Source organism: Syngnathoides biaculeatus, chromosome 11 (assembly GCF_019802595.1).
Source record: "Syngnathoides biaculeatus isolate LvHL_M chromosome 11, ASM1980259v1, whole genome shotgun sequence".
Taxonomy (NCBI): Eukaryota; Metazoa; Chordata; class Actinopteri; order Syngnathiformes; family Syngnathidae; genus Syngnathoides; species Syngnathoides biaculeatus.
Window position 1 is genome coordinate 17,460,928 of NC_084650.1, and position 60,948 is coordinate 17,521,875.

A 60,948-nucleotide genomic window follows, 5' to 3' on the forward strand; every position below is an offset into this window, starting at 1 on the left:
CTATTTGAAATAATCTACTCTTTTGAAATAAAGGGATGGAAATTATTTTTTCCAGTCGGATTTGTTGATTAATCGTAAAAATAATTGACCCATTAATCGATTACGAACGCTCTTTAGTTAAAGCCCTGTTTATACTAGATCCCTGTTTCTTGCTTTCTGAACTTTATTTTTATCCTATTTTGAAAAGCTTGTTAAATGAACAGAGAAAAATACAATGAAACGATAAATTGAAAGTATTTATCGAAAGACAAAGGCCCAAGTGAAAATAAACAGTCAGGAACTTAAACACAGTTTACAGATGGCAGTCAGAAAATGTGTGGTTTCATTTGGCACTCAATCATGCACATGAAAAAAAAAAAAAACAACAACGAATGAGGATATGAGAATGAGCAGACCCGCCATATGTCGTTCAAAACACATCAGGATAAATAGAGCGTGCATATGTTGTAAATAGTTGCAGACAGAAGCTCCCACAACGGCCGGATGCTACAATTTCTCACAGTTATGTATAAAACGTTTAGTCAGGTTGTGTTTTAAGTAATGGAGCAAAATAAAAAGGCTAGCTTGTGGCAGCTTTCTATCCCGGTGTGACGGTCTGAGCGAATAGTCTATTTGTGATTAATGCGCATGCGAGTATATTTCGCAAAACCTCCGGCCATTCTGAAACACCCCCAACCATGCTTCAACGTGTGCCATTCGAGTACTTGTCGCAGTGTTCATGTTCCCTGTGGACATCTATATCTTTTTTCAAGTTTATTTTTCAAGGTTAGGATATAAAATATGTTAGCTCCCTCTATGTAGAAGAAGGGGAATTATGAGACCGGGAGATTTCCCAGTAAGGGTCAGCTACGTACCCGGAGTTCGTTCCCCTGTTAGTAACGCATGCGCATTAATCACAAGGAGTACTTTTCAGCACGGGGAGAACGCTCAGACCGTCAAACCGGTATCTATTTCAGCATCAAGATGGCACATCCAAGCACCCAAGAAAAATCAACTAATAGCCAGTTGCTCAATGATCATGTTAACTATGTCACACAATTTTTGCATCAACTTGCCTGTTGAAATGAAAATTATGATCGACCTTTCCTCTACCCTCAAGGCATTTTTTTTTCATAACAATTCACCCTATTAAAAGGGAATTCATCCTCAAGGTGTTGCGCAGAATTTCCCAACAGCTTCGCCTTCAATCAAATGACAGAATTGTTTGTTTACGAGTGATGCAAAACGAGAAGGTTTCGCTTTTTCACAACGTATGACGTCACGGGGAAAGGGCCGATTTGCACGCAACGTCGGACTGAGGACGGGGGAACCACATTAACAGGAGTTCGGAGAGCCTGACTCACCATGTCGAGGTCCCGGTGGGCGCTCATGGCTCGGCGAGACGACGGGGCAGTGTAGCCGGAGCGGAGAGGGGGCAGGACGGTTGCGCTTCAGCTGCAGCAGACGGGGCCAGAGCCCTGGCACAGACAACGCGACGACGTGAGCGGTCACAAGCGTCGCAACCGCGCGGCGTCGTCGTAATAGCAAGCATTTGCCCCCCTTATATATATATGTATATATATGTGTGTGTGACATAAATACGTCAGGGTGCTGCGAACAGCCCCCCATCCCCACCATCTTAGCGGCTAGCTACATTAGCTTACGACGAACCAGCCGCCGCTGGCTATAAGGAAGCGAACAAGCTCAAAATGCGACGGCGTCATTTTCGTCGAGCTCACCTGCATTGGACGACGACGGCCAAAGTGCGCATTCAGCGGCGAGGGAAAATCATCGAGTGTCGCTCTGCTCGCGGAGAGGAAATATCGAATGCCGATGGGGCAAGCTGAGAGTGATCTTGTCGGCTAATGGACGGGAAGACGCCGGATGTCAGCTGATTGTAAACACACAAAACGGTCGCGAGGCACGCTGGGAAATGAAGTTCCGACAGGGCAGCGGTCGCTCCGGCGTCAAAATGAACACACGCCGTTCGTTCGTTCGTTCGTTCATTCCTTCATTCATTCATTCATTCATTCTCTTTTCCAGGTATAAATTAATAAAATAAATAAATAAATAAATGAATGAATAAAAGCAAATGGAAATGAATATGTTTGACAAACTACAAAAAAATACGTCAAAAACTATTTGACTTTATGAAATATCTATAGAATACATGTTTCGTATATCTGACAGGTCAGAAGTCACCACACGGTGTAGAAGTACAACAGTAAGAAGTTTAAATTATTTTTTTAAACCATCAATTATATACAATGCAATTTTAATCAATTTAGCACAATGAAAAATGAACAAATTTAGCTGAAAAAAGATACATAAATGTCCCCCCCCCCATGGGATGAAAGCATTTTTTTTCACTAACCAGGGTTAAAGTTCACTTTTCCCAGTTATGTCATTTTTTTCATGTCATACTGCCATCATCAAAAGATGAAAAAAGGTAAATACAGATATCTGTTTTCAAATCTAGTTAACGTTAGTCATCAGAAAATAAAAAGTACTCAAGTAAATAACATACCTACAAGATCAAGTTGAATACAGTCATGACTTCCCAGTGCAGTATTTAGTATTTCGAACTGTACTGTTGCCGTCACACTTATTGAATGTGATGTGAGTTGATTCATTTTGTATGACACGTTCAGAAGTTAAATTGTGATGTATTTTGAAATTATTTTGAGGCCAAAAGTCGGTTTGTAACCCTTGTGTACTTTAAAACGTGCACCTTCTTTTTTTTTTTAAAGCTTCTTCCCGCCTCATTGTTATTATTATCACTAATGGGTTATCATATCTGTTATTTTGGATTACACACGTTACATACACATCTCTGCTTCCTCTTTATCTGGTTTGTATTGATAGTAAAACAAAAAAGAAATGACCAAAAAGATTGTTTGAAGCCAGGTAAACAATAACCAACACGCAGACTTTGCTCCCCCGGTACTAAAATATTTCTGGTCTTGGTATCGTGAGGATCAGCGGCATGCATAAGTTTAAATAATATATTCAGTGGTGTGAAAATCACATGTAGATTTTTCAGCTGTATCTGTGCTTTATATAAATACAGTTTTTTTCTGACAACTTTTGACTTGTATAGTCTTTATATTTTAAACCAGATAACTGTACTTTTTACTTTGTCCAAATAGGCTTTTAAATTTTTTTATAATGTAAAAAAAAAAAAAAAAAAAAAGTGAATAGTTAGAGGTAAAAACTACTATGATTGACATTTTGATTGATTAGTTCAGGGGGTGTCAAACTCATTTTTTTTGTTGCGGGCCACGTTGTAGTTACGATTTCCCTAAGAGGGCCGTTATGATTGTGAAACCGTGAAAATCTTTCTCCTCATCATGTTTACACGTGAAATTTATGAGCTAGTTTTGGAATCAGAAATCAAGGGGAATAGGTTTTTGAACTATTGCTGATGTTTTTGGCAACCAATAATGCTTGCAATATCTCAACGTTAACATTTATGACGTGACAATTTGAAATTTTGGGACAAATTTGAACACAAATCATCCAAGTTGATACTCATAATTTGCCTTCGCGGGCCACACAAAGTCGTGCGGCGGGCCGGATCTGCCCCCCGGCCTTGAGTTTGACAGCAGTGGATCAGTTGATTAACAGATTAAGATCTTGGAGATTTATAAGGTGGAAAAACTAGTATTCATTTTTACTGTTGACCTTAATATCAAAGACAGTATGTTTTTAGGGGGCACAGTGGAGCAGCTGGTAAAGCGTTGGCCTCACAGTTCTGAGGTCCCGGGTTCAATCCCGACCCTGCCCTGTGCGGAGTTTGCATGTTCTCGCCATACCTACGTGGGTTTTCTCCAGGCACTCCGATTTCCTCCCACATCCCCAAAATATGCGACATTAATTGGTCACTCTAATTTGCCCCAAGATGTGATTGCGAGTGTGACTGTTATCTGTCTCCATGTGCTCTGCAAATGGCTGGCAACCAGTTCAGCATGTATTTTGCCACTTGCCTGATGATAGCGACCCTTGTGAGGATAAGTGGTTCAGAAAATGGATTGTTCGATGTACTATTTGTAACAGAGACTTGAAGAAAAACAAACCAAAAAAAAAAAAACGTACCTTTATTTGTACTTCTACTTAAGTACAGGATGTGTGAACTTTTGCCACCTCTGGATATATCCACCCTCCAATCCATTTGCTTAGGTCTTATCCTCACAAGGGTCGGGGGAGCGCTGGAGCCTATCCCAGGGTACACACTGAACTGGTTGCCAACCAGTCGCAGGGCACACGGAGACAGACAACAGTCGCAGTCACAATCACACCTTGAGAAAACCCACGCAGGCACATGGGAGAACATGCAAACTCCATACATAGAGGGTCGGGATTTGAACCCTGGTCATCAGAACTGTGAGGCCAACGCTCTACAGCTGCGCCACTGTGCTATCTAACATAAATTACTCAATTGCTATTTAGAAATGTCAAAGATAATGTTGTTGTTGTTCTTACTGAATAGTTACTCAGTTATATGGATGATATTGTTATATAATACTCGAGTCATGAAGTCAGAGTACTTGCAAGAGTACTTGTACTCTTACTTACGCAGCTCAGGTTAATATTTAAACTGGGCCGCGGTGGACTGGACGTCCCTGGAACTTAGGACGGTTACGTAAGACGCTAATAAAAGGTTCAAGTTTAGTTTATGACTCCATTTCCCAGAATGCGTTCCGGCGCATGCGCAGAGCGTCCCGCTTGACAGTGGTAAACAGACGTCAGAAGGGAGTCTTCGCGTCGAGTCAAAACAAAACAAACGCCAACAAACTAGAAAAGAGCCCCGAGGAGCGCATCTCCGGACCACCGGGGACGACGACGACCCCCCAGCCGAGTCGTCGCCGCCACCAAACGGCCACTTCGGGAGAGGTCTTACGGGCTTTCGGCGGACTTTTTCGGCGCCTCGCAAACTCCGGAGTAGCAGGAGCTTAAGCGGCTAACGTGACCGGTGGGCGACCCGGCGCTTGTTTTCCCCCAAAAGTTTGGAGCCTCACTCGGGGTGGGGTGGGGGGGGGGACTCGCTCGTCTCCTCCGCCGAAGAGGGTTATTATTATTATTATTACTTTTTTTTTTCGGTGACTAGTCGAAACCGAGGCGAGGACGTCGCGCGCGGGGAGGGAGAAGCCCGGCGCGGCGAGCTCCGGGGCCTCGGCGGAGTCGGAGGCGTTTTGTAACTGCCTCTCGTGGCATCGTGTGCGGCGCCACGAGTGGACAATCATGGCAGACGGCGACATGTGGCGGAGTGTGCACACCTAAAAAAAAAAACACACCGCCGCGCATTCTTTTACTCGCTCACTCTTAGTAAGTAAAACTCACTTCTTTTTCTTTTCCTTTTTTTAAGTAAGTAATCACCACCATTTTGTACTCCCCGCAACAGTGGTTAAAGCGGTATTGTGGTTGTGCGTCGTCAGGGTTGGCCCAGCGTGTAGCCATCGTAGTATTGGTGCTCTTTTTTTTTTGCAGTTTTTTTTTATCCTACACATTTTTTATCATCTAATTTATTATTCTCTGTGTATTTTTTCTCTCGGAAATTCAACTATCAACATCATCACGTTGTTTACAAACTCATCCATTTACTATCAAACTCCACACTGCTAAAAGTACTTACGACTACTTTTTACTTCTTTTTCTTTTACTAGTCATAAATCAAAAAAGGCTTGAAATTATTCTTCCTCAAGGGGAACCCGCAATCGTTTTCAAACAAAGGAGCTCCCGTTTCCTCCGATACAAATCAGAAGCTTTATGACAGTTTGTATTAAGGAGATTATTTGGGTTCCCTAATCTCCATACTGAGGATTAGCTGGCGCTATTGGCGTGCCCAGATTATTAGTCTTTTTTTTTTTTTTTTTTTTATAGCCCCCCAGTGTTTACACTCCCCGATATTGTTTTTGTTTTTTTCCTCCTTCCCGGGATAAAAAACATTGGAGGTGGATTTTAAGTAGTTCCGGTGTTTCCGGAGTAGAGCGGAAGTAACGAGCAGGCGGAGATGGAGGAGAAGATCGCCATGGAGGATTTGCTGGTGCCTCCCATCGACCCGGATTTCGAGCCACAGAGCCGGCCCCGCTCGTGCACGTGGCCTCTGCCCCGGCCGGACATCTCGGCCGCCAAGCAGGAAACCCCCGACGGCGCCGAGTCCGCCGCCAGAACCCCGCCGGCCGACGACGAGAACCCGGAATCGCAGCAGCAGCAGCGGCGGCAGGTGTCGGCGTCCGAGCCGGAGAAGACGGCGGGGGCCGGGGCGACGCCCGACGCCGCGGCCGTCGGTGGCGTGACGCCCCGCAAGGGTTCGTCCAGGCGCAACGCGTGGGGGAACCAGAGCTACGCCGACCTGATCAGCCAGGCCATCGAGAATTCCCCCGACAAGAGGCTGACGCTGGCGCAGATCTACGAGTGGATGGTGAAGACCGTCCCTTACTTCCGAGACAAGGGGGACAGCAACAGCTCGGCCGGGTGGAAGGTCAGTCTCGCTTTGGGCATTGTTGCCGGAACATCAATTGCAGCAGTTGGGGGCAGCTACTCAAAGTACTTGCATATTGGCGAAAAACAAATTATGCGAATAAACAAATTGCATATTCGTAGTGAAGCGTTTGCTAATTCGATTCCTTCCACACAATTATTGCCTGAAAACCGCAACTGGTTTTGTGTTAAGGCCAACAGTGAGAACAGTTTTGCTTTGGCGCCCTCTGCTGAAGGGAGTTGAAGCGCTTCAGTGACACCAAATTGTCAAATATTGGCAATTGTAGAAGTTTCTTTCAGGTTGTCCCGTTAGGGGTCGCCACAGGGTGACATCTCAGATGAACGCTCATATTTGTTTGGCACAGTTTTTATGCCTTTTCTGACCCAACCCTTCTTGGGACCCCAGTGAGACACGAACTCACGACCTCTGGTTTACCAAACCAATGCTCTAACCACCGAGCTATGGGGCCTCCCAAATATTGCCAATTGTTGTATGGAATAATATATTCTCAATTTTTTTGTGTTTTCGCCATGTGACGGCCTTGTCCTCTGAATATTTTCCCGATTAATGTGGTTCACAGTACCAAATAATATGGCTGTGAGCTGGAGTTATTTCCATCTACCATTTTCTTTGCCGCTTATCCTCACGAGGGTCGCAGGGAGTGCTGGAGCCTATCCCAGCTGTCAACGGGCAGGAGGCGGGGTAGACTCTGAACTGGTTGCCAGCCAATCACAGGCAACATCGAGACAAACAGCCGCACTCACAATCACACCTACGGGCAATTTAGGATGTCCAATTAATGGTCCATTTTTTTGGGATGTGGGACTCCGCACAGGCGAGGCTGGGATCGAACCTGGGTCCTCAGAAATGTGAGGCCGATGCTTTACCGGCTGATCCACTATGCCGCCCTGGAGTTATTTGTGGAAGAGAAAAAAAAAATGAAGTCGAGCTCAAGCTGTAATTGTCTAAAAATGCCACAAGATGGCGGCAAAGTTCTACATGGAGCTCCTTCACTCATGTCAACAAAGTTCCTTGGTACCAAGCTGCGTCAACATGGGGCCTAAAAGAATTGGTGAATCTGCAATATTTGGGGAACACAGTAATTTCATAAATGCTTTTTCCTCTTAGAATTCCATCCGCCACAATCTGTCCCTGCACAACAAGTTCTTGAGAGTTCACAATGAGTCGACGGGCAAGAGCTCCTGGTGGATGCTCAACCCCGAGGGGGGCAAAACGGGCAAAGCGCCTCGACGCCGCGCCGCCTCCATGGACAACAGCAGCAAGCTGCTGAAGAGCCGCATGCGCGCCAAGCAGACCAAGAAGCAGGCGGGGGCCGGCGCCGGCGGCGGAGGGGCGCTGCAGGGCGACGGCGCGACGGGGGCCGGGGGCGCCGATAGCCCCAACTCGTCCCAGCAGTTCCCCAAGTGGGGGGTGAACAGCAGCAGCCCCTCGTCCCGCGGAAGCCTGGACGACTCGGACATGTGGACCAGCTTCCGACCCCGCACCAGCTCCAACGCCAGCACCCTGAGCGGGCGGCTGTCGCCCATCGCGCCCGGGCAGGAGGACGACGACAATCTCCCCGAGGACGGGCTGCTGGGCCGCTACGCCGCCAGCGCCCTGACGCCCACCCTTGCCGAGACCCTCATGGAGGAGCTGGACCTGATCGACGGGCTGACTCTGATGAGCGGCCAGCAAGGCGGAGCCAGTCCCAGCACGGCCCCTCCGGCGCCGCCCACCCCGCTGCCGTCCGCCGCCACCCTGCTCCCCCGCGGCTCCTCATCCTTCTCCCCCTTTCATCAGCTGCAGGGGCCGCAGACCCCTCCCCAGGCATCCGTGGGGCCTGCCGGCAAGGACGCCGCCGCCCCCGCCTTCGGCAACTCCCTCTTCAATTCCTCTCACAGTTCCGCCCCCCGCTACGGTACCCACGTGCCCTCCAGCCTGGAGGTGCTGCTCACCTCCGACTCTCCCCCTCCCACGGACGTCCTCATGACGCAGGTGGACACTCTGGTGCCTGCCCCTGCGGGCCTCATGGGCTTGGGCTCCCCGGTGGGGGGCGTGAGGCCCAAACCCACTCAGCTGCTGCTGGGTAAGAGCCTGGAACCCAACGCGGGGGGCCCTCGGACCCTGCAGGGTCCCATGCAGCACCACCTGCACCATCAGCAGCAGCACCAGCAGCACTCCTCTCTGGGTCTGGGCATGATCCTCTCCGGCATGTCCCAAGACCCGCTGCAGATGCCCGGCCTCAAGGCGCAGCACGCCGCCCCTCACCACCCCGTCCCCGCTCCCATGCAGGGCGTCGGACTCTTCGGTGCGCCGCACGGCTTTCAGGCGGCGCCGGACCGGCTCCCCACCGATCTGGACGTGGACATGTTCACCGAGAATCTGGACTGCGACGTGGACTACATCATCAACAGCGACCTCATGGACGGAGACAGCATCGACTTCAACTTCGACCCCATCCTGCCCGCGGGGCAAGGCTACGCCGGGCCCGCCCCCACGCAGGGGTCCGCCCACAGCTGGGTGCCCAGCTAAAGAGTTCGCCAGGTAGTTTTTCCTCATTTATTCTTGCTGCCCTTACTGAGCTAATCGCGGCGTTTTTTTGCCGTCCCCGTCACAAAAATCGCTTAACTCGCTTCACATCGTGTTTTTCGACAGGAGAGGAGACCCCGTTTCCCCCACAACGTCACGTGCCAAGACCACGACCGACTATGCACATTTTTTTTTTGACCCTTCTTCCTCGTCGTCTTTAGCCCCGTTAAAAAAGAAAAAAAAAAAATCACAACACGACAGAAGGGCCACTTTCTTCGTCAAGACTTTCTCAACTACGCCCGATTGTCGGCAAGATGTTGCGCGCAGACATCTTTGGCGTGGATGCCGGTACCCCCGACGCTTCGGTACCCTGTTGTCGGCCTCTGGACGGAGACTTTGTGTGCGTTTTGAAGAAATGGCCAGTTTCTCGTGCAGGATGAGCCTGCAGATCGGTACGAAACGATGACGCCGGCGATCGTTTCCTGACTTTTTTTTTTTTTTAATTCAACACTAATTGCTATGCGGGCAATTGAGTTTTTAATTGTATTTTTCCACCTCCATGCGGTGTGTAGTTAAGCAGGGTACACACATATTGATAATCGGAACACCTTTCTGCAGCTTTTCCACCCCCCACCCCCACCCTTCCAATCAAATTTTAACGCACGTCCGAAAAGATTGTCCTGTGGTGTGGGCTGGGTTCAGAGGGATTTACCCACTCCGAGTTAATCGTAATCGTAAATGTTAAACCTGTTCAAGATTTAGGATACCAAATCTTTGTGTGCGCGGTCAACGTCAAATTGGGCTGAGCCACGGTGGGCGATTGCGACGTGAAACGGAACGATAGCTAATTAAGCGAGGTCCTCTCATACCGTTAATTGGACCACGTTACTTCATGTTTACCTTTTACGATCAAAGTCAGCTAAGGTACGATGATCACATATCTCGAAAGGATTATTCTGAGTGATTGTCGTGTGGTGTGTTCAGAGGCGTTTACCCAACCCGATTTAATCGGAAAAACAATTAAGGCTGACACTCATGTTAAACCTGTTCAACATTTACGATACCAAATCTCTGTGTGCGCGGTCAACTTCAAATTGGCCTGAGCGACAGTGTGCGATAGTTACGCGAAACACAACGATAGCTAATTAAGCAAAGTCCTTTCATACCGTTAATTGGACATTACTTCGTTTACTTTTTACAAACATAGCTAAGGTACAATTATCACATATCCCTGAAGGATTACTCTGAGTGATTGTTGTGTGGTGTGTTGAGAGTGATCCCCCCCCCCACTCTTATTTAATTTGAATAACAGCCAAGGTTGAATATCTTAAATGTTAAATCTGTTTAACATTTAACGATTGCAAATCCTCACGGGTGTGCTCAGCACCAAGTTGAGCCGAGCCCCCAGGTTGTGATTGTGAGTTGAATGATAACCGGTAACGCATGGTAATAATTGTAAGAAATTGAAATTTCATTACAAACTTGGCAAAGGCCCGATTGGTGGATGTTTCGCAAAAAATGATCTTTTCCTGTGTGTTGTGTTCAGAGTGATCTTTATTCACCGATCTGCTAGGAAAATGGTCTGACAATCGTTACTGTTAGGCCTGTTTAATATTTACAATTGCAAGTCCTGCTGGATGTTGCGCGAAGCTACGGATTTCGTAATTTTGAAATTAATTGGAACATAGCCAATTAAGCGGGGTATGCACATATTGATAATCCAACAAAATTTAAGATTTTTTTTTTTCCCCACCTTGTACGATCAGCGTTAGATTTTGCACAATTAATCTATTTGAAAGACGATAGAGAGTGATTCTCCGGGGGGGGGGGGGGTCTCTCCCATCCAATCAGAAAGTGGTTGGAGGCGACAATCGTAAATATTGAATATTGAATATTGAATTTCCGATCACAAGTCCTTGGCCCGAGCCACGGTGATCTGAAGCGAAATGAAAACGGCAAACTGACAATCAGTCCAAATGTGAGCGTTTTTCCCTCCCCTTAAAGTCAGCAAAGGTGAAATTATCATATGTCTCTGAAAGATTATCCCGCGTGTGCGCATCCCGTCGTGAGTGGTGTGTCAAGAATGACTTTTTTTTCCCTTTCCCAACGTAATCGGAAAGCGGTCGGGCCCGATAATTCCGATTGCAAATCCTCACGTGCGGTCCACACTGAGATCGGGCGAGCCGCGAACTCCGCGATTGCGACGCGAAACAATCGAATCTATTTCTTCTTCTTAAACGGGCGTGGGTGGCTTGTGGCGCTACGCCGCCTCCCTCAGCTCAGTGTCGGTACTGCGACGTGGTTTTTCGCGCGAGAGCGACGTATGTGTGTACCCCGCTTCAGACGTCACCAGGTGCATTTGTTTAAAAATACTCGGTGCAGTTGAACTAATAAAATGAAGTTATGTTTATATTTAAATTTTTTTTTTTTTTTTTTTTTTTTTTTAGGGCATTTGAGGTTCAGTTGCCAACAAGTGATCGGTTGGCTTCTTATTTTCTCAGCTATGACCAGGACCATACAAGCAACTTATTATTATTAATTTTTTATTTGGTTTAAAACATTTCATCCACGCGCTATGCAGATTTTATCGAGAATTTTCAACACATCTTGAAGAAAAATTGAATGCAACAAAACACGATGGCTTTTTTTTTGCTATTTTGTCAATCGTGTACCCTCATTAACTTGAAAAAATTATATATATTTGGTTCTAGCTTTAAAATACAATCTAGACGGAGAATAATAGAGATGCTACTTATATGACTAATAATGAGGTGGTTTTTTTTTCTACATTGGAGAAGCATTTTTCAGATTTGTAATAGCAATTTTTCTATACAATTTTGTAAATGTTGACATGCATGTAGATTTATTTTTCATTTTCCTTTTTACATAACCAAAGGAACACTAATACGTACTTGCATGGCATTTAGAGGTGCAACTCGGCCTGACACCGTATCTCAGTGTACATAAGCTTTAATTTTTTTTTTTGAGGGGGGGGGGTATTTTTCTAGCTTTTCCACATGACTCATCTCAACACAAAAAGTTAAAAAACAAAACTCAAGACTCATACAACCGTTACCTCTCAGGTCGCTCGGAAGAAGAGAAACAAGCTCAATGGTGTGACAAAAAGCAACAAGAAAAACTATTTATTTTTGATTTTCTCCGCCGCGACTGGAAAGTGTTGCTCCCGAGACGTCGCCGTCTTCAAAACGTCTCCCGCTATGCATCCGTGGCTAATTTTTGTTTTATTTTTTTTCATCCCCCTCCCCATTTTCTCCTGTCGTTATGAAACGCTAGCATGGTCTTTTTACTAGTGTACACAAATGGTTCTTTTTTTAAATTTTATTTTATTTTTTGTATTTGCTCATCCTGTACAGTATGTTCATCGGTCATTTCACACTTTACAAAGAAGTGAATTTTTGCTTCAAAGAAAAAAAAAAAAAAAGATAAAAAGCACTGTACCGTAATTCCCAGCCTTCAGAGCGCACCTGGTTACAAGCCTCACTGAGTACATTTGTAAAGGAAATACCATTTGGTACATACATAAAGCCGCCCAAATTGAAACCCACATTCAAACGTGAAATATTTACACAGATGGTACACAGAATGAGTTTAACGGTAGCGCGGTGCTAACGCTAGTGCTAACGCCGCGCTAACGCTAGCACCGCGCTAGCATTAGTGCTAACGCCACGGTAGCGCTAACGCTAGCATCACGCTAACACAGCGCTAGCTCTAACACCAGCGCTAACGCTAGCATCACGCTAACGCTAACAGAGCCAGTTAAAGTAAAACTTACCAGTAAATATCAGTGAGCCACTCCGGTAACACAGCAGCAACACGCTAGCGCAGAGCGAAAAGGGTCTGTAAAATTACTTCCTCTGCACATATATTTCACCGGTCTCACTCTTACCTGTGTCGCTCGAGTGCCCACTTACGGCCGTTAGAGGGGGGAAAAAAAGCACAAATTAACCGCATCACCGCATAAACCGCAGGGTTGAAAGCGTGTGGGGAAAAAAAAAAAAGTCGCGGCTTGTAAGGCCGGAAATTACGGTATTTGCTTTGGAGTGGTGCTGGAAGCTATTTTTGGATGCGCATCGTCAGGGTCTTCTCGTTTTGTTTTGGTAAAGGTCACCAAGAAGTAATCGCTAATCTTTTTTTTTTTCCCTCCTTTCTTTTTAGTATTGCTCCATATTTAGTCCCTAACACGCTCACTTGGTGAACTCGATAGAATATGAAGTCGCAATTATTTGATCAATTCAGTGTGAAATGTCAACAAGGAGGAAGCTGGTTGTGCGTTTGGGATGAATTGCAGTGGAAAGCCGTTTGACATTTATTCCGTATTCTACTAGTGCGCTCATGTACTAAATAGCATGCTCCGTACCCTCACTAGTAAAAAAAGACACTTCAGTTTACTAGTTGAACCAACGTTACTAAATTGTCCCCTCGCCCTAATAGTACCACTTCTTGCCCACTAGTACGCAAACTTTTTTTAATAAACTACTGTTTTGCACAGGCAACTAGTCGGCACTTGTCGCACCAACTTTAAGCTATTTTGATTAAGTTTCATGTACTAGTATGTACATTGTCTTCACTAGTAAAACAATTATGTGAACCGGTAGAACATCTTTCTCCACACTAGTAGGACGACTGCATGTAACTATCGAAGCAAAACTGCACTAGTTGACAATCATGCTACTAGTGTAACCAGAAAACATCTCGAGTTTCACATGTAGTACTATTGAATTCTAATAGTTGTCTAGCGCTTCATCAGTACAACTAAAAGCATGTATATGTTGACTTGTGCACGGTTTTTCATGTGGTGGTCCTACTAGTGCGCGGAAATGTCATTCACTAGTATCAGGTAGTAGTAGTGGTGGTGGGGGGGTAAGACATTTTTCGACTGAATTGTCTTACTAGTAGACCCAGACCTGAGCTATATTTACATCACTAGAGACGTGTAGTTTGTTCTACTAGCGAGCACAAAAGTGTGTACTAGTTCACGGATCTTCAGCTGGAAATCACGGACGAGGAATAAATGCTCACAAGGCTTTCCATAAATATTTTGATGTGTTTTTAGTTTTGGCTCGGCCTTCTTGAAATGGGTTAGGACGTGCGAGTGTGTGTGTGTGTGTGTGTGTGTGGTGCCCCCCCCATTTGATCATTATCGCCTTGAACTAGGATCCTTCTTCATATTTATGAAAGGTTGCCCCCTCATATTTTGTATTTAGAATTGTAGCTTAACAGGATGAGTGCAGAAAGCAATTTTAAGTTGTTGATGATTTTCTTTGTTATGATTATGATTGATCTTGATAAGTAGTCGCTCCCCCCCCACTTTTTCCTCACAGAACGCTCAATTCTCTGCGCTGTTGACAAGTCGAGCTCGACGCGACGAACCGCTCGAAAAACAGCAACTTAGCGAGTCAATAAACTGCTTTAACCCACTTTTTGGATTCTTGATTCTTCAAATCAATCAAGGATAAATTATTATTATTATATTTCAGCCAAACTTTCTTTTTTTGTGTGCATCAGAATCAATTTGGAAAAAAAGGCATTTTTTTGGGTCAATGTTTATTTAAATTAAGAGTAAAAAAAATCTTAAATTAGTTCAGACTAAATAATTTTTGTGATTTTTTTTTCAATACCGTAGACTAATTTTTTTATTGAAGAAATTTTGCTTTTCTTTCCGGTGGGGGTCAAAGTTGAAATCTAATTTGTTAAAAAGTGAGGGTTTTTTTTAAATTCAATGTTGAAATTAATGCAGTTTTTGTCCATTCAAATAAATTTAGAGTAATTTTTTAAATCAATGTTGGAACAAAATCAATTTTGTAATGTTAAGCGTATAAAATATTTTTTTTGTCCTATCAATATTTTGAGCTAAATGAATGACATATCCGTCATCTATAATTTCACATTCTACATTGAAAGACTTCCTTTGAAGTTATTTAATTTTGAAAATGCACATGGGGGGAGGGGGGTTACATCAAATCATGATTAAAAAAAAATACTCCCCAACAATGTCACAGCATTTTTTTTTTTGCATCAACATTCCATTACATTAAAAAAAAATCAAATTTCTAACAGTTTTTCAATGTTAGAAATAATTTTTTGGGAGGGATCAATATTACGTTTGACTTGGTTACACAACTAATGTGATGGAATTTCAGTTGGTTGTATCAGTGGATAGCACGTCTGCCTCGCTACTACGAGGTTCAGGGTCCGAATCTGGTCCGTGTCCTTCCATTGTGGCGGAATGCTTGCGTGTTGTTTTTTTTTCTTTTTTTACTCCCACGTTCCTCAAACCATTTTAGCACGTTAGCTTCATTGGATTTGAAGAAATTGGCCACAATCCGATCTCGGCCGCTAGTATCGTTTCGCCGCTGAGTGGCACTGTTGCTCAAGGGGAGAAATATAAAACACGCTAATCAAAAACGGGAAGTGCGACAGTCACTGAGCGAGTCTTCGTGGATGTACCCTGGAGTGTTTTTTTTTTTTTTTTTTGCGGGAGGGTTGTTAGATGTTAATTTCTGTTTTTGTGCATGTGAGTTGTTTGTGGTGTAATTTTTTTTTAGGTGTTTGTATATTTTTTATTATTTTTCGTGCACGTGAGTTTTCTTGGTGTGAGTTTGTGTGGTTTTGTTTTTAAGTGCATTCAAGTTTTTTTGGGGGGAGGGGGTGCTTTTTTGACGGTGTAAATTTTTAGGGCGGGGTGTTCAGTCGGGTGTGTGTTTTTGGATGCACACATTTCTGGGTGTTTTTGTGAACTTGAGTTTGTGTCCCTGCTAAAAAAAAAAATTGTAACATTTCTAAAGAACGATAGAACTTTCTGACCCAAGTCCTATAGAATTTCTATAGATTTTTTTTTTAATTCTTTGCTGTACGAGCTTTTGGGAGCGTGTCTTTTTTGTTAAGCGTGTGTATACAGTTGTTGGCATTTTTTTTCATGTATAAACTTTTTTCTGTACATTTTTCAGTGTCTGTTTTCCTTGTGTGGAAATAAGTGTTTGGCAGGGGACTTTTTTCTTCTTTTGTACGTGGTAGATGTTAAAAAAATATACACACATTTTCTTTGGCGCTTATCCTCACGAGGGTCGCGGGGAGTGCTGTCAACAGGCAGGAGCCGGGGTACACCGTGAACTGGTTGCCAGCCAATCGCAGGGCACATGGAGACAAACAGTTGCACTCACAATCACACCTAGGGGCAATTTAGAGAGTTCAATTAATGTCGCATGTTTTGGGGATGTGGGAGGAAACCGGAGAGCCTGGAGAAAACCCACACAAGCACGGGGAGAACATGCAAACTCCACACAGGTGGGGCTGGGATCGAACCCCGGGACCTCAGAACTCTGAGGCCAACGCTTTCCCAGCTGATCCACCGTGCCGCTATATAAAACACTGTATATACAGGACATTTAATTTTCATTCTTATAGCATCTTTATACAAAACATTTTTCTCCCTTTTCAACAGGTTCCGTCATCGGCTTTTCATTATTTCTGCGTCGTAGTTGACATCTTCCAGTAGCTTTCACTTTGGACTCGTTGCAACATCAGTTTTTATTTTTATTTTTTTTTAAAATATTTTTCAATTCCAACTTTTTCTTCTTCTTTTTAAGTTCCCGGGGCTTTTGCAGGGGTACTCTCCAAACGGGAAACTTTACCAAAGAAGAACCAGGAAGAAAAAAAAAAAAAAAAAAGCCACAAATGACACCGAGTCAGTCAGGGGATTTTTTTTTGGCGTGTTTTTTTTTTCTTTCAGCTGCAGCCCGAACTCTCCGCGCAGGCAACAGAAGTCATCAGAAACGCTCCACTTATTTTTTTTGTTCTGAAGGCACCTGTGCTATCATTTTTGGGAGAGAAAAGCACTTCTGGTTCTATTCCTGTGACAGGGGGGAGTTCTCAAACTGTTTGGATGCAGGAGGGGGGACATTTTCCAAGTACGAACAATTTAAACCAATTAAACAATGACTTTGTGAGCTTCTAAATGAAATCAGGATCAAGAACAACTGTGTAGTCATATTTTTTTTTTTTTTGGAGGGGGGGGGCATCTTAAATTTTCCCCCAAGAAAAGTCAATATTACAATAAGTATTAGCATTCGTGAAGAATTACAAGTGAAATAAGATGGAACATCAAAATAGCATTTTTGGGGTGTGTGGTGGGGGGACATTAGTAAAGGTTATGAGACTAGTGGCATTCACCCCCCCCCCCCAGGCATCATCTTTATAAAAACATTTTTGTCAGGATAAAAAAATCAAATTTATGAGAATAAAACATTATATTTCCCAATCTCCAGTTCGAATGTTAGGATAGCTCGATTGCTAGCAATTTGAAATATCAGAAAATGAGAATAGTCATTTTTCAAAATTGTTACAAATAGTTTTTTTTACTATAATAATTTTTTAATAAATAAATTCAAACAAAGAATACTAAGATTTTAGGGAGGGAAATATAATTTCTCATCTTTATGAGGGGGGGGGGGGAATCCCGACGTGCAGGTACGTATACAACCCCCCCAGCCGCCCCCCTCCAGTTTGAGAACCACCGTCCTAGATCAAACATGCTAATGCTAACTCCTTCATAAAACAACAACAGCTCTCGTGTACAAAACCGCTCAATATCCAAAATCATCGTAGAAAACAACACGCTTGCAACCTTTGTTGCGCCTCACAAACGCCACCACGGACAGACGGCACGACAACATCGACGGACGTCGGTCCGCCTGGGATTTTCCATCAACGAGCAAGGCGAACAAAGACAATCATCTTGTCGATGGCTCAGCTTCTTCATTTTTTTGTGTGTACCACAAAGCGCTCACAGACAAGCTTACTATTCCTTTTTTTTTTTTGCGTTTTCAGTCAGTCACAACTAACGTCTCAGCGGGTCTTCGATTAACAGGCCCCCCCGACAGGGGCGAGAAGAGAAAAAAAAATGTCCAGCGTCGCGTCTCCGTTTTTCCCCCACGGGCTTCCTCTTATAAATATATATAAAGTTTGGTTTATTTATTATTATTTTTTTTTCCTCTCCAAAAGTGCTTATTTAAAAAGAAACTACTGTACAAAGAGCTCAGGAGATCCAAAAGGGTCCGTCAAACAACACTGAATGAGGATTGTCCTTGGAGAACATTCAACTTGTCCACTTTTTTTGGGTGGTGGGGGTAGGTGGGGGGGGGGCTACACATATAAAGCGAGCATTCATGACATACAGTATACTACGCACAAAAAGTTCAGGATGAGCCTAAAATGCCCAAAAACCTTCCCAAGTGAACTTCATTTGACCTTCTGTAAACGTTTGAAATGATGCAACCGCTCAAAAGTTTCAGTACAAAAACCGTCAGAATTTGACGCCTTTTCTGTGGCTTTCTTGCAGTCTCTCTGCAACGATGAATCACGCAAATGAAGCGATTCCGTCAGCAATGTGACATTTTGTGTCCAGTCTCTGATTGGCTGACAATTTTCAACGAGCTGTCACGAGGCAAAATTCCGAGGTCTTCTCCAAAATGCCCAATCCGACGTTTTATTGAATGAGGTGCGTTAAAAGTAAATTTGTCCAAATAAAGGCTGGGGTCACCCATCTTAAAGGGGAATTAATTCTGCTGGTTTGCATTAACAATGTATCAAATAGGTCATGTAGGATGTACCCTATTTTGACAATGTGACGTTAAATACTCTCCCATTTAATAGTGTTTTGAGATTTTTATCAACAATTCCGAATTTTCAGGGGCACTGCCATTTTGGCGAATCACATGACCTACGTGCACGGATGTGACATGTTACGTGGGGTTCCAAAGGCTCGTTTACACGGGACACCATTCATGCCCAGCGCCGATTTCTCGGATTTATCCTCATCTGATGAAGAAATATCCGAATCGGTTGCTCGGGAAGACGGAGGAATACTTCCATACCCAGCCATGAGCGCCACAGATCCGGGGCTGGCGGGAGCCGTGAACTCGCTCCGCGAGCCATGCGAGCTAGCTCTGGGGCTCGGATGAGCCGTGAGCTTGCTACCTGAGCCGTGCGAACACGCTCCGGGGGCTTGGGGGAGCCGTGAGCTCGCTCCCCGAGCCATGCGAGCAAGCTTCAGGGCTCGGGGAGCGAGCTCATGGCTCTGCCGCTCACGGCTGTTTATAGAAGTATTCCTCCGTCTTCCCGATCAACCGATACTGCTATTTCTTCATCAGATGAGGATAAATCCGAGAAATCGGCATTGGGCATAAATGATGTCCCATGCACTCGAGCATTTGGAACCCCATGTAACAAGTCAAATCCGCGCACGTAAGTCACGTGACTCGCGAAAATGACGGTGCCCCTGAAAATTCGTAATTTCTAATCTTCTCAAAATACTATTAAATGAGAGAGGATTTAACATCACATTATCAAGACGGAGTGCATATTACATGACCTATTGGATACATTAACGCAAACCACCGGAATTCCCCTTTAAATATTAATTGTGTAAGTTATTTCAGAAAATAAATCATTGTGTGTGTGTGTGTGTGTGTGGGGAAAGCCGACAACTGCCGAGTTAGCAGGACAGCTAATTGTGATACATACAATGTAGCCAATCAAGAAGTGCTCTGAGGAAAAATGAAACTATTGTGTGTGTGTGTGTGGTGTGCTGTGATGAGATTATCATTGCACATCTTACAATTTTTTTCATCTTTATGAGTGGCTTTTGTGACACATCGTTGAGCTCCACATAAGCGGAGGAGGCGACAGCAAGTTGCGCAAGACGTACCGAAGCGTTCAACGGTCGGACGCTCATAAGTTGACAGTGTTCACCCGTAAAAGGTTAAAAGTGCATTTTAGACTCATCGTCAAATTTCACCCCAAAGCCAAACAGCCCGAAATTTTTCAGAGTAGTGTCATAAATCTAGTCGGGACACAACGAGGTGGGGGGCATGAGGAGTGGGTGTGGCACGCTCTGGTTTGAATACATCTGGAAAAAGAGCAGGTCTGCGCTCTTGATAATTGTCGCAGTAAAGTCGTCACGGCGTCGGTGGACGTCTCTCGTGTACCTCGGTGGAGAAGGGGCGGGAAATTCGGGGGGGGGGGGGGCTCTCTCAGGCGATCATGTACTGTGTGATGGCTCTCAGGGCGTAAAGGAGCTCCGCTTGCAGGCGGGCCTCCATGATGAGCAAGTTGACGTGGATCTGGGAAAGGGCACAAGGCGCTCAGGCGGATGTTAAACGACGACGACGTTATACCGGAAATGCACGATGCAATTGAACGTGAAATATACTCTAATTTCCAGCCTATAAGACACGACTGTTTTCACACGTTTTCAACCCTGCAGCTTATGCGGTGATGTAGCTAATTTGTGCATTTTTTGTAACGGCCGCAAGGGGGCACTCGAGCGGAAAAGTGAGACCGGTGGAATATATGTGCCGAGGAAGTGACTTTTACCAGTATGGTTTTTTTTTAAACTAGCCCTGTTAGCGCTGCGCTAGCGTCTTGCTGCTGTGTCTCAGTGATTTTTACAGGTATTTTTTTTTTAACTGGTCCTGTTAGCACTGCGCTAGCGTCTTGCTGCTCTGTCTCAGTGATTTTTACTGGTATGTTTTTTTTTGTAGTTTTTTTTTTTTTTTTAAACCAGCCCTGTTAGTGCCGCGCTAGGGTTAGCGCTGTACTAGCGTCTTGCTGTGCCTCAGTGATTTTTACTGGTATGTTTTTTTTTTTTTTTTTTTTTTTTTTTTTTTTTTTAAACCGGCCCTGCTAGTCTCTTGCTCTTGTGTTACTGCTGTGTCTCAGTGATTTTTACCGGTATGTTTTTTTTTTTTTTTTTTTTCTTAAAGCAGCCCCGTTAGCACTGTGCTAGTGTTAGTGCTGCGCTAGCATCTTCCTGCTGTGTCTCAGTGATTTTTACCAGTATGTTTTTTTTTTTTTTTTTTTTTTTTAAAGTAGCTCCTGTTAGCGCTGTTCTAGTGTTAGTTCTGCGCTAGCATCTTGCTGCTGTGTTACTGCTGTGTCTCAGTGATTTTTACTGGTATGTTTTTTTTTTTTTTTTTTTTAAACCAGCCCTGTCCATGCTGTTGCTAAGTTAAGCTAAGCTAAGGTATTAAAACTTTGAAAACTCTGTGTACCGTCTTTCTTTGTAAATATCTCGTGTTTCAATGTGGGCACTTGCAGCTTTTATACAGATGCGGCTTATGTATGTACCAAATGGTATTTCCTTTACATGTATTGTGTGAGGCTTATATCAGGTGCGCTCCGTAGGCCAGAAATTACGGTAGTTAAGCAGATAACCGAAAAGAGCTAAATATTCTAACGTTTGAATTATTTTGATTTGTCATGAAATGGAGGAGGTGAAACATGTAAAGTGTACATGAGTGTCTCAATTTGGGAGTTTTTTTGTTGTAAAAATGGGGGACTTTTTTCTTCCCGTGAAAAACAGTTTCATTTTTGTCCTGAATGAGTCAGCGAGTTTAAAGTGCGAGTGGTTTGAATTGGTTAAGGATTGTGCAAAAATGTGGGAGGATGAGCAAAATGTTAAAATCTCTTAATTAGGTAATTTCATTGTGCAAGGTGCGCAATTCTGGGGAGGGGGGGGGTTGGGTGGAATCAGAATAATTGGTAAACAGGGGATGGTTTGAATTTGTCGAGGTTCAATGTGCAACTGTGGGAAAATTGGGAATTTGGGGAATGTGTAAAATGATTACAGGCGAAAAATAATCAATTTGCAAGCTTCGATCTGCCTGCCACTCACCCGCTCTGAAGTTTTAAGTGGAGCCCAGCTGAGCGGACATGTTGGCGCTCTGCTGGGGTCGGGAAAACACGCCACCGCCTTAATGTAGAGCTTCAAATCTCGCTCCAGGAGCTGGTTCACTTCCCCGTAGTCGTAATCGTCGTAACTGCCGCCACAGAGAAACTATGCATGCATTCGCTGAACGTTTACGCGAGAACAATGGATACGCGTTTGTGTGAGGATTAAGGCTGACCGTATTCCCAGGATGCAGTGGATGTAGTTCCAGACGGCCCTCTTCAGGTCGGGGCAGTGCAGAGACGAGAGGGCCGTGACGCTTCGAAAGCGGTCGTCCAGGAGGTGGCCGATGTCAGAGTACAAGCGGTTGACTAAGGAGAAGCCGTGGTCCTCCCACGAGTAGTCCTGCGCCACCACAAAAAAATTGGTCGCCGTCAGACAAATATTTGACTCATCAAAATCTGGGTGGAAGAGACTCATTTCTGATTTTATGTCCAGTGATGGGAAGTAACAAAGGACAAATGCTTTGTAATTGTAAGTACCGTAATTCCCGGCCTACAGAACACAAATGGTCGTAAGCCTCACCCATTACATTTGGAAAAAGGAGATAATATTTTGTACATATATAGGCCACAGTCGTGTAAAAGCTGCAAGTGCCCACATTGAAACACGAGATATTTACAAAGAAAGACGGGAAACAGAGTTTAACGCTAGCGCTGCCACACTAACGCTAGTGCTAATGCCACGCTTAGAGGGCCCGTTTAAAAAAAAAAAAAAAAAAAAAAAATTCACTGTGACGTCGCAGCGCTAATAGGGCCGGACCGGTAAAAGTCACTTCCTCGGAACATATCTTACCTTTTCCGTTTGAGTGCCCCTTTTCGGCCGTTAGAATAAAAATGCACAAATTAGCCGCATCATCGCATAAAACCGCAGGGTTGAAAGCGTGTGCAAAAAGTCACGGCTTATAGGCCGGAAATTATGGTAACTCTAACAACTATGGATATTTACAGTAATCAAACTGTTCGTCATCTTCCAACATACAATTGTAAATGTCAAGCAGGTTTTGAATTTAAAACGGGAGTATGGAAGATGGTCTCTCCTGACTTGTCTGTAAAATTCCAGCTTCTACATAATTTTAACGACAGTCGATGTCGGTAAATGACGGTGATGCAAGGCTATGGAATTGCGGTCAGCACAGCTTTTGAGTCGAAGATAAAGATTAGGTTGTCGAGCTCAGCTCGTCATGTCGATTATGAGGGATAAATGTCAACAGGTGTACAGGTCTGTAAACGTAATTTTGCCATCAAAAACACTTTCTCAATCTTGTCCTTGTATGATAAAAGTGTCACAAAAGTTAAACAATTACTGTTCTCTGTGCTTTTCATCAAAAAATTGTGTTTCTGATCCAACCAGCAGTTTCGAGTTCTATTACTTAAGAACGGAAAGACCTCGTAATTAACTATGGTAGTTTTGGTGGGGATTTTTTTGTCACAATATTCGGTGAGCCTTGAAATACCAAAAAGGATCTAAAACAGCTGACAATATTGGTCACTGTGAACCTGATGAGTTAACGGAAGTGGTCAAGTGAGTGACACCAGCACTTGCAAGTCAGTCAAGTTCGCCGTTTACCACACAGTTCACCGTGAGCCTCTTCTCCACGCTCCTTGCAAGTGATTCGATTGTTCCATTTGTGTGGTTTGACCGTTTGTAGCGTTCAATAAAGATCCAGAAGCGCACCGACGAGTCTGTTGACCCTATTTTATTCTTCGCTTCACTCAAAAATGTTGGAATGCAACACAGAGGAAAAATGAAAAATAAATATACAAAAAAAAAAAAAAAACAAACAAAATCACCCAAGTGGTAACCGGACATTTAACGAAAAAAAAACCCAAACCTGGTAAGCCATCAGGTACCATTGTTGAAGTAATATTTACATATTCTGCCACTAGAGTGAAGTGGAAAAAATGGAGCCGTATGCACTTCAACCACCTGTTTGTGTGCGTCTGAATTGCAAAGTATGCCACATTGGCTTACAACGTTACCATGGTTACAGCCTTCCACTTCAACTCGGGCTCAACGCTCCTTACCTGAACTCGAAATACTTGGAAGTGGTCCTCGTCTCTACGGGCGAACTCCTGGTAATAAAAGTCGGGGTCCGTGACAAAGCGCGAAGGGTCCGCAAAGTAGATCAGCTCATCTTCTTCGTCAACATCTGGAATGAAAAACAAATAATGAGAGTAAACCACTGCAAGTAAAAGAGGTAGAGAAGATGAGATTATTACACAAAAAAAGCCCCCCGCCCCCCCAAAAAAAATCAAGATGTTAAGGTAAGGAGAACTTTCACACGAGTTACCGGCTTGCTGGAGGTTCTGAGAGTGCAGCAGACGCTCTTCTCGCTTATCTCGCTCCTCCTGGGACCGGTGGATCCTCTCCTTCAGACACAACACGTCACTGCTCGAGTCCACAGACTGACAAACAGACACGGTGTCATTTAGCCTAGTATGGGAAGTGGCTAATCCTATGCTGATTCACAGTCTTGTTCAAACCTATGGGAAGGTGGTTTAACTGAATCCACTTATATCGCATTTGTTCATGATTGTGTACATGCTAGCTGAAAGGTAGTAAAAGTAAATCCAAACGGGATACCGGTCCTGTGACATCTGTAATACAATTAGAGTGACTCATCGGCTCTCGATCACAATCCGTTCCAGAAAACTGTGATTTGCTCAAAAACCAAGTCAATGTTTCCCATTACAATGAACGGGAAAACAAATAATGCGTTCAGAGCTTAAAAACTTGGGCTTTATAAAGCATTTTATTTTAGCTTTTCTTGATATTAAACTGCACAGTAGAAATACATGTATGGTTGAAATACTTTATATCATAAAATAATTTAAGAAAATTATTTTTTGTTTAAAATGTATGCTTTAGTAGTAGAGTAAGCTAGGCTGGGAGTGCATTGTTGTATCTGTAGCGACATGGCCCCCAGCCTTGTAACTTTTTTTTTTTTTTAAATAAAAGTGCAGAATAACTTTAAACAAGCAACTTGCCTTCTTTGGAGCCAAGATTGGGGGTTAATACGGTAGTCCTCGATAAGAAAAACAACAGTCACTACCGGGACACATCTGTGTACAGAGGCTGCGTTATACAGAATAACAAAAGTGTGCTGGTTGCACGATGCGCGTTGTGTCATTTCTGGGTTTTTTTGGGGGGGCGTTCGAATAGATGATAACAAAACGCGTCATGGGTGGGAAAACTGCCAGTGCCGCGCGGATTATGTCATTTCCGGGGTTTTTTTGCGGCGTAGGAATTCACAACAAAGCGAGTCGAGGGTCAGCTGGTCTGGGCGCGCGCAATATGTTATTTCCGGGTTTTGTCGGGGGCGTTCGGGTACCGATTTTTGGTTCGAAAATAGAAGCAAAATAAAAAAAATCTTTAAATTTTCATTCGAAAAGCGATTTGTTCAAAAACGGGGACGTTTGAGAATCGAGGCTTTCCTTTGAGGGGGACGTCAATTATTCACAGGGTTTTACTATTCATGGAAGAGCTTGGTGGCACGGTAAATTTCATTTTTCATGCAACTGTAATTTGCTAAGATGGATCTGTATATCACGATTGCATTTACGCGTAGCTGGGACAACATCATGTAGATTTATTTAGGTTCCATTGTATTGTTTTTTTACCCGTCTTTGTGTGATTTGCTCGGCGCTGTTGTCGAATGACTGAGGCCCGTTGGGGTTGCCGTTAGCAGCATCAAAGGTGCAGAATGCCGGCGGGGTACCGTTGGGAGATTTGTTCTGGGGCGCCATGTGCACAGAGTCGGCGTTGGAGCCGAACACGAAACTGCAGAGCGAGTGGCAGTGGGCCAGAATCACCACGGCCTGGACCAGCTCGGCCAGAGACCAGCACTGCTCGCCGCACTTCAGCAGCGTCTGGAGGAACAAAAGTCAGCCGTGGTTTTTACAACAGGGCAGATAAAAACGGGTACACGTATACCGATAATCGGACGATATTTGAGCATGTTTGATGTTTGAGGATGTTTGAAAGATTATCCTGATCAATTAACCTGTGGTGTGGACTGTTAACAAAGGTTTCCTCCACGAGGAACTGGTCATAGCATTTTTTTTCCATGTTTAAAATCAGAAAAATAATTTGGGTGTTGGGAACGAATTAATTGCATTGTCATTCATTTCAAAGGGGAACAGTAATTTGAGAGCAAATGTACGAAACACCGATCTTGAAGCACCATTTTACAATGTAAACAAAAAACAAAAATGATATCTTAAACTGCAATATAAAAGGGAGCAAAAGTGAACTGCGAACTGACATTCACTGTAGCCCAAATGGAAATTATTAATATGACTAATAATAAATAATTACCTTGATGTGCGAGCAGGCGGCGAGCCAGGGCTGGTGAGCGAGCACCTTGTTGATGTGGTCGAGCAGGCGCAGGCGCGGGGGCGCCGCCTCTAAGCCCTGCAGCCACACGGGGTCCCCGCCCAGCCTCAGGAACTGGGCCGAGTGCAGGTACACCAGATAGTTGCAGTGGTGGCGCGCTGCCGCCTTTAAAAACAAACAAACAAAAATATTAACACCCCAAAGGTAAAGAAAGTCATATTTTACTAGAGTAGTGCCTTGCCCTTTGAGTGACCTGATTCGTGAATTTTGTGAATTACGCAGTTTTTTGGTTTTTTTTTCCCCGTTTGACTGGAGACCAAATATTTGAGATGCACTTCAAGCAATGGATATTTGAGTACTCAAATATCGGTTTATCAACACATGTAGACAATCTAAAGCCCAAAAAATACAGCATTGTATAACAATTTGTCGTACTGCGTAACTGTATATTATACTGCCCTCTCCCGAGGCCCAGTCGCAATGAATTAATCACGATGCACAAATGATAATTCTAATTCTGTCACCCTATTATACATTATCTTATTGCTTCTATAAAGTACCATAATTTCCGGCCTATAACTCGCCATGTTATTCACACGCTTTTAACCCTGCGGTTTATGAGGTGATGCGGCTAATTTGTGCATTTTTTTCTAACGGCTGCAAGGGGGCATTCGAGTAAAAAAGGTAAGCGTGAGACTGGTGGAATATATGTGCCGAGGAAGTGACTTTTACCTGTCCGGCCCTGTTAGCGCAGTAGCACTACCAGTAAACTCTCTGTGTGCCATCTTTCTTTGTGGATATCTCTTGTTTCAATGTCAGTTTCAATGTGGACACTTGCGGCTTTTACACGTCTGCGACGTATGTATGTACCAAATGGTATTTACTTGACAAATGTACTGGGTGAGGCTTATAACCAGGTGCGCTCTGTAGGCCGGGGAATTACGGTACAATATCATAGAGTGCTATTTTCTTGAATAAAAATAGACATTTAAAAAATTTGGGAGTGTTTAACGGCATTTCCGTTCACTTCAATGGCAAAAGATGATTTGAGATATAACTTGCATGACTAACGATAAAGTCTTATCGCAGGGCACTGTTTTTGTACACTTTTTATTCTGGAAAATTGCTTTATTCTCTAAAAACCTAGACTTGTATTCTCCTAAAAATATACTGTTTACTTAGTTTTTTTTTTTTTTTTTTTTTTAAAGATGAAAAAAAAAAAAACAGGCAGCCACAAACCATGATGGCGATGTAATGGCGGCAGGGGAGCGGCAGGGGTCCGTCCATGTGCAGGATGTAGTGCTGCGCTCGCAGGAAGCTCTCCAAGTACTGCGGGTGCGAGGCCATCTGCTGCGTGACGGCGTCCGCGTTCCCCCGGCCCAAAGCAGCATTCATCAACAACAGAGACACGCATTCCTTCTCCTTGTTCACCATTACCTGCGGAAAATGTACGCACACTGGAAATCAGATGTACGCCCATTACATAAAAAGATGACCCACAATTACGATACGTTATAGACGCACCTTCTGTCAGTGAAAATTTGGAAATATGAGTCAAAAGTAACGATGCATTAGAAATTTAACAGACAAATCCAAATTCTTATCATCTTGTATCTTTATTGTCCAATGCACAGGTGTCAAAATCAAGGCCGGGGGGCCAGATGCGGCCCGCCGCACAATTTTATGTGGACCGTGAAGCCAAATCATGTGTATCAACTTCCATGATTTTTGTGATAATCTGTAAAAAAAAAAAAATTAAAATTGAGCTATTGCAAGCATTTTTGTGTTACCAAACATGAACAATAGTTGGAAAACCCCATTTCGCTTGATTCTGATTCAAAACTAATTCATAAATTTCAACTGTAAATATCACGAGGTGAAATATTTATATGGAAACACAGTCATAACGGCCCTGCGAGGGAAATCGTAACGACAATGTGGCGCGTGACAAAAATGAGTTTGACACCCCTGGTCTAATGCACAGGTGTCAAACTCAAGGCCCGGGGGCCCGATGTGGCCCACCGCATGATTTTATGTGGCCCGTGAAGGGAAATCATGTGTATCGACTTCCATGACTTCTGTACAATCTGGACCAAAATTTCAAATTGTCATATCATAAATGACAACGTTGAGATATTGCAAGCATTTTTGTGTTACCCTTGATTTCTGATTCCAAAACTAGTTGATAAATTTATTGTGTGAATATGATAGGTCAATTACAGATTTTCATGGTTTCCGTCAAAAATGGCTCTCTGACAGAAACTGTAACTACAACGTGGCCCGCGATAAAAATTAGTTTGACACCCCTGGTCTAATGTCTTATTTCTCATATTCCCATGATGGACATGTGATTATCATAATATGCTACAAGTGTTTCCCCATTTCATAAAGAACATGTATCTTTTTAATTCTATCAATTTGTTGTTGTGCTATGTGTAATGTAATGCCCAGTTACTTTTCAAAAACCCTGCGAGGAGACCATACAAAAGTATTTTTTAAAAATAGTTTTACACCAACCACAGGCTTTAAACATTTACATTAATTAAATCATACGTGAACCTATTAAAATAAATTTTTTAGCACCTGTTTTCACAATGTTGTTAAGAAATAGGAGACTATTTATACTGGTATCGACGTCACTTGAGGGAAATGAATACTCGCACAGTTCTCTAAATATGAAGCAAAGCGCGCTTCCTTTAAGGTGTTATTTGTCACACTCGGTTGAATTTTACTGTAAAACGCAAGATAAAAGGAATTAATAAATTCTATGTAAATCAATCAAACCATGTGATTTCGTCTTGCTAAATTCTGCTATCTTATTGCTAAATGCCAAAGACGGGAAAATGCAAATTTGCAACAATGTAATTCTTGACTTTCAAATAACTGCTACTTGGCATTATAAAAAAAAATGAACAATGTTACATTATTTGCTGACTGGGGAAATAAATGTATTTGTCATCATGACTGTCCCGGGGGGGAAACCAGAGGAAATTTGCATTTTTTTTTTTTATTAAAACAAACATGTCTGGACAACTCTGGCAGGAAGAGGAACCACAGCTGACTTTGTGTAAAAACAAAACTTAAAACAGGCTTTAGAATGATTTCCTCTCTTTTGTGTTCGCCAATGAATCATATTCATATCCAGAAAGTAAACAACAATTGTGATGAGTATACTGTGAAGCCTTACAACATCATAGTTCTTCTTTGGCAGATGTATAAAAGGTCCAAATTTAAAGCTGTGCATCTCTATTGTAGTACCGCATTGTGCCACAAATGCGGGGCAACGTTGAGCACTTCTAGAGGAGATGTGGCGCGTAAAATAAAGAGCAAGAATATCTGTGACGCTGCTCTCTGTGCTAAAGTAGCTTTTGGTGTAAAACTGCATTATTGCTGCCAGAAATATCTTTAGCAATGCATGTTGAAAGCTGAATGATACTACTAAACAGTTTTAAGGTTAAGATTATGTTGCCTCTTATATTTAAAATACAGAATTAGCTATTTATGCACTGTATTGTCTGTTGTGTCATCCTCGATCAGGCTGTGCCAAGGTGGAATTTTAATATTATACACCATCTCATCCTGTACTTTCTACTTTGGCTTCAGACCAGACCTCCTTTAACTCAAAAAAAAAAAAAAGAGAAAATCTTGTCCAGTTTCACCACTTTTTCTTCTATTATTCACATTCCCCATTTTTAGTTTGTCAATTGCCAATAAATCTCATAAATGAAGGAAAGAAGGACATTCAGTATTTTTTTGGGTCACATTTTCTGTTCACCATTTATATGGAGACCAAATGTTACTGTTTACTTTTCTCTCTCAAAGTAAAATAGTATAGAGCACAGGTGTCAAACTCATTTTTGTAGCTAAGGTTTCCTTTAGAGGGCCGTTATAACTGAATACATGACAATCTTTCGCCTCGCGATATTTACAGATTAAATTTATGAACTAGTTTTGAATCAGAAATCAAGCGTAATGGGTTTTTCAACTATTATTCATGTTTGGTAACACAAAAATGCTTGCAATAGCGCAACTTTATCATTTATGATATGGCAATTTGAAATTTTCTTATGGATTATCACCAAAAAAAAAAAAAATCACAGAAGTTGATATACGTGATTTGCCTCCGCGGGCCACATAAAATCATGCAGTGGGCCAGATCTGGCCCCCAGGCCTTGAGTTTGACACCTGCGGTGTAGCGTGGACATTAATGCAAAGAAAAATGTATATTCCTTTTTTTTTTTTTTTTTTTTTTTTAATGAAATGTTTTGGAGTGGGTTGGAATGTATTTACTGCTTTAGAAAACCGATATTTTTTTCGAGACAAAGACACTGGTTCATCGTTATTGACGGACAATAAACAAAAAAAGGTGCAAACAGCAGCACTTTTGATAAGGAGGAGACACACACACACACACACACACACACCCTTTTGTCCACCCACACGGAAAAAAAAAAATGAAAAAAAAAAAAAAAAACACCCACATGGAAAGGAGTGGAAAAGAAGCAGCGAGTGTGGGCAGATAGCGCTAAAAGGAATACGTCATCGTTTAGGAGACGATGTGAGCTATCACACAGCGTAATTTTGCACAGTGCGGTAAACGGTGAAATACATACGCCATGACCGTGACGCTTTTGTGCACACAAATGCTAATGACGACGGCGACAGTCCACACAAAGACAACGCCGAGCAAGTACAGTAACTACAGTACGCAAAGACACACAAAGCTAACAACTACGAAAGTGGTGGTATACGTTCAAGTGCTTCACAAAAGCACATTCCACCCACCTGAAAAAAAATATATATAATAAGGCCTCAAAGTAGCTCATTTATTTGATGTCTCTTTTCATGAAAATAAAAAAAAAAAAAAGTTTTTCACAGAGGCAGGTACATTTTTTTGTTTTCATAAATGAAATCGTTTAAAAACATCATTTTAAGTTTAGTTGGTCGTATTTGTCCGAGATTTACATTTTTTTGATGATCTCAAACGCAAAAATATAAGAATTTGAGAATACTTTTTCCACGGCACTGTAGTCTGTAGTGTACAGAAGTACACAATATTCCGTGGGGCTTGAAAAATATGAAATTGTTCTAAAATACGTGGCCACATTGCAAGTCTGGAATCACCTGGCAATGAATGAGTTAATCACGTCATTACTCTTATGAAGTACAATATTTTAATGTGCCCTGAAATTGGCTGGCAACCAGGTCAGGGTGTACCCCCGCCTCTCGCCCGAATACAGCTGGGATAGGCCCAAACACGTCCGCAACCCAAGTGAGGATAGGCAGAACGAGAGATGAATGAATGAATGCCAAACATTTTTTAGAGGCTAGAAAAGATTAATAGTTTCCATTCGTTGCGAAGGAAAAAGATGAATTGAATGACGACCAAAAATATACTGTAATTTCCGGCTTATAAACCGCAACTTTTCACACGCTTTCAACCCTGCGGTTTATGCGGTGATGCGGCTAATTTGTGCTTTTTTTTTTTTTTTTTTTTGGCCGCATGGGGGCACTCGAGCGGAGAAGGTAAGAGTGAGACCGGTGGAATATATGTGCAGAGGAAGTGACTTGTACCTGTCCGGCCCTGTTAGCGCCGCGCTAGCGTGTTACTGCCGTTTGTTTTTGACCAGTATGTTGTTTTTTTTTTTTTATTTAAACAAGGCTTGTTAGCGCGGCGACGCTAGCCTTAAGTGTAGGGGTGTCAAACTCATTTGCCGCGGGCTACATTGTAGTTGTGGTTTCCTTCAGAGGGCCGTCATGATTGTGGAACAATCAAAATTTTAAATTGCCTCATTGTATTTACACATGCAATTTATGGATTAGTTTTGGAATCAGAAATCAAGGTAACTTGGTTCTTCGACTATTGTTCATGTTTGGTCACACAAAAATGCTTGCAATAGCTCAGAGTTGTAATTTATGACATGGAAATTTGAAATTTTAACAAAAATTCTGGAAGCTGACAAACACGATTTCCCAACGCAGGCCACATAAAACCATATGGCGGGCCGGATCTGGGCCACCGGGCCTTGAGTTTGACACCTGTGCCTTAGTGTTAGCATTAGCGTGGTGGCGCTAGTGTTAAACTCTCTGTGTGTGTACAGTCGTTTTTTGTAAATATGTTTCAATGTGGGCACTTGCGGCTTTTACATGGCTGCGGCGTATGTATGTACCAAATAGTATTTGCTTTACAAATGTACTGGGTGAGACTTACAACAAGGTGTGCTCTGTTGGCCGGGAATTGCGGTACCCGTATCTCAAAAGGAGCACAGTATTACTGTTGAGTGTTTATTCGATATCCTTGATAAGGAGCCCACTAGTACGTGACAAATGCCTCCTAGTTGGACCTTATGCCGTTACTAGTACAACATGTGGTATTCCATTCTGGTTTAATTGTGTACTAGTAGGCCAAAAGTGGGATGCATGGTGGATCAGCTGGTTTTTGGCCTCACAGTTCTGAGATCCCGGGTTCGATCCCGGACCCGCCTATGTGGAGTTTGCATGTTCTCCCCGTGCCTGCGTGGGTTTACTCCGAGCACTCCTGTTTCCTCCCACATCCCCAAAAACATGCAACATTCATTGGACACTAAATTGCCCCTAGGTGTGACTGTGAGTGCGGCTGTTTGTCTCCATGTGCCCTGCGATTGGCTGGTGACCAGTTCAGGGTGCACCCCCCGCCTCCTGCCCGTTGACAGCTGGGATAGGCTCCACCACTCGCCGCGACCCTTGTGAGGATAAGCGGCAAAGAAAACGGATGGGTGGATAGGCCAAAAGTGGCACAGCACCATTTGTACATCTGTAAATCGAGGACTCCTTTGAATAAGCTTTAGAAATTTTGCATGCTGGTGTGTGTTGTGGAGGAATATATATATATCTATATATGCAAAAAAAAAATAAAATTAGCTATCATTTATCAGTCATAAACAAAGAAGGGGGAGCGAGGTTGTTTGCTTCTAGATCAGGGAGCTCTGCGCAGGGCAGGAATAGGAAAAACACCACAAGTGTGATGTCATCATCCATGGGAGTGAAAGTAGGAGACAAAGAGGGAATATGATGGATGAGATTAATATGTCACACAAAGAACAAAAACAACAAAATGGCTTCTTGGGAAAGGGGGGGGGTACATGTGACATCTTGAGGCGCGCGTATGTGTGCGTGTTGTGCGTTTGTAGGTCACAGATACAGGAGCGCGACATTCAATCTGCATGCCGATTGCGTCCCAATCATGCGCCGGGCATGAATTCATCCGGAAACGCGGGGCGGCCCGGGCCGCTTTTGGCTTTTGCAACCTGAACTGAGACGAGCAGCAGGCAAGCGCAAAACGAGCCAAAGAGGCGAGAGGACGACGAGAAGAAAAACGAAGGGGGAAAGGGAGGAGTACGAGCAAAACAAACGACGTGCTGCGGGGTTTCAGCAAAATAAAAGGAGGCAACTTGGAAGCAGATCTTGTTAATGAACCCTGTAAACTTGACTTTCGCTCCCCACCCAAAAAAAATAAATAAATGGATTTAGCCTTTCCATAAAGATGTTTATCGATTCCATATCTTTGAGATGCGACTTTTAAAGTCCACGAACCAATACAGGGAGTCATCGGTCTACGACTGAGATCCGTTCCTACACTAGCGACTTAACTCGGATTTCGACAAAATAAATAAATAAATAAATAAAAATCGGATTCCGCCGTTAAAGTCAGAATTTACATCAAAATAATTTGTATTAAAAAAAAAAACAAATGCATTGAAATAAAATGATGTACTTAGCATTAAGGCAAGCATGAAGACGGGGAGACTGTGCTTAGCTATTGTGAAGGAACCTGGTCTTCGATCCTCGACAAGTATCAAAGAACCTTGTTTTGTGATCTTTGTATCCGACGTAGGAACGGAACCCTTCACATGCGCTAAAATACGAGATTTGTCTTTAATAATTGTCACCACGATCGAGAGACTGAAGCCTTGGTGGCCTTCGCGTCTCTCCTTTCCCGAATCTTTTTATGATCTTGAGCTTCGTTTCCATGGTAATGGACTTTCTTTTGGCCGAACAAGCAAAAATGCAAAGATACAAACACGGACAAGCATTAGCCAGACAAAATGGCAGACGGGGGACGGGCGTTGTAAAGTCGAAACGTTTTAGGTCGAGAGCGTCTTAACCAGAGGACTCTCTGTACACCCTTTGCCCTCACTAGTAAGATAATTCAGCACTCGTGTATAATACGCAATTGATTATAAAACCCTTCTACTATGGGATCCGGATAGAGTAAAGATCTCATGAAGACAGACGGTCAACTGCTGGGGTTTGGGGGTTACGTAACGCCGAATTCAGTAGCTTGTGCGACACTGACAAGCGCCGGTACTTTCTTCATCAATCCCGATTGATTTATTGCCTCCGTCAATGCGTTTGTTTACCGCTCCCTGTTCGGCTTCCGTACTGGCCTCTCTCAATCAAGAAGCACCCTGGCTCGTACAACTCACGTAAAACGCCCCCTTCAGGCCAAGAGATTAATTGATTCAACGGATTTGCTGAATTGATATTTTATCCGGGCGGCACGCTGGATCAGCTGAAAAGTGTTGGTCTCACAGTTCTGAGATGCTGGGTTCAACCCCAGACCAACCTGTGTTGAAATTGTATGTTCTCCGGTTTCCTCCCACATCCCAAAAATATCCAACATTAATTGAACACTCTAAATTGACCCTAGGTGTGATTGTGACTGTTTGTCTCAATGTGCCCTGCAATTGGCTGGCAACCAGTTCAGGGTGTACCCCGCCTAGTGCCCGTTGACAGCTGGGATAGGCTCCAGCACTCCCGCGACTCTTGAGGATAAGCGGCTTAGAAAATGGATGGATGAATATTTTAACGTGGGGGGGTGAATCAATATTCAGATACTGTTGTTTTTTTTAAATTTTGGGAGGCCGGGGGGGGGGGAGGGGTGAAATATAATTATAAACTGGCACTTTTGGCTCACTAGTACACAAATCAACAAAAAAAAGCCATTTGATCATTTATTCCATGTTAATGATATAAAGCTCAAGGGCTGTGTACTAGTATGCTTTTTATTCTTACTCATAAGTTTTTGTAGACAAGTAGACAACTAAATGATTCTGGTGAGACTTATCTGGGCAGTAGTTCATAACAGGAGTAGATTCTACAAATTAGCATCTAGCACTTAACTAGTAGTAGTAAGTCAACTAGTGCAGTTTTGCTTTGTTGTCCGACTACTATGAAACATTTGTCCCACTAGTGTGCAGGAATGTCATACAGCCGTGCAGGCTTTTTTTTTTTTTTTAACTCATGAGACAGTCTTTCTACTAGTGTGCTGAATTGACTTACTCATGAGGACAAAGACGATACGAGTACGTGGGCTTTAAGGTGCATATAAAGGATGCGGAATTTAGGAAAAGTCGTTTAAGCATTTATTCTAGGTCCTTACGAATCAAACGAGTAACGTGTCGTTGTTCTACTATTGTGCAAAAAAATATATCCAGTAAGACAGTTCTACTAGCGCACTGAATTGTCTTACTTCTGAGGACAAAAGAGCGCACTAGTGCATGGACCGTCCGCAGAATATCGATGAAATGCAAACAGCTCTCCATCCAGGCTCCAGGAAAAGAAAGGAATGAGGGGGCGCAAGACAAACAAAACTCTGTGCTGAAGATGAAGGGGAAAAAAAAAAACAACTTCGCCATTGAACCCTGCAAACATGAATTCCGCAATTCAAAATATTTTTAAGTCTTAATCAGTACACATTTGCCAGGGGCTGCTTTAAGTATGTTGTAAACGATCTCATTTTCCTTTGCTGGCCTCACAATCCTGTCTTTCTCCATTTTTTTCTGCAGCAAACATCCTCCCCGCCCCCCAAGACTTATTTTTTTTCGGGGGGGGGGGGGGCACTTGAGACGGCGCCCCCTTGTAGGTAGCAATGCGAACCGCAGCGACAGAGGAGAAAAACAAGTTTGATTGGCAGTCCTTGTGGACCTGCAAAAAAAAAAAAAAAATTGAAAAAAAAAATCGTGCTCCAGTGCATGAATGGATTCGGATTAAAAATGCTAATTTTTCGGCATTTTGCTGATGATTTTTTACTGGATTGCATGTCTTCACTTGACACTTTTCTGATCCAAAATCTCTGGCCTACGTCATCCCCCACCTCCAGTCACCTTGTGCTAAACGCAACCTCCCCCCACCCGCATACAATCTAAGTTAATGATGCACTTTTGTGCCATGCACGGGGAGCCTTCATGTCGTTATTTGTAGATATAGAAATAATACTGACAATAAAAATTAATAATCATAAATTGTCAACGGTGGGCTCCACAATTAAACCACCTAAACTTGATATTTATGGTAGGCATAAGGAGTGACGAAAAAGTGGATTAAATATACAGTTACCACTCAGAAAGTTATTTTTGATGGCCTTACTAATAGCCACAAAATTCGACTTTATTTTAAAACATAATTCCTCGTCGATAGAAAGTTTTGTTAAGGTTATAAGATTTTTTTATTCCCCCAATGAAGAACGTTACGAAAAAAGTTAGCATCTTAAAACCGACGCCAGCGACTCGACTAACAATTCGGTTAAATGGGTGGCGTGGGAAAAATAAATAGATAAAATAAATCATATATATATACATTTTAAGAGTATGGTTTCGGACCCTCTTAGGGGATGTGAAATGAATGAAGCCCCGCTATGGTGCTTAGCCGTTATGCTTTCGCAAATTAGCCGGTTTCGCCTACCTGTTTCTGGACTCTTTGGCACTGGCTTCTGAGCGGGTACTCCATTGTATTTGTACAGATGATCATTTTCCACGCCAGTGTGCGAATTGCATGAATGCGGCTGTGTCTTGTGGCGTCCCTTTGCCGGGTGCTGCTTGTAACAAAAGACGGAGGAGGAGGAGGACCGCTTGGCTGCATACGCCACTCCACTGCATCGGTACACTTGTGACGACTGAGCCCAGTCGAAAGCTGCCAACCCACAATTAACAGCGACGGTAACAGTGTAGCCAATCACAGCGAAGTAAGGGCGGGACAACTGCCGCTTCCGGTTACAGCCTGGCCAACCACAGCGAAGAAGGCACAGACAACATTTGCGGTTTATAGTTGTTTTTTTTTATCTTTATAAAATGGCTCAATTTTTCATAAAATGTGTTTTAAATGAATCCCCACTCCTGCTTTTAAATGTGCGCTATAAATAAATACAGATTGAATTGGAGAACCATTCTGGGGCGGGGCTAGTTGCCACTTTGACAGCAGTGTGGCCAATCACAGCTAAAGAGAAGCGGGAGAAACGTAATCCAGTAAGAGTTTGGCCAATCACGGATCAGCGTGGGCGGGTTTTGTTCACGAATGGCGGAAGCTGAAGTGCAAGGTTCAAACCAGCGCCAAGGGGCAAGACATTATGTTAATTTTGGGAACCAAGAATATTTACAAAAAAAAAAAGGGGGGCGGGGGGCTTTGTTGGACAAAGTTTGTTTTGGACAGTATAATCCCTATCACCGCTGCTGTGAAGTGATAATTCAAGAATAAATTGATAAAAATGTTAAGCCTGTGTGTGTATGTGTGTACAGTACAAAATAAAACAAATATAATTATGACATCCTAACAACAATCCACAAAGTGAAGCATGCACGTTTGTCTGCATTTGTCTTGATGTGGGAAACGTGGATGCATGTGAACAACAGCTAAGTCTTTGATTGGATTGGTTAAGCTGTCTTTTTGCCACAGAAGGGCTTTCAAAAAGGCCCACGTGTTTTTAAAAATGGCCGTGGAATGCACATTTGCAGCTCGTGTAAAAGAATCTGTGGTTCCACGTTATTAAAAAAAAATGTTGAATAAAGAGTGAAGGATGAATGATTCAAATCACTCACTACGCATGGATCTGTAGCAGACTTTTTAGTTAAGATTTAAGTCTATATAAAGTGATGGAATGGGGAATAAATGAATTTTTTTATTATATTATAAGGATTAGAATGAATTTTTGGAGTAGGAAAATACCCCCCCAACCCTATTTCAGGTTAATTTGGACCGCAGCAGACAGAAAATCAAATATTTGGTCATTCATCCATTAACCAAGCCTCCTATCCTCACAAGGGTCTGACTTACCTGAAACAGGAGAGGTTTTAGTCTGATTTGACCTCAGACAGTGAGGCAAACAATGAAACGTAAGAATGTATGTAAACTTCTGGCTTCATGTGTATATGGGTTCGCAATCATAACTGGCCCCCGGGCGAAAGCACAACTATGATGCGGCGTGTGACAAAAATGTTTTGACACCCTACATCTTGGGAATATTCTCCATTAATTTAACAAAGACTTTCACTGTTGCGTGGACGACTCCCACCTCACCTCCTCCTCTCAAGCAAATCACTGCGACTCCTCGTTCCTCCGCCTTTTTTTTTTGCAATTTAACTGATAAAACTGAATCCTGCTCACAGGTATCAAGCCAATCCTAGCCAAAAAAATATTTTTCCCAATTACACTTGATAATTCCTCCATTTTCCCTGTCGACCAGGTTAAGTGTCTGGGCCTCATCCTCGATAGCAAACTCTCCTTCCAAGCACACGTAAACAACATCACATGTTCTCCATACTTTCCCTTAAGAAACATCAAACGTCTCCATTCATATCACTCCCTCCCCCCGCCGCCCCCACACTGTTGCTGTCCTTGTTCATAGCCTCGTCACGTCCCGCCTGGATTATTGCCTGTTTGCTCACCCCCTCAAATCACTGCAAAAAAAACACAGCTTCTCCTGTATTACCACAAGGCCTCCGTCCACTCATCACATAACAACAACTCCGCTGGCTCCCTGTCCAATACTGTACCCAACATAAAACTGATCTCCACCTTCAAAGCCATCAATAACCTTGACCCAGGAGATCTTCCTAATCTCCTTCACACTGCCAAACCCTCCTGCTCTCGCTCATCTTCATATTCTTATAAATTATACAGTAGATTTTAAATACTAGAAATGTAAATGTAATGTTTAGGCCTAGACATCTCAATATTATCAGCAATTTTTGTTTCGCCCACGTTGTGAGGTAGCGACAGCAGAATTTGCACTTCATTGAATTAATTTCACTCACATAATTCTTCACAAAAATGCCCCACAAGCACGACAACAGTACCGTCATTTCCGGTCTACAGAGCGCACCTGATTTTAAGCCTCACCCAGTACATTTGTAGAGGAAATACCATTTGGTATAAGCCACACCTATGTAAAAGCCGCAAGTGCCCACATTGAAACACGAGATATTTACAAAGAAAGATGGTACACAAAAAGCTTTCAAACTTTAAATAGTTTAGCTTAGCTTAACAAAGCAACAACACGGTAGCACGAACAAGGCCGGGGGAAAAAAAAAAAAAAAAAAAAACAACCGCAGCAGCTACACAGTAGCACAGCACGAACAGGGCCGGTTAAAATAAAAAAATACCTAAATCACTGAGACGTGGCAGTAAAACAGCAGCAACAGGCTACTGCGGCGTTAACAGGGCCGGTTAAAAAAAAAAAAAAAACGCCTAAATCACAGACGCGGCAGTAACACAGCAGCAACACGCTAGCGCGACGCTAACAGAGCTGTTTAAAAAAAAAAAAAACATACCAGTAAAAAAAAAATCACTGAGACACAGCAGTAACATAGCAGCAACATGCTAGCACAGCGCAAATGCTAGCGCCGCGCTAACAGGGAGGATAAACAAAAAAAAAAACCATACCGGTAAAAGTCACACCCTCTCACTCTTACCTTTTCCGCTCGAGTGCCCCCTTGCGGCCGTCAGAAAAACTGCACAAATTAGCCGCTTTCACTGCATAAGCCGCAGGTTTGAAAGCGCATGGAAAAAAGTCGCGGCTAATAGGCCGTAAATCACGGTAGGTTTATTTCCGAGAAAGAAAACACTGAAAATCTTGATGTTTATCTCTTTTTAGAGATGCACTCCTACAGAAAACGAAAGTTCATCTCTAGAAATTACAATATTACATCGCAAACAATCAAGAAAGCATGAATATGATTTTTCCATGTAGAAATTAGGCAGGAAATTGCCCTTTGAAAAGCATTTTCCTTAGTGTTACATGAATCCATATAACATATAAACCCTGAAATAAAAGGTGTTTCCTACCATATTGTAATTTATTGCAATGCACGTGGAGATTAAAAATTTACACTGTCTCAGATTTTGGGGACAAAATGCCATTAAACCATTAAGGGGCAGTCTGGAGCCTTAGTTTGATCCTAAAATTTCCTTGAAATTTTTTTGGTCGAATTTCTGCAGTTGTTTGAGAAAGGGGCTGTTGGACCGAGCCAATTGTTCCTCTTTTCATGATCTTCCTAAGGCCATTCTACTTCTGATGAATAGAAGGATTGTTCTCAGCAGCGCTTGGCAAAACAGTCTTAAATTGGTTTGTTTTCACGCAGTCACGAAAACCGTAATCCTGCTGACCCCAAGTATGTCTGTGTCATCGTGATTAACTCAAGCAGATACGCCATACATACGCCACGATTCCAGAGTTCCCAATTGTCCTGATCACGTCCTGAGTTGTGACAAAAGTTATAAAAAAAAAAAAAAAAAAAAAAAAAAAAAAAAAAGAGTCCCTCCAGAATCTTAAAATGAAACAATCTCATAGTACCCATATGTGGAAATAAAAGCAAAGATCCTCCAGGGTCAAAAGAAGAAGTGTCAATGCAAGAAAAACCCCCAAAACAAAAAAAAAATAACACTCATTATTAATAATGACAGAAACATGCCTTCAAGCGCTCCTGGAATTGTGCAGCAAAAATAGCACATTGGGTGGTTTATGACAAGAACTTCAGTGTTTGGTACCAATGTAAAACAGCAAGTTGGAAGCAAGCACGTTGGAAGGGAGAAAAACACAAGTTAGCAGTCACATGCGACAAAAAGAGAAAGAGCGAGTGTCCACCTTTATTAAATTACATCTGGCTTTGCGCAAACATCATGTGGATCCTATTGAACAAGCTGGCAGAACCGGTCTGAACTAGCGGATGGCTTACAAACAGTTGGGAACTAGCTGCTATGGGGGTGGTAAGTTGGGGGCGGGGGGGGAGGGTAGTTAAAATACAAATGGTTCATAGTATTTTATGGTCTGAATTGTTGGGTTGTGTTGGAAATATCTCAATTGAAGCGATAACGGGGCTGAATATGAACATTTTGATTACCTCGTTGTCTAGACTGGCAGAAGCCTGATTTTATGTAGCAGTCCATTTCAAAAAGATTAGTGTGAGCGATTATCCTGTGGTGTGGGGAGTGGTAATTGTTTTTTTTTTTTTTCCTCCACCCTCATCTGTTCAGAAAACAACCAAAAAAAAAAGACCAAAATCCTAAACCTGTATCGACAATGGCTAATCCTTGGGACGTGTCTAAAGCAGGGTCAATACATACCGATGATCAGGTTGAATTGAGGCATTTAAATCCCCAAAAAACCATAGAACCAATGTCGTCGAAAGATTATCTTGAGCAATTATCCTGCGGTGTGGGTCCCTCGTACTTTAAATTTCAGTTAAAGCAGGGTAGACTACCGATAGTCGAGTCCAATTTGACGATTTCCTTGCCCTTGTGAGCAAAGCCAGCGAAGGCCCGATTATTGGATGTCTCTAAAAGATTATCGTGTAATCATTCTCTGTTGTGAGCGATGCTCCCTCTAATTTTTGACGTGTCTGAGCAGACACGCTAAGCCCGTGAGCGCCCCCTTTGACCACTGTGAAAAACACCGGACGTATGCACTGTGTTCAATCAGTGTCATCCATTGAAGTTACATCGCTCATCAAAAGGTTCCGATTACATTCCCATAAGAACATTTTTAAGAACAATTTTGTGTTTTTCTCCAAAATTACACTAAAAATGTCAACACACACACAAAAAAAATACATGACAGTACAAATACATACCAAGCCAACTATTAACTATAAATTTGAAATGTCGCTTCCAAATTTGTTTCATTTTTTGTTTTTAACCCACAATGATATCCCCATCTGTTTTTCTTGGTGTAAAACTGAATTATTGCTTGCAGAATATGTTTTGCAATGCATGTTGAAAGCTGAATGATGCTCCCAAACAGTTTTAGGGTTAATGTCATGTTGCCTCCTATATTTAAAACACAGAATTAGGTTTTTGGGCACCGTATCGTCTGTGCTTTCATCCTCAATCAGGCTGTGCCAAGGTGGAATTTTAACATTATACGCCATCACATCCTGTACTTTGTACTTTGGCTTCAGACCAGACTTTTATTTTACTCAAAAAAAGAGAAAATCTCATCCAGTTTCACCACTTTTTATTCTGTTATTCACATACCCCAGTGTAATTGTTGTAGTTTGTAGTTGTAATTATGAGTTTACCCCTTTAAAAAAAAAGACATCAGGCTGTAGTTCACTGCGCTGGATCTGTTTTCCTTTGCGCTGAGAGTGCGTGAGTAGTGCGCAAATGCGCAATTACGCAGCTTAGAGGGAACATTGGTTGTGAGGTATGTTAAATGTGATTTTTTTCTTCTTAATCTAGTCAGATAATACTCTAGTCTGATATTCATCTATTTCAAACCTTTTCAATATTACAGATCATAAATCTACCATGTGCGTTCTCAACACTGAGATCTACGTTCATCTGCAATGAAGCAGATTCATGATTGTCAGTGGAGATATCATGATATGTGTGGCATGTTGTGTTGGTCTTCTGGAGTACACCACACCGTGTGAGTAGACAGTACACAAATGTCGATTTTTGTCTTTGTCATATGGCGTCTCTCATATTAAATTTTGGTTGAGATGCTAAAAATCAGTATGTGTACCCTGTTTAAGAGTACCAAATGGAATTATTAGAAAGCAAAGCTGCGTCAAACAGCACTCGATTCCAAACTTCCTGTTACTTTGTTTCATTTGATTAAATGCTATTAGTGTAAATATTTACTTGATCCGAGCAATAATCATGTATGATACTGTAAAATTCCCCAAAAACAAAAGTTTAGTCCCGAGTATACTGGGTACCAACAGGTGCTAATAGAGTTGTGTATCCGTGTGAATGTGTGTAACCTTGCCTTGACTATCGGATTACTCTCCAAATAGTGCATCTACCCTGCCTATGAGTTGCACAAGTATGACGGGAGAATTACCTCAACGACATATCAATTTTGATTGGAAGGTCTAATCTCATTTGTATAAAAGTGCCAAACGGACCCCCGCTGTACTGCGGATTTTAAGATGTCAATTTATTAATTGGCTTTACATGATCCAAGCTGGTCCGAATTTAGAGTTGTGCCACCACATGCCACACGGCACTGGGCTCGGAACGGAAGAAGTGCAGTGTAATTAAAGGTGAGAAGAAGAGGCAGAGAAGGTCCCCTACTAAAATGGAGCGATTACCAAAGAACGGAGAAAATATGCCTGAGAGGATGACTGTATGCTTGGTTTGTATATGATGCTAGTCTGTGTGTAAAGCAGTACCGTATTTCCCGACCTACAGAGCGCACCTGGTTACAAGCCTCACCGAGTACGTTTGTAAAGGAAATACCATGTGGTACGTACATACACCAAGTCGCAAGTGTCCACATTGAAACACGAGATATTTACAAAGACGGTACACAGAAAGAGTTTAACACTAGTGCTAACGCTAGCGCTGCGCTAAAGCTAGTGCTAACACCGCCAGTTGAAATTAAACTTAGTAAATATCACTGAGACACGCCAGTAACACAGCAGCAACACGCTAGCGCAGCGCTAACAGGGTAGGTAAAAGTGACTTCCTCGGCATATATATTCTACAAGTCTCATTCTTGCCTTTTCCGGTCGAGTGCACCCTTGCGGCCGTTAGAAAAAAATCCAAAAATTAGCCGCATCACCGCATAAACGGCAGGGTTGAAAGCGTGTGAAAAAAGGCGCAGCTTGTAGGTCGGAAATTACGGTAATTGTTTGAAGGGTTAGAAACTTTGTAATATCTATGCTAATTAGCATTGGCACAACTATGCCATGTTTCGCATATGGTAGAATTAAGCTAGCAGACGTGGTTTGGATGAACATTTTTGTTTAAACATTATTTCTGTTGTGCTGCATATGTTACAATTTCATGATAAAGTAGCAGTTGTTTGAAGGATTCAAAATGACCATAAAATCTATGCTAATGTCTGTTAGCACATCTATGAATCCCATGATATTTTAGCATTAAGCTAGCAGACTTTCATCATCCTATGGTTTGTTTTTGGAGGTTTTGGTGTTTAAATATACAATGTTTAATTCTCATGTTTTATGTGTCAGTTTTACAGTAAACCTTAGATGGGAGTGAGAAAGACAATGCATGCTTTGGTTCTTATTTAGCGAACCGGGCATGTTAGCCTTATTTTTGTTCCCTCAAAGACAAACGATAGTCTCTCATGACTTCACAGCATGAGTGAGAACAGGCGCTGAAGATGACTGCAGATTTTCACCACAAATGGGTGCGTCTGGAAGACATACCCCACGATAATTGGGAGTTCTGTGCATATATGCGAGGTGGGGAAAGGGATAAATGAACGTGATTCATTATTGGCCTGATTGTAGCGAGGTTTACAAAGCATATGAGCCTGAGGTGACTGACATAGCGTAGACAAAACAACCTGAAAAGTGCACTTTGGCACACATACATACTGTAGGGTGGTGGACAACAATGATAAAACCTCCTGTTCCCTACTAAAGATAGGAGATTAGACATAATGGTGTTGTTTAAAGGAGATGTATTATGCCTTTCTTTTCGACAACTTAAAAAAGTTCCCTCGTCTTTTGATAAAATGTCCGTGGCATTCTTTTGTCAAACAACCTTAACGAGCATGCACTGCTTATCAGAAGCTAACGCTGCCAGCCAATGCAAATACGCTATAATGATGCTAGAATAATACGGTAGTAATAATAATATAATTATAAATAATACGCTATAATAATGCTAATACAATGCTAATAATAATATCAGATAAAACCAAATGCAGGTCTGCTTACCTTTTGACTTTGACATACTATCGCACCCGTTAGATACAGGATGTACTGCATATGCTTCTGCAAGACGGTATGTATCCAGACAGTGCGGCGGAGTCTGGCTGTCCCTTGAAAGTGGCAACGGATCTTCACGCAGCCGAGCAGTTCATGTCATGGGTGTTGAAAGTATGTGTGTGGGGGGTGGGGTGGGGGGGTGGGGGGGTTGGCAGAGCGGGAGGAGGGCGGTTATATTAATTAGTCCCACGATTAGGCCACATTCACTGGAGTCCAAGAGCTTTGTCCATAAAGTTTGCAAACTTCTGTGGCTGACCGGGCAAAAAAGGCCGAAGTACAGAGAGGTCCATGCTCCTCAGCATTTCTGTCAGTGTGCTGAGAGAGGAGAACATAAAAAAAAAGTAAGACTCTCACTAAGATTCACACTCATCATGCAACAAAACAAAATCGCATTCATTTGTTATTGTAAATCGACAAAGGTTTTTGTGTCAAACAGGAACCTCCATGAGAGCTACTTCTGTACACTACAGAACATTACGTACGTGCAAGTGCAGTAGAGCAAGTGTGAGTCCATGTGCAGCTGCTTGGCCAGTTCCAGCTGGTGGTTGTCCATCAACTTGTCATTGACCACCACCAGCAGCGCTTTACCGGCGCCGAGGGCCTCCAAGCAGCTTCCGGCCCCTGACAGAAACAAGATCCACGTACAGAACCCCGCTGTGTCAAAAAAAAGTCCACCGGCGATTTCTGGTGTTCATTTTATGTCTTGTCACTCATGTTTTAATAGTGTGTGCGATCATTTAAAAAAATAAACTAAAAAAAATACAGGATGAAGTATGAACAGGTCTTTCATCTTGTCACTCTGCCCACAAGTTGAGCGCCGATGCAAAATCATTCATCCCGTTCGGTGTTTTATCATTTCAGATGTGTAAATCAACACCTGTCCGCTCTTGTTATTAGAGCTGGACGATTATGGAAAAATTAATGATCACAATTATTTTGACTGAAATTGAAATCACGATGAATAAACATAATTAATTGATTTTGAAGCTTAGTATTTTTTTACCTACAAAAACTCAACTTTAAAGATAACTTAATAGAACAACTACAAAATGAATTCGTAAAAACTAAAATAATAATATATTCAAAATATTAGTAAAGAACTATAAAAAAAAAATAAACACAGCCTTTCAAAACATTGGGACAACTGTGGTGACTGTATTGTCTATTATATATATTTGTTAAAAAATATCCTTCTCTCAATATTCCGGCATTTAGCAAGTAGAAATATTGTTTGTAATCCTAGCTGACCTAAAACAGTAAAACTTCATTCTGATTTTATGTCAAACACTCAGCGGGCGGTTATGATTAAGAAAATTGAAAATCTGAATCACGATGAAATTTCAATTTATCACCTAGTCCTATTTGTTGTCATTTAAAAAAAAAATGTATTACACTCCTTATTACAGTACCCTTCAAGGGGAATTTTAACAATTCATGACCAATATTACTGGCAGAACTAGGGGGGGCTCAAATTCTGCTTTCGGCCCCCTGATTGTGATTGTCCACAGACCTACATGAGTACCTACAAATTTGGAATTCTGTGTGCAACTCCCCGAGTTAAACTCTTTTGGACAGAACATGGGCGTTAGTGTGTACTTGCCCGCGTGGCTGATGATGAGGTCTGCCTCCTCCATGTCCTTCGCGATGGAGTTTTTGAAGCGAAAAACCTCCAGGTTGACATGCGGAAATTTCTCAGGATCCGGGAGAACCGATCCTCTTCCCACCTGGAGAACCAAACGCTTGTAGCCGCGACGCTTTAATGCCTGGTGGCAGAATAACAAACACTGGCTTATTCATTGAGGAAAAAAAAAAGGTACCTTTGTATAGTTACAGAATGGCATTAGCAAATTTGCTAAAGCCATGTTTATTATAAAATGACAGATTTGGCCCCATCTTGTGGTATATTGAAGGGAGGAGCTTCATTTAGGAAATCATCTTGTGTAATATTTATAGGCAGTTACAAACGGCTGTGTATTTGCAGCTGGGCACATTTCACTCAAAGGTGAAGTACTTATATTTTTGTCCCAGTGAAGGGAACCACTGTAATGGATGTTGTATTTAAAGGTGGAGTTTACAGTTTGTGTTTTTTTTTCGGGGTACACCCTGAACCGGATGCCAGCCAATCGCAGGGCACATGGAGACAGACAACAGTCGCGCTCACAATCACACCTAAGGGCAATTTCGAGTCTCCAATTGATGCATGCATGTTTTTGGGGATGTGGGAGGAAACCGGAGTTCCTGGAGAAAACCGACGCAGCCACGGGGAGAACACGCAAACTCCACATAGGGATTGAACACGGGTCCTCAGAACTGTGAGGCCAACGCTTCACCAGCTGCGTGCGAATTTATCAAAGTAATTATATTTAATTGATGGAAGAGAGGGGGGGGGAAGATTCAAATGTACACGTCTATCAGTGACAACTTGAACTAACCTTAATAGCTTCGGCAGACGTAATTTCCTCAATGAGGTCGTCAAAGCTCGTTGTGCCCACAGTGACAAACACAGTCTTCATCGCTGAAAAATGAAAAAAAATGTTGTAATTTCAACACTTTTTTCTCAGTACTTTAAAGCGTCATCAGTAACACGGAAGCGGACATCTCACGACGGACATCTCACTCGACTTTCCGGATTTTCCGCATGACGTCACAGCATCGAAATGAAAATAAGATGCTGCCTTTAACGGTCGGAGGTGGAACTTCATCAGTTTGCATTTATGCAATATGCTTGTTATCCACATTAATACAGTACTGTATTACACTCTCTGTCCTCACTAGTAAGAAAAATCAATGGTAGAAAACTTTGGATGGACTATAACAAGTGTTTTTTTTTTACTCTGGAATGTACTCAAGTGCCACTCTCATCCTAATTGTACACATTTAAACCTTACTCATAAACTACTGTGCTATTTTATTAGTAATTAATTAATAAACATGCGTCATGCACTAGCTCAAGGTCCATGTATTCGTACTTCCTCGTTGTCCTCTCATAACACCCATTCAGCATACTAGTAGAACTTGGGCCAGCTAGTCAAAAGACCCTTTTAATACTGTAGTCGATTCATTTTCACACAAGTGGCGTTCTTGGTGTACAGAACTCGTGCACTGCGTCATAAAATCACGTGACATTTGTTTACCTCGCCATATTACCGGTCAAGCTAAGCATTGCTCAATGCTAAATCGGTTGGAGACTACACGGAAATGTCTTGCAGCACGACGCCCAGTCTTGTCTTGATACCGTCAGACATTTAAAAGGTGAAAACAAATAATGGTACGTGGAAAAATTAGATAAACTCAGCATAGAGTAAGCATATTTAAATGAATGACCCCTGGTTTTACACAACCTCACATTCATTAAATGATTGAGGAAGAAAAAAAAAGAGGCCAGAGTCGTTTCCATGGATTGTATATGGAAGAAATTGCAATGACACTTAACCTCCGTAAACCTCTGCAAGTTTTTTGTTTTCAAATGAGCCAATTTGTCATTACAACATTTTTTTGGTAATTTGAGATTAAGAATAATAATGGCTACCTGAAATGAAGCAATCGCTACACAGGCGTGTGCGTATTTTGGTCGGGCACCGTCCTTCATGTTTAATTGCAGAAATCCATGGATCTTTTCAGCTGGTATTTCATAGAATGATGTCTTTGAATATCTATCTTGTCTGTTGTGAAAACCAACAGCACAACAAGTCTCAGGTATTGTAAATATTGTCCTCTGGTTCAATCTCTCCCGCAATGTCGAGCGGCTCTGTTTGACCGGCTATATGGCGCCGTGAAAATGGCGAAAGTCATGCGCACGAGCACTATAGGAGTATGCAAAGAAAGTTACTAGTACTGTGCTGCACAAGTAACACCACTACACCCAAACCAGTACCATATTACACACCAGTAACCTGCTTCAAGTACATTTAATAAAGGCTCAAATCGCTTTTAATATCGTAGTTGATACATTTTCTCGTCACCTGTTGTTTTACTTTGGCATACTAGAAAAGGCTAGTTCTAGTGAGGTAAAACTGTACCAATGAACTGCATGCTAATACAGTAGTGGCATAAAATTATGCTAGTTAACATTTGAGGCATCACCAGTAGTTTAGTGCAGCTGTCTCACTAGTAAAACTACTGAAATCCCAAAGTCATCCTGCTAGTGGAAATAAATAATACCTTAACTGTCCACTGGACATAAACAATAGCAGATATCCTTTATAAGGAAGCTACTAGTGTTAGGATTAGCACCTTTTAACTATGACCACAAGTCACCACGCAGCAAAATTGTATATCTTAGTTAATATTTGAGGATGTAAACATTTTGCATAATCACGCATGTGTTACCCGATAATGGCCGTTAGTGGGGAAATAAACAAGACACCGGGATACACCAGAAATCATTTTTTTAAGGCTCTGTTAAATTCTCAGCTCAGTTAAAAAAAAAAAAACAAAACAAATTGTAGCCTGATGTCACCAAAGCAGAAAACTAGTAGAAAATAAAATGTTTAAAACTGGCTACTCACATCGTTAGTTTTTAATAAATATACTATTAAAAAAAAATACAGAAAGCAATGTTAAATCTGCTTCACATGTTGCAGCTGGAGTTATTGAATAAACATCAACCAAAAAAAAAAAAAAATGAATCCCCATGTTTAAATGATGAAAACAAAATCTCCATGGAGAAGTGTGCGCTTGCTTTGGTCCTTCCGCAATCCGTCTCAGAGACGTTGGGAGAAAACGCGAACGAGGAAGATAGTCGTCGGCGTGATCCGTGCGCTTGCGTATCCGAGGCGCCGTAGAATTCAGGCCTTGATACAGGAACATGGCTCTTTTTTTTCTCTTTTTTAAATCACCTCAAAAAGACTGCGTAAAACATTTTCAATTTGGAGCATGCAGATTTATCGATTGAACAATGGCCTTAACAGCAAAAAAAATAAAAATAAAAAAATTGTTCCATATAGTCAAACATCCTGTCATCATTTCCAGAAATAAGATCCCCTCACAAAAAAAATAATAAAAATAAAAAAATAAAATGAGCAGTGAGCTAGAAGAGCAACTTAAGTGCGCATGCTTAAAATTCAAATAAAAAATGTTGCCGTAATATGAAATATTGTTCAAATTCCAAAAACACTGATGTATGGAAACCCTTTTTGAACATTTATTTGATATCCATTATATCTATATTAAGGTCCATGTACGAGTACACTCTTTGCCCTTACTATGAAGACAATTTAGCGCACTAGTAGAACAATTGTTTTTTTTTTTTTAATTTGTTGTCAATACTTTTTTTGGGGGAGAACAACTGTTTTGATAGTAATGTTTTTCCAACTACCACCTTCCCTGGGCCTAGTATTGGTACTAGTGGAGTAGAGTAATTTGCTAGTAAGGTTTAATTACATACTAGTAGGCCAAAAGTAGGAATAGTTGTGTGTTGTCAGTAAGACTGTTATCCTACTAGTGTGCTTTACTGTCTTAAAACTACTAGGCAAAATGCACGCTACTAGTACTACCAGCAACAAAATTGTACAAGTTAACATCTTGCAGTTCACTTGTAGTTCCAGTCTCAGGCAGATGTCTACCAGCACAGTGTTGCCTTACTAGTAACCTATCATCCTAAGAATTGGCCAATGTTGTGCTACTAGTGTACAAAAAATTGAAAAGTAGTTAAGCTGTGTGCGTGGGGGGAGCAAGCTCGCAAGACAGTTGTTGTCAGTGTTGGGAGAATTCAGAAATTATTAAATGAACCGAATGAAGAGTTAGCTTTTTTAAAATAACTTCACCACTCCAAAAACGAAGTAGCTAATAGTTTCTCCGCACGTAAATATGTATTCTTTTCCTCAAAATATGATAGATGTAATAAGGCCCATATTCTTTTCTGTTTTTTTGTCATGCTTGTTCTTTTCTGAAATACCTTACGCCTGCATACCCACTAAAAGTAAAATTAGGTGTTTGACGTATGTCGTTTTGTTTGAAAAATGGCATAAAACAAAAAAATATGCCAATTTAAAAATTCTCCTTAATTAGAAGCATAACTGTGTAGTATCGTCTCATGGACTAAACATAAGTAGGGCTGCATTCAAAACAAAAGCACATAAACCGTGAAACTTGTGTGTTCAAATAAGTGCTAAACTTCATAAAAATAAAAACAGTTTTTCCGCTTCTCAGTTTTACATTTCGACGACAAACTTAATTGAAATTTCTTCAAAGGATATCTTTGCTCCAAACCTTTGTTCTGTCTCATAATGGTGTTGCACATATGCACTATTAACAAGTGCTCTCACCAAAAAGGCCCATCTATTCTATTTCACTGTATAATTTTTTATTTTTGTATATTTGTTCCAAATGTTCTCTTCCTTGATCTATCAATTATTGAACTTTCACCACTTTCAGTCTGAATGCGGTCACGGATCCCCGCCTGAAAAGCAGATTTCGTTGGCTGAATCAGGCGACGTGCATGTAAATTGGACCGTGCATTTCGTCACGACTGGAAAGCTGCGCCGCTTAAGGGAAACTGCCGCGCTATGGACTGAAAACGAACCGCCGTTCAAAAACCGCTTAGAGATGCCACAGAGAGAGAGTACATTCTCCAAACATCCATCAAGCAGAAAAATAAAGTGTTCAGTTCGTGTTGGCCCAAATTATAAACGACTTCATGAACTTTCACCTATTGAACTTATTCAGGTCCAACAGTAGTTATTCTAATAATGCGGCCTATCGCTTCTACTTGTGTGCTGAATGATCTTACGAGTGAGGACGAAGATTGTACCAGCACACGGACCTTAAGATGGATATCAAGGCAATGGAATAAATGCCCTGACGACTTTCCATAATACAAGTCAAAGTCTATAACTGTGATTGAAGCAGCTTTAAAAAGGAGCTGCATCCTCACAAACACTTGTTTCATACACTTGAAGGAGACTTCTCACTAAAACGAGGGTGGGAGTGGGGGAAGAAGAATGAAATCCAAGAGTAGTTTCCTCCGTGTCAAGTCTCTGTGTCCCTTTCAAGGCTCTTAAAGTGGCATTAAAAACATCCTGTTAGCAGTTAGGACATCAAAAATAGGAGCCATTAGCTTTCCGATGCATTAAGATGCTCGAGAACCTTCGTTAGCAGGAGAGCCACCTTCTGTGGTGGGGATGGTCTCAAAGTGTCTCCCCCTCCCGTTTGCTTCTGTTGATCCAAACAAACGCTGCATCTGGAAAGGGGACAAAAACAAACCTTTTATTATGTGAAAATCCATGCCATGGAAAGACTGTGTGTGTATGTATGAATATAAATATACATATATGTAGAGAGAGAGAAAGAGAGAGAATTTGTTCCAGAAGGCCAGTTGAAAACCGAAATGTTCAAAAACCGAAGCGTGTTTACCCATTAAAATGAATGGAAAAAGGAATTATGCGCCCCAAGCCTTAAACATTGTTTTAAGCGTTTTTTTTTTTTTTTTTTAGCTCTTCCTGATAATAAACTGCATAGTAAAAAGAAATAAGAAATATATTTATTTTTGCTTAAAATGTATGCTTTAGTAGTAGAGTACGCTAGGCTAGGAGTATATTCGCTTATCTGTAGCAACTTAGCCCCCAGCCTTGTAAACCTTTTTTATTACCAAAAGTGCAGGATAACTTTAAACAAGCAATAATGAGGGGGAAAAGAAACAAATAGTTTTTATTTGCACAGAAAGTACATAACGTACAAAAAAAAAATTCAACTTGCAACTAGAGGTAGGGTCAATGGAACAAAAGAAAAAGCAATGCAAAACTGTTTCAAATGTCTTCGGTGGGGGTGACTCGCCCCATTTTAACAAAGAAAGAAAGAATCTAATGTAGACTATTTCTGCCGTCTTTTAAGCACCTTCCTGAAGTGGCTCATAACAACGTCATTGAAATGTTGCAGTGCTCTGCAACATACTGCTTTGTAAGGGTGAACGAGTTCTGCAAAACTATGGATGTCGTTCCATTTGGCGCTTTTATATCGGCACTCGAGACATCCTTCCTGCCTTCAGACTCAGACGACATCTCCTCCCTTCCTCGCCAACACTATCCCCAGCTAACTGCTAATCGTTTACGAAAATAAGAAGCAACTCTTCGACTGGCTCCAAGATCTTTGGCCTCTGCTTGGTCAACACGGTTGCTCCTTTAGCAACATCAACTTGCTTTGAGGGCATCCTTGTCTTTCAGAATGGTGCCGATTGTCAATTTTGCCATGCTATACTTCTTCGATAGCTCGGGAACGCACACCAGATTCCTTAAAAGTTTCCCCTCTTCTAAGGAGCCAATAGGACAGTTTTGCCTTTTGTTTACTTGTTTGGAAAAAGCTCCACATGAACACATAGCACATCCATGCTTATTCGTTAAAAAAATGCTGTGGCTGCTGCTCGGATCTGTGATTGGGCAAATGTGCGTCGGCGGAACGTTTGCCTTATTTTTAAGACATTGTACCATTCAATAAATAACAGATACTAAAGATAGTAATTTTTGACAAAAATAAAATGACTGTCAAGCTTCTTTTACCACTTCAAAATAAGAAAGCAACAAAATTTGGAATTGTATGCAGCGGAACCTCTGCCTACAGACGACATGGATTCAAAGCTATATAGATGTGATTACGCCGCCATCAACCGTTTATTTTCAGAGTCCTTTTACCACATCACTCATAAACGTGGCAGCGATTGAATTTGTGACGAGATGATTGAGGATGCGGAGGCGGGAACTTTCCACCTTGAGCCCAGTCCGCAGATGAAAAACAATAGGGCTGTTTGTGTCCCAATTCTGCCCCTTCCTGACCAGGAACGTCAAATGCCAGACAATCTTCGGTTTTAAAAAAAATTGTTTTATAAGATTGTCGTTAAGTCTGCTGTGAGTAAAGAATAGATTTGTCACGACTGACACATTTGGCCGACAATCTAAGATAATGAAGGCGTTCAATACTTACGAATTCCACAATGCTAGATTTTACTAACAACTTATTATGAACTTCTTGTCTGCTTAGCAACGATGCCTAGACTTCGACTTTTCGCCTGGCCTCATTGCAGTTTATATGCAGTTTGATATATATTAAGCTGTGTGTGTGTTCTGGTTGTAATTATGAGTGTACCCCTTTAAGAGCGGAGGGGGGCGGTGTCAGGTAAAATAGGAAGTAGATGTTGGCTGAACAGCAGCTTGTTGTCAGAGACAGTGTGCTTCCGTGTTAAAAAAAGAAATGGAAAAAAGAGGTCTGGCTGTGGTTCACTGCGCTGGATCGGTTTTCATGTGCGCTGAGAGTGTGCGACAAGTGCGCAGTAGCGCAACTTAGAGGGAACAAGACTACATAAAATAAGCGACGTCTTTGAATTATTTCTACTCGTAACAAATTTTACGGGTGTGATTTTTCATGCTCGACTGTGCAGATTTGCGAGTGCGACGGCGCATCCGTACCTCTTGGTCACTGTACCACGCAGGCGGTGCAGCACTGCTCCTGCTTCTCCGGCAGCGTGGAATAGTTCATCTGCCGCACAATCTCGGCGAACAGCTCGTCCACCATCGTCTTGCTCTTGGCCGAGGTCTCGATGAAGGGGCAGCCCCACTCCTGGGCCAGGGCCCGGCCGTCCGAGCCGGCCACCTCGCGCTCTGACTCCAGGTCCACCTTGTTGCCCACCAGGATTAGCGGCACCTTCTCAAAACGCTTCACTCGGACTATTTGGTCTCGCATGGGTCGGATGTCCTGGTGGAGGAGGGCATAAAAATTAATTGAGGACATTTTTTCCCCCCCAGTTCAGAATCCAAATGACAGAATGTAGCAAAACAATGGCTCGATTGCCACTTATCCTCACAAGGGTTACGGGGAGTGCTGGAGCCTATCCCAGCTGTCAATGGGCAGGAGGCGGGGTACACCCTGAACTCGTTGCCAGCGATTCGCAGAGCACATGGAAACAAACAGCCGCGCTCACAATCACAAATAGGGACAATTTAAGGTGTCCAATTAATGTTGCATGTTTTTGGGATGTGGGAGGAAAGCTGGAGTGCCCGGAGGAAAACCACGTAGGCACGGGGAGAACATGCAAACTCCACACATGCCTGTCTGGGATTGAACCCGGGACCTTAGAACTGTGAGGCCAACGGTTTACGAGCTGAGCCACTGTGCCGCCATAATAATACATGCTTTTTCGAAAATTCATTTTGAAAACTGATAGTTTGTCAAACAGTAGAACAATGAAAACATCTTTTCCTAACATGATGAATAATCGTGACTACAATATTGATAAAAATCCATCCTGCGACCATTGTGGGGATGATGATAAATAAGTATTGATTCAAACCTTTTATAATGTGTATTTTTGCCCAATTCTTTATGATCTGTTTTCTCTCTCTAAATTCTCTTCTCTTTCCCATATTTTAAGCGTGACATGACAGCGACAGCAAAGCCTGTGTTTACACACTGTATTGTGACACAACCCACAACAACACAAAGATGTTCCTAAGCTCTACTTCTGAGTGCCATCGAAAAATAAAAACCTGGAAAAACAACTGATAAGCAGGGAACTGGATAAAAGAATATGAATAAGCGGGGTTTTCTGTGTCCGTTCTCCAGTAAAAGACAACATGGAGAGACAAATACCATGAAGCCACCAGGCTTTAGCTCTTATTTTGAGAATTATGCCAGTCTTCTTTTCATTTCCTCAAAATTATGTTATACAGTGAAGAAAATACGTATTTGAAGACCCTGCTATATTGCAAGTACTCCCACTTGGAAATCATGGAGGGGCCTGAAATTTTCATCATAGGTGGATGTCCACTGTGAGAGAGATCATCTAAAAAGAAAAATCCAGAAATCACAATGTATGATTTTTTTTAACAATTTATTTGTGTGATACAGCTGCAAATAAGTATTTGAACGCCAGAGAAAACCAATGTTAATATTTGGTACAGTAGCCTTTGTTTGCAATTGCAGAGGTCAAACGTCTCCTGTAGTTGTTCACTAGGTTTGGACACACTTCGGGAGGGATTTTGGCCCACTCCTCCACACAGATCTTCCCAAGATCAGACAGGTTTCTGGGCCTGTTGCTGACAAACGCGGCGTTTCAGATCCCTCCAAAGATTTTCCATGGATAGGTTTCCGATTACCCATCATGCCTTGCGACGTATGCCATACTGTGTGTCTTAAGAGTTCAGAGAACATAGGTGAATGGTGAAGCGCAAAGTTTTTTTTGTATCGTTAATTTTTCCGTTTGGTGTAAAAGTTATGACGTCGTTTAAAGCAAATGCAAACGTAGTGGACAAAAACACGTTTGACACTTTAAGCAGAGCCAGATACTTGGAGAAATTGAAGGACATCGCCAGCAAAGATCCATACGAATTTCAACCAAGCGACTTGAGTGACGATGTGGAAGCCTACCCTGACATTACACATCCGATATCGTTAATTATCACGTGAATTCTGTGCACGCATATACAGTTAATGAGCTAAAGGTTTACAAGTCTTTACAAGCTTACAATGACTTTGTAAGTGGGTGGGTTCAAGATGTACTGCAACGGGTGATCGGTAATCAGTGTTTAATGGCGGCTCGAGTAAGACATTCTCAGAGGTCGACCGATCCACTACTACGTCCCTGGATCATATCCCAAAAAGATGGCTGCATTCTCTCCGGTCACTGTACCTGTATGGCCAGTCTTGGAAAAGTGGCTGCCCTTCTTTTTGCAGGCGAGCTGTCAGTAAAATTACGGGATAACAAGACAGTTATAGAAGAGTTGTCTGACCAGTTACCGCCCTCTGCAGTTAAATATGTAAGTCGATTTTTTTCTCTCTTAAAGAATTCTCTGTCATACCTTTGTGCAGAATACATAATTTATTCATTCCTTGTTGCCTCAAGTATTTAATTGAAAACGTTAAGCGTTACAAAATTAAACAAGCCAACTTTATAGCGTCTCTGTTGGATCAGGAAGAAATCCTGCTCGGTTGATCCTCGACAACCGTAGATTCCGTCTTTCTATCGACAGTCGCTTAGTTTTTACTTCCCTGGTTGACAACGACCTTAGGAATATCAAAATACGACCTCTTTGTTTGCCCAGATTCAGTGCGATTAGTACAGCCCCAAACTACGCACGTGTGGTCCATATTATCGGACCAAAGGGGCTAGCTTGCTTTGTTGACATAAACGCTTCCCTTGCTTTAGACACACAAAATGGCGGACGGTGGTGACGTCATCGGAAACCTATCCATTGGGTTTATGTCTGGAGACTGGCTAGGCCAGGCCAGAACCTTGATACGTTTTTTGATGGCGCCACTCCATGGTATTCCTGGCTGTGTGCTTCGGGTCATTGTCATGTTGAAAGACACGGCCACGACCCATCTTCAATGCTCTGACTGAGGGAAAGAGGTTGTTCCCCAAAATCTCACAATACATGGCCGCGGTCATTCTCTCTTTCATACAGTGCAGTCGTCCTGTCCCAAGTGCAGAACCCCCCCCTCCCCCCCCCAAAAAAAAAAACACGATCCAACCACCCCCATGCTTCACAGTAGGGATGGTGTTCTTGGGATGGAACTCATCATTCGTCTTCTCCAAACACGGTTTGTGGAATTATGACCAAAAAGTTCAACTTTGGTCTCATCTGACCACAAAATTTTCTCCCATGACTCCTCTGTATCATCCAAATGCTCACTGGCAAATTTAAGACGGGCTTAGGTCTGGAAACTGGCGAGGCCACGCCAGAACCTTGATATGCTTCTTACAGAGCCACTCCTTGATTTTCCAGGTTTTGTGGTTTGGGTCATTGTCGCGTTGAAAGACCCAGCCACGACCCATCTTCAATGCTCTGACTGAGGGAAAGAGGTTGTTCCCCAAAAGCTCACAATACGTGGCTACGGTCATCCACTGGGTGTTCAAATTTCTTATTTCCTTCACTGTACGTACCCTCCCATTTCTTGACAGCAACAGCGTGAGAAACACTAACTTTAAAAAGTATGATTGTAGTTTTAGTGCAATTTTAATTGTTTATCGTAAATTCAGTTAATGTTTAAAAACATGCGAGGGAGCTAAAACGACTTGAGTTTTTCTATGGTCTCTTTGTATCAACCAATTTTCGCCTTTCTGGGTGGGTCTGGAATGCATCCCCACAATAAACTGAGGTAGTCAAGTTTGAAAATGGTTCAAATAAAGAACGTTAGCACACTGACGTACTTTTCATTTGTTGTGGCGATTTAATATTAATGAAAGGCAGCCCTACCATGTTGATTTTTACGTCTATATGGTTGCTGTGGATTGTGGATTTTCATTTATCGTACACGGGGTGGGCCTGGAACCTATCCCTCATTCACCGTAACAGACTTAAACCGAAAGTAAGTTTTCTCACATAAGTTGTGTGTACAACACTTGCCTGGAAAGACTGCTGGTTCACCAAGCTGTAGACCAGGATGAACCCCTGGCCGTTCTTGATGTACAAGTCTCGCATGGAGGCGAACTGCTCGGTGCCCGCCGTGTCCAGGATCTCCAGCACCGACGGCGACGAGTCCACCTCGATTTCCTTCCTGTAGAAGTCCTCGATGGTGGGGTCGTACTTCTCGATGAAGGTGCCGGTGACGAACTGGACGGTCAGCGCCGACTTGCCGACGCCGCCGCTGCCCAGCACGACCACTTTGTACTCCTTCATTTGCGGCGGACGGACGGGGAGCTAACTTGGAGCGGCTAACGGATTAGCTTCGCGCCTCCTCGAAACATTTAACAGGCCTGCCCCCCAACCCCTTTCCTTTCTTCAAAAGCGAGGCCGAGACAATGATTAAAAATGATTTCTATTCGCCTACACGCACTCCTCGACCACTCATAATTATCCCCAGTTTAGGTTAATAAAAACTCAGCGAGTAAGGGAAAAAAAGTTGCTATCCGTGCACCCCACTCCCCCCCCCCCGTTAGCTAGCTCGACGGTGGCTAAATCCTTGCGGTCCCATGCCCGAGCTCCTCAAGGGTCCGACCCGGTTAAAAAGAGGCGCTGTCGGGGAACGTATCGTCGAGTGACGCACGCCGTGTACCACATTCTATTTAACCGTGCTGATTCGGATCCAAACAGCGTACCGGCGATGTCCCTTCGCCCCCTGGTGTGTCCGTCCGACCAGCCGGGGCCTTCTCCTGTTTCCGGGGGCTTTGCCTGGCTTCCACCTTTGGACGGACTCCCGTGCGTGCTACCGACGCGCAGCCCAGCGGATTCAGCACCGGGGAGCTAACGCGGCGGCTCCGGGAGTCACTCGACGACACACCGCGTTCGGAGGATTTACGTCAGGAACGCATCAGTCCTTCCGTCCATTTTCCACAGCGGTGATCGTCATTGGGTCGGCGGGTGAACCGGAGCCTATCCCTGCTGACTCTGCGCGGGAGGGGTGAGGGGGGGGGGTACACCCCGGACTGGTCGCCGGCCAACCGCAGGGCAGGCACATCAAGACAGAAAACGTTTACCCTCTCTTTGTGATGTCTGAGAATGTCGTTTGTTTTGTTTGCTTATTTATTAGTGTGAAACATCAGGCTCGTGGGCCAGATCGAGTCCCGGCGAATCAGTTGATGCAGCCCACAGAAGCAAATCATTTACAAGGTAGAGGATAATATTCGTGATCTTTCCAAGAAAAAAAAATACTCATCGTGCTTTACACGCGCAGTACGATTCGACTGTTTTATCCAGCGGGATTTCAATATGAAGTTTGTGAGGAGTCAAACTTTTTTTTTGTTTTTTTTTTTGCATCGATCGCCAACGTTTTGCTGTAACTCTGACATTGCGCCCTGCTCCGTCCAAAATCTTAATCCCGTGCGTGAAATAGTTGAGACCTCTCCGTAGAACCCTCTTGGACAAGTCTGACGCATTTGGGGGAAAAAACAAAAACATACCCCAATATCATCTGGAACACGCGATAGAGAATCGACTTCAAACACTTTATGTTCAAATCGCCATTTTGAAAGTTCGTGGGGCACGGCTGAGGGGGCGGAGCTTAAGGTCACCATCGGAAAGGTCCATCTGGGGTCTTCAGTTAACTTAATTTTTTTTAAATTTTGGGAACGTGGAAAGAAGTCAGACAGAAATTGTCGCCAAATTGAGCAGCCATTCATTCGCCGTTATACTTACATGTCTCACATAAAGGATTATTGTGACTATTAATACTGAACAGGTTTAGCGGGTTATGATAGTTGACCTCAAAGATTACCCAAAAATCATTCTTAACACACGTTAGAGAACAGAATAATCCCTCAGGATAATCTTTTGGAGACATCCCAGAATCAAGTGAAAGGGGGCAATCGGGCTTTAAATCGGCCCCTTTATCAGTATGTGTGCAACCCCGGTTAAGACATTTAAATCATATTTTAAGTTCAGTTTGAAATGAATAGCGAGGATACAAAATAAGTAAGATTGCAAGGATTTTATTAAAGGTCAAACAGAAATGGCAGAATAATAGGCACAGTACCTTACTCATAGTCATAACTATACATGTCAAATGAATACAGTAATTGGCAAGCAGCACGGCACATAAAATATAAACAAAGAAGCAAAACACTCAACAGGAGTCACTTGTGATTTGAGTTTTTCATTATATGGCTTATCGTGAAATTCTCCAACTACATTTTCAACTTTTTAAATGTTCTACGTACAATTGTTTTAAGATAGGAGTATCAAATGATGCTAAATGCAAAACATGGACAGAAAATCACATTAGCGTGGTAAAGGCACACATTCTGGGCACTACTAGAACGAGTCTCTCTCACTAATAACATTTTTGCACGAGTTGACATCTCTGTACTAGTAGTGTAGTGCTAAATGCTGAGTGGTAGAATTTTATAAACGTCCTAATAGTACGAGAAGCACGCAGTTGTTGCCTCACTAATAACATGTAGTCCTTCTAGTAAGTCAAAGTTGTCCTACTAACGTGGACAAAGCATACTAGTACAT

General features: G+C 42.5%; 5 protein-coding genes across 9 annotated transcripts in view; 1 reads left to right on the forward strand and 4 right to left on the reverse strand.

Moving 5' to 3' along the window:
- Positions 1–1,890, reverse strand: part of ubl3b (ubiquitin-like 3b) — a 12,487-nt gene extending 10,597 nt beyond the window's left edge. Inside the window, exons 1-2 of the mRNA XM_061835767.1 lie at positions 1,719–1,890; positions 1,344–1,457 (exon numbers count right to left, since the gene is read on the reverse strand). Of these exons, the coding sequence (XP_061691751.1) occupies positions 1,344–1,370 (27 nt within the window). The 5' untranslated portion in view covers positions 1,371–1,457; positions 1,719–1,890. The remainder of the gene's footprint in view (positions 1–1,343; positions 1,458–1,718) is intronic.
- Positions 1,891–4,694: 2,804 nt separating this feature from the next.
- Positions 4,695–11,407, forward strand: foxo4 (forkhead box O4). 2 transcript variants are annotated; one of them, XM_061834266.1, is made up of 4 exons: positions 4,695–5,304; positions 5,966–6,460; positions 7,589–9,004; positions 9,116–11,407. In XM_061834266.1, the coding sequence occupies exons 2-3, from the start codon at positions 5,990–5,992 to the stop codon at positions 8,990–8,992; spliced, it is 1,875 nt and encodes a 624-aa protein (XP_061690250.1). In that variant the 5' UTR covers positions 4,695–5,304; positions 5,966–5,989; the 3' UTR covers positions 8,993–9,004; positions 9,116–11,407. The 2 variants fall into 2 exon arrangements, with proteins under 2 accessions (XP_061690250.1, XP_061690251.1); XM_061834267.1 differs by having other exon boundaries at positions 4,695–4,951.
- Positions 11,408–17,760: 6,353 nt separating this feature from the next.
- On the reverse strand, positions 17,761–37,031 carry sesn4 (sestrin 4). Of its 2 annotated transcripts, none has more exons than XM_061834270.1 (9): positions 36,798–37,031; positions 27,315–27,512; positions 26,058–26,240; positions 25,361–25,609; positions 24,031–24,109; positions 23,765–23,889; positions 21,916–22,082; positions 21,684–21,828; positions 17,761–20,130 (listed from the first exon to the last, which is right to left on the reverse strand). In XM_061834270.1, exons 1-9 carry the CDS (start codon positions 36,972–36,974, stop codon positions 20,041–20,043), a joined length of 1,413 nt encoding a protein of 470 aa, XP_061690254.1. In that variant the 5' UTR covers positions 36,975–37,031; the 3' UTR covers positions 17,761–20,040. The 2 variants fall into 2 exon arrangements, with proteins under 2 accessions (XP_061690254.1, XP_061690252.1); XM_061834268.1 differs by having other exon boundaries at positions 24,031–24,145.
- Positions 37,032–40,632: 3,601 nt separating this feature from the next.
- zgc:92907 (uncharacterized protein LOC436733 homolog) lies at positions 40,633–54,488 on the reverse strand. Of its 2 annotated transcripts, XM_061834738.1 has the most exons (6): positions 54,466–54,488; positions 52,157–52,250; positions 47,503–47,585; positions 46,671–46,833; positions 45,553–45,691; positions 40,633–45,385 (listed from the first exon to the last, which is right to left on the reverse strand). In XM_061834738.1, the coding sequence occupies exons 2-6, from the start codon at positions 52,248–52,250 to the stop codon at positions 45,274–45,276; spliced, it is 591 nt and encodes a 196-aa protein (XP_061690722.1). In that variant the 5' UTR covers positions 54,466–54,488; the 3' UTR covers positions 40,633–45,273. The 2 variants fall into 2 exon arrangements, with proteins under 2 accessions (XP_061690722.1, XP_061690723.1); XM_061834739.1 differs by lacking the exons at positions 52,157–52,250; positions 54,466–54,488 and adding an exon at positions 47,688–47,754.
- rap2c (RAP2C, member of RAS oncogene family) lies at positions 49,587–59,364 on the reverse strand. Of its 2 annotated transcripts, XR_009797089.1 has the most exons (4): positions 58,402–59,364; positions 54,466–54,751; positions 52,178–52,250; positions 49,587–52,089 (listed from the first exon to the last, which is right to left on the reverse strand). XR_009797089.1 is itself a non-coding variant. In XM_061834740.1 (3 exons), exons 1-2 carry the CDS (start codon positions 58,672–58,674, stop codon positions 54,473–54,475), a joined length of 552 nt encoding a protein of 183 aa, XP_061690724.1. In that variant the 5' UTR covers positions 58,675–59,363; the 3' UTR covers positions 51,265–52,250; positions 54,466–54,472. The 2 variants fall into 2 exon arrangements, 1 of the variants encoding a protein (XP_061690724.1); XM_061834740.1 differs by having other exon boundaries at positions 51,265–52,250; positions 58,402–59,363.
- Positions 59,365–60,948: the final 1,584 nt, after the last annotated feature.

What these genes read in the sequence shown, in the direction of transcription:
- sesn4 (XM_061834268.1), bottom strand. Translation starts at nt 36,974, where the DNA reads ATGCAGCCAAGCGGTCCTCCTCCTCCTCCGTCTTTTGTTACAAGCAGC. An exon ending in TCAGAACCTCCAGCAAGCCG is followed by an intron (nt 23,890 to 24,030) that starts GTAACTCGTGTG and finishes TTTTCATTCCAG; the next exon opens with ATGTTGACGAAGAAGATGAG. An exon ending in TCCAAGTATTTCGAGTTCAG is followed by an intron (nt 22,083 to 23,764) that starts GTAAGGAGCGTT and finishes GTGGTGGCGCAG; the next exon opens with GACTACTCGTGGGAGGACCA.
- foxo4 (XM_061834266.1), top strand. Translation starts at nt 5,990, where the DNA reads ATGGAGGAGAAGATCGCCATGGAGGATTTGCTGGTGCCTCCCATCGAC. An exon ending in ACAGCTCGGCCGGGTGGAAG is followed by an intron (nt 6,461 to 7,588) that starts GTCAGTCTCGCT and finishes TTTTCCTCTTAG; the next exon opens with AATTCCATCCGCCACAATCT.
- zgc:92907 (XM_061834738.1), bottom strand. Translation starts at nt 52,250, where the DNA reads ATGCAGCGTTTGTTTGGATCAACAGAAGCAAACGGGAGGGGGAGACAC. An exon ending in TGGCTCTCCTGCTAACGAAG is followed by an intron (nt 47,586 to 52,156) that starts GTTCTCGAGCAT and finishes TTCATTTTTCAG; the next exon opens with CGATGAAGACTGTGTTTGTC. An exon ending in CGTCTGCCGAAGCTATTAAG is followed by an intron (nt 46,834 to 47,502) that starts GTTAGTTCAAGT and finishes TTCTGCCACCAG; the next exon opens with GCATTAAAGCGTCGCGGCTA.
- rap2c (XM_061834740.1), bottom strand. Translation starts at nt 58,674, where the DNA reads ATGAAGGAGTACAAAGTGGTCGTGCTGGGCAGCGGCGGCGTCGGCAAG. An exon ending in TGAACCAGCAGTCTTTCCAG is followed by an intron (nt 54,752 to 58,401) that starts GCAAGTGTTGTA and finishes CTCCTCCACCAG; the next exon opens with GACATCCGACCCATGCGAGA.